At 43.1% G+C, this 72,089-nt stretch overlaps 1 protein-coding gene across 3 annotated transcripts; it reads left to right on the top strand.

Moving 5' to 3' along the window:
• Positions 1-22,957: 22,957 nt before the first annotated feature.
• Positions 22,958-69,442, top strand: ZNF41 (zinc finger protein 41). Of its 3 annotated transcripts, none has more exons than XM_047076144.1 (5): positions 22,958-23,027; positions 43,620-43,866; positions 56,153-56,279; positions 56,547-56,642; positions 66,785-69,442. In XM_047076144.1, exons 2-5 carry the CDS (start codon positions 43,795-43,797, stop codon positions 68,803-68,805), a joined length of 2,316 nt encoding a protein of 771 aa, XP_046932100.1. In that variant the 5' UTR covers positions 22,958-23,027; positions 43,620-43,794; the 3' UTR covers positions 68,806-69,442. The 3 variants fall into 3 exon arrangements, with proteins under 3 accessions (XP_046932100.1, XP_046932102.1, XP_046932101.1); XM_047076146.1 differs by having other exon boundaries at positions 56,137-56,279; XM_047076145.1 differs by lacking the exon at positions 22,958-23,027 and adding an exon at positions 23,437-23,832.
• The last annotated feature ends 2,647 nt before the right edge of the window (positions 69,443-72,089 follow it).

Raw genomic sequence — 72,089 nt, 5'->3', positions numbered from 1 at the left:
GTCCGACTCTTGATTTTGGCTCAAGTCATGATCTCACAGTTCATGAGTTCGAACCCCGTGTCTGGTTCTGCGCTGAGAGTGAAGGCTGCTTGGGGTTCTCTCTCCCTCTCTCTCTCTGCCCCTCCCCCACTCATGCTCTGTCTGTCTCTCTCTCTCAAAAATAAACATTTAAAAAAAATTTTAATGAATAAACTTAAAAAAAAAAAAGAAGAAGGGCCGCCTGCATGGCACAGTCGGTTAAGCGTCTGACTTCAGCCAGGCCATGATCTCACAGTTCATGAGTTCGAGCCTGCATCGGGTTCTGTGCTGACAGCTCAGAGCCTGGATCCTGCTTCGGATTCTGTGTCTCCCCTTCTCTCTCTGCCCCTCCCCTGCTCATGCTCTCTCTCTCTCTCTCTCTCTCTCTCTCTCAAAAATAAATAAACATTAAACTGTGGCTCAGAGCAGGGGAGTTCGTGGTGGTTTTTTTCCAGTGGGGGTCCCATCCCTCCTCCAGTGCTGTTGGTACAGTAGTTCAACCAGGACAGAGCAGGCCAGGAAAACAATCTTCATTGCAGCTGCCGGAGACGGCTAACATGATTTGGAGCATGGCCAGTTTAAGTGACTCTCTCAGCAGCAAGCAAATGGAGGGGACCAACAGTGCCATTTGCCGGACCTGGCAGCCTGTTGGGAGCAAGCGATGGACTGGTCCGCTGAGAATCTAACATGGAGGTCTGGGAGGTGACACATCCCTAGGAGACCAAATAAACTCTATGTCTTGGGCAGACTGGAGCCTATGCACCTGCATAGTACAGATCAGAATAGACCCAAATCACCCACATATCTCTGGCTTACTGAGCCTGCGTATGCACAGGAGGAGACATGAGCACGTCTCGTGAAAAAAATATGGGGCGCCTGGGTGGCTCAGTCAGTTAAGTGTCTGACTTCTGCTCAGGTCATGATCTTGGGGTTTGTGGGTTCGAGCCCCGCATTGGGCTCTGTGCTGACAGCTCGGAGCCTGGAGCCTGCTTCAGATTCTGTGTCTCATTCTCTCTCTGACCCTCCCCCACTTGTGCTCTGTCTCTCTCTGCCTCTCAAAAGTAAATAAATGTTAAAAAAAAAACTTTAGGGGTGCCTGGGTGGCTCAGTCGGTTAAGCGTCCGGCTTCGGCTCAGGTCATGATCTCACGGCTCTTGAGTTCAAGCCCCGAGTCGGGCTCTGTGCTGACAGCTCAGAGCCTGGAGCCTGCTTCGGATTCTGTGTCTCCCTCTCTCTCTGCTCCTTCCCCGCTCATGCCCTGTCTTTCTTCCTCTCAAAAATAAATAAACATGAAAAAATTATTTAAAAAAAATTTTTTAAGTAAATAAATGAAAAATAAAAGGCAGGGCAGACTTGCAAAAGGCCTGGGGTTTGAATGTACTCTCCAGCAGTAAAGCATGTTAAACGTGGCTTGCCATGTTTTCACACAACCTCTGATCAATCTTTGGCTGAACATGAAGCTATACAGACAGGGGTGACCCCTCGAAAGCCACCTTAAGTACAAACAAAAGCAAAAACAAAAACCGAGCAGAGACTTCAGTGGCTGGACATTGCAGGGGAGACAGACTTTGCAGATTTAGCTCAGCTATAAAACCTGAGCAAAATGCATGGACCAGCTCTTAGAGAGTTCTCAAAAGTAAATAGAGATAGAAGGATGAGAAAAGGAAACCCGAATTCGAGCTACCCCTGAAATGGCGGTGAGGTTAATATTTTTTTTTCCCCTCCAGAGTATTCTCCAACCTGAACTAAATGCAGTTGAAATCGGAAGTGAGGACTGGGATGCAGAAAGAAATCAGGGAGAAGCCCTTTAGTTCTGGCTTGAGGAATAGAAAAGAGAATGCCTAATGCTCAGAGAGAGTGTGGAAATCCCCCTACCATTTTATTTTTATTTTTATTTTTATTTTTATTTTTATTTTCTCTGGTCTCCTGTGCTCAGGCCTTTAAGCAATATCATGGTGGCATCAGCAGGGGCCAAAGGACACCTCAGAGGAGCTAGAACTCTGAGGGAGGGGAACCTTCCTTTCCAGTAGGTGGAGCTGTGGGCCCAGGAGGGTGGGGCCTCCCTCGCTCCCTCCCTAGGGTGAAGAACTTGGTAAAAACAAGCCTATAAAATTATTTATGAACTCCAGAGGTCAGTAAACTTGTCCTGTAAAGGGCCAGCCAGTAACCATTTTAGACTCGGTGCCCCGTGCAGGCTCTGTCACAACTACCCAACTCGGCCGTTATAGCAGAAAGGCAACCAATACATGAACAAATGAGTGTGTCTGGTTCCAATAAAACTTTATTTACAAAAACAGGCGTTGGACTGGTTTTGGCTCACAGGCTATAGTTTGCTGGCCTATGCCATGGAGGAATGAAAACTTCTGTGCACGCCAAAACCAGTACGTGAAGGTTGATCGCAGCCCTGATCATCACTGCCCCAAACTGGAAACAATCCAAATGGCCTTCAGTGAGTAAATGTATAAAGAAACTGTGATACATTCTTGCAATAGAACATACAGGCTATGCTGCGTATACTCAGCAATAAAAAGGAATGAACCATTGATCCATGCATCAACATGGATGAATTTTAAAGCATTATGTTGAGTGAAAGAAGCCAGTATGTTACATAATGTAACCTGAACAAAAAGGTCCTGATGATTCCATTTATATGGCATTCTGGTAAAAACAAAACTACAGGGATCGAGACAGATCAGTGGTGGCCAAGGGCTGGCATGAGAGGGAGGTTTGATCATAAAGGCGCAGCAGGAGGGAATTTTTTAAGATAGGAAACTGTTGGCGCACCTGGGTGGTTCAGTCGGTTAAGCGTCTGACTCTTGATTTCGGCTCAGGTCACGATCTCGTGGTTCGTGGGTTCGAGCCCCACATTGGGCTCTGCGCTGGCAGCTCAAAGCCTGCTTGGGATTCTCTCTCTCCCTCTCTCTCTCTGCCCCTGCCCTGTTTGTGCGTGTGCTTTTTCTCTCTCAGAGTCAATAAATAAACTTAAAAAAAAAGATAGGAAACTGTTTCGTATACCAATTCCAGTAGTAGTTACGTGAATCAATGTATGTGTTAAAAGATATGAAAATTTTAAATTAACAATATAAAATATAAAAGCCTGGGGTGCCTGTGTGGCTCAGTCGGTTAAGCATCTGACTCTTGATTTTGGCTCAGGTCATGATCTCATAGTTCATGAGTTCGAGCCCCACATTGGGCTCTGTGCTGACAGCACGGAGCCTGGAGCTTTCTTGGGATTCTCTCTTTCCCTCTCTCTCTGCCCTTCCCCTGCTCTGTCTCTCTCCAAATAAATACATAAACTTTAAAAAATAAAATACAAAAGCCATAAGGAAAAATATCGACAAATATTACCACATCTAAGTTCAAAATTCCTGCACAACAGATCACAAATAACGTTGAAAGATAACCCACAGAAGCATGATGAAGATTAATATCCAAAATCAACCAACCAACCAACCCACCAATGGGAAAAAGATTTTTAAAAATTTTTTAAATGTTTATTCATTTTTGAGAGACAGAGACAGACAGAGCATGAGCGGGGGAGGGGCAGAGAGAGAGGGAGACACAGAATCCGAAGCAGGCTCCAGGCTCTGACCTGCCAGCACAGAGCCCGAGGCGGGGCTCGAACCTATGAACCATGAGATCATGACCTGAGCCGAAGTCAGATGCTTAACGGACTGAGCCACCCAGGAGCCCCAGGATTTTTTAAACCCAACAGAAAAATGTGTAAGTCAAATGAATAGACAATTTATAGAAAAAAATACAAATGTCCAATAAACTGAGGAAATTATGCTCAACACTAGAGTACAAAGGTATTTAGACACATGCAAATTAAAATAAATGTAAGATTTGATTTTGCTTGTTCTGCCTTTTGGAGGATAATTTGGCAGTTTAATTAAAATTAATAGCACCCCTCTTTGTCCTAGGAATTCTATTTCTAGACATCCTCCTACTAAAAGATTCATGCCCCGTGGCATGAATACATGAGATATAAAATACATGAGATATAAAATACAAAAAACCCTGGGGCGTCTGGGTGGCTCAGTCCATTAGTGTCTGACTCAATTTTAGCTCAAGTCATGATCTCACAGTTCATGAGTTCAAGCCCCTTTGTCAGGCTCTGTCCTGTGCCCCTCCCCTGTTCACTCTCTATCTCTCTCTCAAAATAAATAAACAGACACTGAAAAAAAAAAAGATTCTCATGAGTACCCACAGAATCATGTGCCAAAGAATCTGCTGAACATTCCAATGACAACTTAGATGTGACCTCAAAGTTCACTGACAGAGAAATGGCTAACCAAATAAACAATGGCATTCCCCTACTATGGAGTAACGACAAGGTAGCAGTTAAAAATGATGAGGTAGTAAGTATATTCACTTCCTTTTGCTGCTATAATGAATTACCACAAAGTTTGTGGCCTAAAACAAAGTGACTATATTACAGTTTTGGAGGTTGAAAGTTCTAAATGGGTCTCACTGGGCTAAAATCAAGGTGTTCGCAAGGCTGCATTCCTTCTAGACACTCTACGGAAGAATTCGTTTCCTTGACCTTTCTACCTTCTAGAAGTCACCTGCATTCCTTGGCTTATTATCCCATTTTTCATTTTCAAAAGATTAGCATTGAATCTCTCTCTCTCTCTCTCACCATTCTGCTTCTCTCTCTCTTTTTTTAAAAAAAATTCTCTTTCTCTGCTGAGAATGCCTGCCTGGTTTTTTTGTTGTTTGGATATATATATATATATATATATATATATATATATATATATATGAGATCATGACCTGAGCCGAAGTCGGACGCTTAACCGACTGAGCCACCCAGGCGCCCCAGTTCTTTTAATTTTTGAATTCACGGGGCGAATATATAGTGGAGGCACTGGATAGAGACCACAGTGCTAGATACAATATACAAAGCACAGTAAAAATCGATTCTAGGTTTTAGTCACCCCGAAATACTGGAAATACCATGAAATTCTGAGTAAAGCTAACGAGTTTCAGTTTCAGGTCTTCCTCTTTTTAGATGTGAAAATAGAAAGAAGGTGATTTTCACTTACTCTGTCTGAAAGATGGGTATGAAAATTCCTATCTGTCAATATAAAGGTATTTTCAGACCAAGAGTACAGAGAATTTACCATCAATGTTCTGGGCTTGAGAAAAATATTCGACAAAATTCTCTAACCTTAGCACAGAAACCTCAAAATGAAGGAAATGGTAGCAAGAAATGACTCTTGTAAATTAGGCATAAAATGAAATCTAAATGGATGACAACTGGGCATTTAATATAAATATTCTCTGCTCTAAGAGAAAAACACAATAGTCAAGGACTTAAATATTTTTATTAAAAAATAAAAGACAGTGGCGCCTGGCTGGCTCAGTCGGTAGAGTATGAGACGCTTGATCTCAGGGTTATAAGTTCGAGCCCCATGTTGGCTGTAGAGATTAGTAAAAAATAAAATCTTTGAGGGCTGCCTGGGTGGCTCAGTAGGTTAAGCGTCCGACTTCAGCTCAGGTCATGATCTCATGGTTCATGGGTTTGAGCCCCGCATCGGGCTCTGTGCTGACAGCTCAGAGCCTGGAGCCTATTTCAGATTCTGTGTCCCCCTTTCTCTCTGTCCCTCTCCTGCTCTCTCTCTCTCTCTCTCTCTCTCTCTCTCTCTCAAAGTAAATAAACATTAAAAAAACAAAATCTTTGAAAAAAAATTTAAATACAATATAGATAGAGAAAGCCATATAATACAAAAGTATAGCTTAAGGGGTTATTATACCAAACGTCCTTATAACCACTGCCAAATTCAAGAAAAAACTTTGCCACTCACCCCAGAAGACTCATCCAAACTGAACCAACCCATCAACCATTACCCTGACTTTATAGCAATTATTTCCTTGCATTTCTTTATTTTATTGCCCGAGGGTACATCCCAAACATTGTGGTTTGGTCTTCTGCTTTAAAAGATATTGTTAGGGGCGCCTGGGTGGCGCAGTCAGTTAAGCGTCCGACTTCAGCCAGGTCACGATCTCGCGGTCCGTGAGTTCGAGCCCCGCGTCAGGCTCTTGGCTGATGGCTCAGAGCCTGGAGCCTGTTTCGGATTCTGTGTCTCCCTCTCTCTCTGCCCTCCCCCATTCATGCTCTGTCTCTCTCTGTCCCAAAAATAAATAAACGTTGAAAAAAAATTAAAAAAAAAGATATTGTTAGGTGTTTGGGGCACCTGGCTGGCTCAGTTATTGAGTTGCTCACTGTTTCTAGGCCTCTTGGGCAGATAGGGCTAGAAAGTGCATACACACACACACACACACACACACACACACACATTCTTCTTATTTTAAATACACTATCTTATGACGTCATACTGATATTTCCAATTTAAACTCAGGAATACAGATTTTTTGGGTTTTTAACCTCTTGTATATTGTATCTGTGTTTCCTTCTTCCACATCAAAAATAAAGGGTTCTCGAAGATAACAGGGGCTGACAGAATACACCCTAATTACTCATTTATTTTATCCCACTGTGTTAGGGGTTCCCAAGACCAGCTCACATTTGGTGGCTCAGTCGGTCGGGCATCAGACCTTGGCTCAGGTCATGATCTCACGGTTCATGAGTTCGAGCCCCACATTAGGCTCTCTGCTGTCAGCGTGGAGCCCGCTTTGGGTCCTCTGTTTCTGTCTGTCTTTGCCCCAGTGGTTCTCTCTCTCTCTCTTTCTCAAAATAAATAAATAAACTTCAAAAGAAAGAAAAACTCACAGGTTTGAACATATAGTTGTATTCACAGCTAAGTTTTAATACAGAGAAAGGATTTGCTGCAGAAAAAAAAAAAAACGAAAGAAAAAGACATAGGCAGAGTATAAAGGATGCCATGCACACAGGCCTGCCTTATGCTGTCTCCCTCCCACGATGGGTCATGCACAGCTCACTATTCCCTAGCAACGAAAATACAGTGATGAATATGTGATGTTTCTGCCCTGGGAAGCCATTAGAGATTCAATGCCCCATTATTGCGGGGCAGGTCACTAGGCACTCTCTGCCTAGAACATTCCAAAATTCTAGACTCTTAAGAGGAAAGCAGATGATGCATAAACCATGCTGTTTGCACAGTCTGGGCACAGTGAACCGTTCTTATCAGTTAAGGGATAGTGGGAGCAGTCCCCAAATCCAAGGTCCCAGCCAAGTGCCAACCTCTCAAGCAGGCCTTTCAAAAGATAGCAGTCTCAGGCCTGCTGTGTTAACCCCTTGGCCAAGTCAAGTTTACAGCAAAATTATCAGTAGGACCGCATGCAGCAGGGTGAGACCGGCCTGTAGTATTGACCTCATTTATACACTCCAGGGGTCCTAGATTTCACCAGTTCAAACAAATCCCAGGGGCCCCTGGGTGGCTCAGTCGGTTAAGCATCCAACTTCAGCTCAGGTCACGATCTTGCAGTTTGTAAGTCCGAGCCCCGCATGGGGCTCTGTGCTGGCAGCTCAGAGCCTGGAGCCTGTTTCAGATCCTGTGTCTCCCTCTCTCTTTACCCCTCTCCTACTCATTCTCTCTCTCTCTCTCTCTCTCTCTCTCAAAAATAAATAAACATTAAAAAAATTAAAAAAAAAACCCCAAATCTCATTAACCATAAAGATCCATCTTAGAAAGCCAGGTGGCTTCCTCCTTACATTTCTATTTTAATCCTTTTTGACCTGGCTCACGGCGTCCATTCAGACACAGCATAGCCTGGTCGGGAAGCGGAAACTGATCTGAAAGCCATCCAGGCCAAGACAGTGTCGGGCTAGTCGGTGCACACACAGGAAGTGCAATCCAGAGGGCACATGTGGCACCCCAGGAAACAGTTTAGACTTGTTAGGACCCCCCCCACCCCGAGCAGGACAGACAATAGTCAGGAGGTATGGGTTAACAGGTCCCCAGTGTGGCCTCCCACCCAGTCCAAACCACAGAATTACATTTAGCTCTTAGTTCTAGAGAGACTGCCTGAAGGCAAGCCAGACTCCGTCGGTTCTGCTTGCCTGAGACATATGCCTGAGACGTACGTCCGCCTTTTCTTTTTTTTTTTTTAATTTTTTTTAATGTTTATTTATTTTTGACACAGAGAGAGACAGAGCATGAGCGGGGGAGGGGCCGAGAGAGAGGGAGACACAGAATCCGAAGCAGGCTCCAGGCTCTGAGCTGTCAGCACAGAGCCCGAGGCGGGGCTCGAACTCACGAACAGCGAGATCGTGACCTGAGCCGAAGCCGGACGCTCAACCAACTGAACTACCCAGGCGCCCCCCGTATGTCCGCCTTTTCATGAGTGTGGACAACATCTGGAGGTGTCAGCACCCTGGCAGGTGTGACTTGGGCTCATCAGTCACTTTGCATTCAAGGTGCTCACAGCAGCTTGGAAATGAAACACCAAGGGGGCATTTTTCTTCCGGAAGAGGGGAAGCTTCCAGGAACACTTCAGAAACGCAAAGGACTCTAATGCCCTCTGTACTCCCTGGCTCCTCCCCGGATATTTCCTTATTTCTCCATGGTTACACCATCAGTGTGTCTCACTCAGTGACCTAAGCTTACATTTCCCAAGCATTTTATTCTCCACCAGACCTTATTTGTCTGGAAGGGTTGCGTGCAATAAGGACAGAATCATTTTCCCAAGAAAAACATTGTTATACAGTTTAACCAGAAAGATGCATCACGTCCAGGAACTGGTCAGGAGAAATTCTCAACTTTCGTTTTCTTTTTTTTTTTTTTTCCAAAATGGGTTTACATAACTCCCACTCTTTTGGTCCAGATCGTGTTCCCAGTGAACAGCCTAGAAAAAAAATGCTGGGGACAGCTGCATTTGATAAGCAAACGGCTGGCAAATGCATGTGTAGCAAGAGGGAGATGAAGAAAAGAGAGTCAGGCTATCAATTCAGGGCTACAAACTGCGAGGAATCTAGAACTTTGAAGACTGCAAGTCAACAGCAGTGAGACATCTCCAAGAGAGGGTCGGGAGTCTCATCCGTAGGGAGTGGGTGAAGGGTTACATTTCCTGTGTGTTCCCTCACAGTTAGTCCCCATATCAGTAATCTGAAGCCAATCCAAGAACAAGCTGTCTCCTGTCGGCATCTGTGTGATTTTCCAATATATTCATGGGTCTGTTTCTGATTTTTTTGTTGGCTTGCTTTGTTTCTGCATTTCTTGAGAAAAATTGGCAGTTTTCAGAGGGGAGGGGTGGAGGATGGGTGAAATAAGTCAAGGGGGTGAATAAATATACACTACTAGTTATAAAATAAATGAGTCACCGGGTGCCTGGGTGGCTCAGTCGGTTAAGCCTCCGGCTTCGGCTCAGGTCATGATCTCACAGTTTGTGGGTTCGAGCCCTGCATCGGCTCTGTGCTGACAGCTCGGAGCCTGGAGCCTGCTTCGGATTCTGTGTCTGCCTCTCTTTCTGCCCCTCCCCCACTCATGTTTTTTCTTTGTCTCTGTCTCTCAAAGATAAATAAACATTAAAAAAAATTTTAATTAAATAAGTCACAGGGATGAAAAGTACATCGTGGAGAATATAGTCAATAAAGTGCAGTAACACTATACGGCGACAGATGGTGCCCATACTTATGCTCACACCATGGCGAGCATCACACGATGTATAGAAGTGCCAAATCACGACGCTGTCCACCTGAAGCTAATATAATATCGTGTGTCAACCCTAGTTCAATAATAAAAAACACATAATAAAAAAAGCTCAAATATCCTATTCACTTGGCATCCACAATATTTTCTTTCTTTTTTTAAATATTTATTTATTTTGGGGAGAGTGCAAGGGGGGAGGGGCAGGGGGAGGGGATGCTGAAAGGCTGTCAGCAGAGAGGCCACCGCGCGGCGACTCGAACCCTCGAACCGTGAGACCATGACCTGAGACGAAGTTGGATGCTCAACCGACTGAGCCACCCAGGCGCCCCTCTACGATATTTTCATAGCTTATGGCCCCGCAGAGGCTGTCTTAAATAGGGGACCGGTGCAGAATCTGAGTTCTTTTCTTTGAAATATGCTTGCAGTCCTGCACAACTCATGGATGGGCTGAAAACAGCTGCAGAAGCCAGTATCAGCTTTCAGCTCAGAGTCGGGCCCAGGCAATTAGGATCTGGGGAATCCAGGATTTTTTTTTTTTTTTTTTAAGCCAGCAGCCTTTCTTCAGGAGCAGCAAAGCCGAGACAAGGAAGGGGACAGCTGTGTTCCCAAGTCCCAGTGCCAAGCAATGCTTTCCCAGTTGCTCTTTTTATTTTGTCAATTTTTTAGAGTCCAAACAGACCCCCTCAAACATACAAACATACGTGTTTGGGGCTGGGACACCAGCCCACTAAAAGCTGAGTTTTAAATCTCCTGAAGTGCCATTTCTTTTTTTTTTTTTTAATGTTTATTTTTGAAAGAGAGAGAGCAAGCACGAGCAGGAGAGAGAGAGGGAGAGAGAGAATCCCAAGGCTCTGTGCCTCCCTCACAAAGCCCGATGCAGGGCTTGAACCCACAAACTGTGAGATCATGATCCGAGCTGGTCGCTTAACCTACTGAGCTACCCAGGCGCCCCCCCCACCCCCCTCCCCCCAAGTGTCCTATGTGGAGATTGCCTCTTTTCACATCCTCCCTTTTTCCACAGTCTTGTTCTGTCTCCAGTACTCAAAGACTTTAAACTGCAATCTGCCCACAGGCAAGACAAACGAGGGGGGTGTGATCCATCAACACTTTTTGTTTCATTTATGGCTTTCCTCTACCTTCCTAGCACTGATGAAACGTCTAATGTCTTCATCAATTGTTATCAGACCCCCCTCCCCCACCACCATGCGGTAGCCCCAGAACCCAAGGTCTTTGTAAAAATCCCTCTTTTTTCCTCAAACCCCCAGCTTGTAAAATCAGCATTTACAGGGTTAACATTACAGCTGCCAGGAGGAGATCCTTGCAGCCCAGTCAGGAGGGGCAGCTGCTAAGCCAAAGAAAAGGCTGGCGTGTTTTTTTGTTCTTTTTTTGTTTGTTTGTTTCTTTTGCCCTTTTTGTCCCTCTGGCTTATCTAAAGCCTTGCTGCAGCCCTCGGATCCAATTTAGCTGTTTTTCTTCCAGTTGGAGGAGAGAGCAAGACAGGACTAAACATTTTCCGTCCACCCAAAAATCCGCCTGCAGGAATTTGGGGATTCTTTCCCCTCCTTGTCTTTAACTCATGCAAAGCTCATTTTGTGCGTGGGGGAGGGATATTCGGGGCCTTTCTCCTCTACTTGGAGGACAGAACGAAAACCAAAGCCACCTTCTGAGTTGTTCTTTTTCCTCCCTTTAGCCAGCAGGACCAAGAGTAGCCAAGAGACTGCAGCCCTGTTACTGTTTAATACTGTAGGTTACTCCACAGCCACCGAGACACCAGGATTTTGTCATCCCCACCCCCGTTCCTTTTCCTAAATTTTCAGTGAGTCCCACTGCTGCCACCACATCCGGTGATTAGCTAAAAGGACTCATAGGACTCAGGGATATAGTTGTACCCATGGCTAAGCTTGATAACAGCATGTAACTATGTGGTAGGATCTGCAAGGGAAAAACAAAACAAAACTGTCTTCCTCCCACGAGGGGTCACACACAGATTGCTGTTCCCCCAGCAACAAAAATGCAGCCATACATGTTTCTGCCCAGAGAAGCCCCATTAGAGACCCAGTGCCCAAGATTAGTTATTCTTGGGACTTAGTCACTAGTCACCCTCTGCCAAGCACGTACCAATATTCCAGATTCCCAGCACAAAAGCAGATGTTTGACATACACCACACTGTTTGCACCGTCATGGTACACATCATGAGCCATCCCTATCAGTCAGGGAATGGTGGGAAACCTCCCGAAATCCAAGTTATGAGACTCCAGCCAGGGGCAAACCTTGTGAACAGGACTTTCGGAGGACAGGCTCAGGCTTGCTAGTGCGTGCTCTCCAGTCTCAGAAAAACAATACTAATTGCACCACTGATTTAATTACCACGAATAGTTTAAAGACATGAGCATATTCTTTCCCAATTGTTTTTATTTTTTTAATGTTTATTTTTGAGAGAGAGAGAGAGAGGGAGAGAGAGACAGAGTGTGAGCAGGGGAGGGGCAGAGACAGAGGGAGACACAGAACCCGAAGCAGGCTCCAGGCTCTGAGCCGTCAGCACAGAGCCCGACGTGGGGCTCAAACTCAGGAACTGCGAGATCATGACCTGAGCCGAAGTCAGATGCCCCACTGACCGAGCCACCCAGGCGCCCCTCCCCCAATTATTTTCGTGGTTGCGTTTTTATCTACACTACCTGAGCCACTACATACTCACCTCTCCGTTTGAACTACTATTTAGTCTTACTCCTTCGTTCAGTACTTACTGTACCTTAGGTCAAAGACTCCTGGGTCATTGTGGTTTTCTGAAGCTTGTTCTTTCATAGATTCCTCAGAAAGGAATGATGAGGACAATATTCCTTCAGTTTTTGCATGTTGGTAACATTTTGTTGAAAAACAGCTTTTCTTGGTATAAAGTTCTTGGCTCACGTTTTCTTTCATCCTACTGTCAAAGTGTGATGATCTAATTTTCTTACCCTGATCTATCACTTGCTCTTTTTCTTTTCTAGCTGCTCAAATATTTTTTTTCTCTTTTTCTTTATTTTAAAGTGCAATCACTTACAAGGGTATGACGTAGTGGTATTCACTCTGGATGGATATGCTCATTTTTCAGTTCTTTTTCCCTTCAGTTTGGATAGTTTCCATCACTATGCCTTCGAATACATGAATCTTTTCTTCTGCAATGTCTAATCTGTTGTTAATCCTGTCCTTGCATTTTTTTTTCTTTTTCTTTGTTTTTTTCCACCCATGCATTTTTCATTTCAGATTTTATAGCTTTAATCTCCAGAAGTTCTATTTGGGCCTTAATATGCTTAATTTAGCTTCTGAACATTTGGAATAGAGTTATAAGGACCGTTTTAATGTTCTTCACTATTGATTCAGATTCTCTATCATTTCTGGGTCAATTCGAATCGATTTATTTTTCTCAAAATTATGTATCATGTCTCCTGGTTCACTGGATGCCTGGTCATTTTTTACTAGGTGGCAGGCATTGTGATTTTTATCTTGCTTGGGGCTGGATATTTTTGTATTCCTATGAATATTGTTCAGCTTTCTTCTAAGACACAATTCATTTGTCTGGGAACAGTTTGATTCTTCTGGGTCTGGCTTTTAAGCCATATTGGGCATGAGCAGAGCAGCATTTAGTCTAGGGCTAATTTGGTCCCCACTGCTGGCCTCCTAAGTCGTCTACTTGATCCTCTGTAAATTATGAGGCTTTCCACTCTATCTAGTGAGATCACGAACTTCTTCCAGCCCTCTGCAAACTCCGAGGATTATTCCCTCTAATCATTTCTGGTGGTTCTTTGCCCAGCCTTGGGTGGTTTCCTCACATGCAAGAGCTGAGGAGTATTTAGCCGAAGGCTCAAGCGGGACCCTCTACAGACCTCTACAGCTCAGCTCTTTTCAACTCTGTGCAGCTTTCTCCTCTCTAGTACCCTGTCCTTGAACTCCAGCCGCCTTGGTCTCCTTGGACTCCCGAGTCCATCTCCTTAACTCAGGGAGAGCACCGGGCTCTGCCTGGATTCCCCTCTCAGGGCTGTGATGGGAAACTCTATCCAGGCTGAGATGTCCGTAGAGCTCACTTCATTTGTTTCAGGTGAGAGGGTAAATCTGGTCCCTGTGACTCTGACTCAGTCAGAAGCAGAAGAAAATCTGGCATGCTCTTTCAGTATGCAGGGGCTTTTTTATTCCAGAAAGTTTTATGGAATTATAGTTTTCAGTATTTCTTTTGTTCCCTTAATCTGGTTTTCTTTTCTTTTTATTTTAATGTTTATTTAGTTTTGAGAGAGAGAGACACAGAGGGCGAGTGGGGGAGGGGTGGGGGGAGAGGAGGGGGGACACAGAATCTGAAACAGGCTCCAGGCTCTGAGCTTTCAGCACAGAACCCGATGAGGGGCTCGAACCCACAAACCGTGAGATCATGACCTGAGCCGAAGTCGGACACTTAACCGACTGAGCCACCCAGGCGCCCCGATCTGGTTTTCTTGTTCAGGGACTCTGATGGTGTAACAATTAGATCGTCTCTTTCTAACTTGATATTTGTCATTTGTTCTCAAATCTTTTTCTTTTTTATTTGAAGAAACACGTTCCTGCTTGTCACCTTCTACTTCTCTTAAGCCATCATGTGTTGTGTGTATTTGCTTTGTGTTCCTTGTAGTTTAATCTTCTATCCTCAAATGATCTTTTTCTTTTATTTCCAAATATTTCCTGAGATCTATCAAGTCATTTCTGAATTTTTCTAGTACTTATTTTATGTCCTCCATTATCTTACACCATTTCCTCTTTTTTTGAAAGATTTTATTTTTAAGTAATCTCTATACCCAACACGGGGCTCAATCCCACAACCCCGAGATCAAGAGTGGCACACTCCACCGACTGAGCCAGCCAGGCGCCCCCTTCCGTCATTTTCTTAATGTCTCTTAGCTTGTTCAAAATAGCTGGCTATAGCTTTGATCTGTTCTGTTAGCATGTGTTTTTGGCGTGCTTTTACTGTCTCTAAGGATGGTATTCTGCCCCTGATTCTTTAGCCTTCTAGCGACATTGTATGGGATTTCCCCTCCGAACATTGTTGTAGCTCTTTATACAAAAGTGATCTTCCTTAACTTTTGGAGGGAGGTGGGGTTCAGGGTTAGCTTCTTAAATGTCAGAGCTCCCTCTTCTGTTGTTTTTGCATAGTGCTAAAAATTATGGCAACTTGTTTCTGAGAACTCTTGGCTCTATTTACCTACTATTATCTGGACATTCTCTTTCCTTATTGAGGTAGGCTGAGTTATGTCTCCCTGAAAGAAACCCATGTTCTAACCCTGGAAACCTGCGAATGTTACCATGAAAGGACTTTGCAGATGTGATGAAGGATTTGCAATAAAGAGATTCTCCTGAACTATCCAGGTAGGCCCTAATTGCCGTGGAAAGTGCCTTTATAAGAGGGAGGCAAAGGGAGATCACACAAAGAGAAGAAAATGTGACTATGTAGGCAGATATTGGAGTGATGGGGCCACAAGCCAAGGAATGCCAGAAGCCACCAGAAGCTGGAAAGAGCAAGGAGTGAATTTTCCCTTAGAGCTCCCAGAGGGAGCATGACCCTGCCAGCACCTTGATCTTGGCCCAGTGATCCTGATTTGGGACTTCTGGCCTCCAGAACTGTGAGATTATAAATATCTGTTGTTTTAAGCCACCCAGCTTTGTGGTGATTTGTCCCAGCCACAATAGGAAACAGAGTTTGGTACTGGAAAGATGGTACAACTATACCAGATTTCTAAAAATGCAAAAGTGGCTCCAGAATGGGGTAATTGGGTAAAAGAGGCTGGAAGAACGTTAAAAAGCAGGACAGAAAAGGCCTAGGTTGCCCAAAACAGACTGCTGGTGGAAATATAGATGCTGAAGGTGCTGCTGGTGAGGGCTCAGAAGTGAGGAACATGGTGGAAAAGCTTATATTGTCTTAGACAATATATATATAATATATAATGTAGTATAATATATTAATATATGATGTGTATTAATATATATTATAATATATAATGTATATTGATATGATGTATATTAATATAATATAGTATCTATTATATATTAAATAAAATATTGGCATAAATATGAGCATTAAAGGTGCTGTTCATGAGGGCTCAGAAGGAAAGGTGGAACGTGTTATTGGAAACTGGAGGAAAAGCGATTCCCGTTATAGCGTAACAGAAAATGTAGTTTAATTGTGTCCTACAGTGATATGGAAAGCAGAACTTATAAGCAATGAACTTGGATATTGAGCTGAGGAGATTCTTGCCCCAAGTTTTTATTAACCCCCAGCTTGTTAGCATCCAGTGCAATATTAGTTTCAGGCATGGAATTTAGTGATTCATCACTTACATACAACACGTGGTGCCCATCACAACACGTGCCCTCCTTCATCCCCATCACCTGTTTAACCCATTCCCCTCACCCACCTCCCCTCCAGTAACCCTCAGCTTGTTCTCTATAGTTAAGAGTCTGTTTCTTAGCTTGCCTCTCTTTTTCCCCCTATGTTCATTTGTTTTGTTTCTTACATTTCACATATGAGTGAAATCATACGGTATTTGTTTTTCTCTGATTAACTTATTTCACTTAGCACTATACTTTCTGGCTCCATCCACGTTGCTGCAAATGGCAAGATTTTGTTCTTTTTATGGCTGCATAATATTCCATTGTACATATTTACCCCTTCTTCTTTGTCCATTCACCAGTCGATGGCCATTTGGGCTCTTTCCATAATGTGGCTATTGTTGATAATGCTGCTATAAACATCAAGGTGCATGTACCCCTTCGAATCAGTATTTTTGTGTCCTTTGGGTAAATACCTAGTAGTGCAATTGATGGCTTGGAGGGTAGTTCTATTCGTAACCTTTTCAGAAATCCCCATACTGTTTTCCAGAATGGCTGCACCATTTTGCATTCCTACCATGAGGAATTCCCCTTTGTCCACATCCTTGCCAACACCTGTTGTTTCTTGTGTTGTTGACTTTAGCCATTCTGACAGGTGTGAGGTGGTAGCTCATCGTGGCTTTGATTTGCATTTCCCTGATGATGAGTGTTGGGGAGCGTCTTTTCATGTGTCTGTTGGCCATCTGGATGTCTTTGGAAAAATGTCTATTCATGTCTTCTGCCCATTTTTTAACGGGATTATTTGGTTTTGGGTGTTGAGTTTTATTAGCTGAGGAAATTTTTAAAAATTTAATGTTTATTTCTTTTTGAGAGAGAGACACACACACACAGAGTGTGAGCAGGGGAGGGGCAGGGAGAGAGGGAGACAGAATCCGAAGCAGGTTCCAAGCTGTCAGCACAGAGCCCGATGTGGGGCTTGAACTCAGAAACCGTGAGATCGTGACCTGAGCCGAGGTCAGTCGCTCAACCGACTGAGCCACCCAGGTGCCCCTAGTTGAGGAAATTTTTAAGCAAAGTGTTGAAGGTGCAGCCTGGTTTTTACTTGCTGCTTATAGTAAAAAGTGAGAGGAGAGAAACTGAAGGAAGAACTACTAAGTAAAAAGGAGCCAGCACTTGATGATTTGGGAAATCCTCAGCCTATCAAGATTGCAGAAGGTGCTAAAATTAGGAGATTCACTGTCAGGAAAGCATGTTCTGGAGATGGGGACAAGGGTGTGGCCATACAACCTTCTGCTAGTACTGAAGAGATTAAGCATGTGATTCATGGAGCCCCTCAACCTTCACAGCAGAAGCCAGGAGTAGAGAGGGGATTAATGAAGAAAAACCTGTGGACGTTCCTCTTCTCAAATGATGTGAATCCCTGTGACATACACGGGAGACCTGCAAGGTTTTTGAGAATGTTAGACCATCAGAAACACTGCCAGTGTGGACCAAAAGGGACAAAGATAGAATAATATGAAGAAAGGCTGTCAGAGTCCTAAAACCCAAAAACAGTTATAAAACTACTCAGCTTATTTTTTTAATGTTTGTTTGTTTTTGAGAGGGAGAGACAGAGCGTGAGTAGGGAAGGGGCAGAAGGAGAGGGAGATGCAGAATTGGAGGCAGGCTCCAGGCTCCGAGAGATCAGCACAGAGCCTGACATGGGGCTCGAACTCATGAACCATGAGATCATGGCCTGAGCCAAAATTTGGACTCTTGCTTTGGCTCAGGTCATGATCCCACAGTCATAGGATCGGGTCCTACCTATGTCGGGCTCTGCGCTGAGTGTGGAGCTTGCTTGAGATTCTCTCTCTCCCTCTCTCTCTCTCTCTCTCTCTGCCTCTCTCTCTCTCTGCCCCTCTCCCCAGCTTGCACACACACACACACACACACACACACACACTCTCTCTCTCTCTCTCTCTCTGCCTCTCTCTCTCTCTGCCCCTCTCCCCAGCTTGCACACACACACACACACACACACACTCTCTCTCTCTCTCTCTCTCTCTCTCCCCCCCCCTCTCAAATAAAAAAAAATTAAAAAGAAGATGATTCTAGAAATGCTAGTATGGTTTAATATTTATAAGTCAGTCAACATAATTCATTACATCAATACTTTAGAAAAGCTATATAATGCTATTAATATTTCAAAAGTATATGGTACAATTCAGTAGCCATTACATGAATGATTAAAAACTCAAAATAGCAATAGAAGGAAACTACTTAAAATTAACACAACCATTTTCCAAAAATCACCTGAAAACTTTATACTAAATGGTAAAATGTTTAAATTATTTCCATTAAAATTGGCAACAAGATAGGGATGCTCTCTACTACATGTATTATTCAACATTATTTTGGGTTTGTTTTTGTTTTCTTAATTTTTTATTTTTTTAGCATTTATTCATTTTTGAAAGGCAGAAAGAGACAGAGTGCAAATGGGGGAGGGGCAGAGAGGGAGGGAGACACAGAATCTGAAGCAGCCATGGACCATGAGATCATGACCTGAGCCAAAGTCGGCCGCTTAACGGACGGAGCAACCCAGGCGCCCCTGTTTTCTTAATTTTTGTTTAATGTTTATTTATTTTTGAGAGAGAGAGAGAGAGACAGAGAGACAGAGAGAGAAAGAGTGCAAGTGGGAGAGGGCCAGAGAGAGAGGGAGATACAGAATCCGTAGCAGGATCCAGGCTCTGGTCTATCAGCACAGAACCCAATGCAGAGCTTGAACCCACAAACCATGAGATCATGACCTGAGCCAATATCGGATGCTTAACCGACCGATCCACCCAGGTGCCCCTCAACATTATTTTGAAGGCTGTATTTCAGCATTGTCCAATACCACTGTCCAGAAATGTTTTATATTTAGTGCTGCCCAAGACAGTAGCCACTAGCCATATGTAGCTATGGAACATCTGAAATGTGGCTAGGTAACTAAGAAACTGAATTTTAATTTATTTGGCTTAAATACATTTAAATTTATTTGTTTGTTTGTTTATCTATTTATTTAGGCTTTTAAAGTTTTTATTTTAATTCCAGTTAGTTAACATACAGTGTTATATTAGTTTCAGGTGATTCAACACTCCCATACATCACCCGGCACTCATCACGACAAGTGCACTCCTTAATCCCCATCACCTATTTAACTCATCCCCCACCCCTTCCCCTCTGGTAATCATCAGTTTGTTCTCTATAATTAAGAGTCTGTTTCCTAATGAATTTAAAGAGCCACATGAGCCGCACGAGCTACTGTGCCAAACAGCTAACACAATAAAAAAGAAGAAATAATCACACCAAATATTGGATAAAAGAGAGAATATTATCTGTATCTGATATCACTGTACAATTAGAAAACTTTAGCGCCTATACTAAGAAGCTACCAGAATTGGTAGGTAGTTTTGGTAAAGGGGCTGGATACAAGATAAAATTATAAAAATAGGTATTTTCATCCTATACTAACAGTACGCAGATAGGATTAGCCAACATTAAGTCTTGACAATTACAACGAAGGTATGGTAAATACCTAAGAACAAATTTAACCAAAAAAGACGATGGACTTATAAGAAGACTACAAAATGTCATTGCAGTATGTAAGACATAATCAAATAGAGACACATGAAATAAAAAACAGTAACTCTTCCCAAACTATTATATTAGGGTAATAAGCTCCAATTAGAATCCCAACAATTTTGTATTGTTTATTTAGTTTGAGAGAGAGACAGAGAGAGAGAATCCCAAGCAGACGCTGGGTTGTCAGCACAGAGCCCAATGTAGGGTTTGCATACACGAACCATGAGATCATGACCTGAACAGAAACGAAGAGTCGGACGCTTAATGGACTGAGCCACCCAGGCGCCCCAACATTCATTTTGAAACTCCATCTCAAACTTCAGGGAGTTCTTAGAAAAATAAATTTGCAAGAAACAAAAATCCTTTGAAATTCGGTTACAGAGACACAACAGAGTTCAGCTCAAGCAAAACATACTTGCAATGTTGTATGACAAAAGTGATATTCCATTCAGTGGATACAGGGCAGTGTGTCCCATGAACAGTGCCAGCTGATACTGCTGAATTTTTTTAATATCTTTTTTATTTTATTTTTTTAATGTTTATCTATTTTTGAGAGAGAGAGAGTGAGTGAGACAGAGTGCAAGCAGGAGAGGGGCAGAGAGAGAGGGAGACACAGAATCCGAAGCAGGCTCCAGGCTCTGAGCTGTCAGCACAGAGCCCAACGCGGGGCTCGAACTCACAAACCGTGAGATCATGACCTGAGCCGAAGCCGGACGCTCAACCAACTGAGCCTCCCAGGGGCCCCTACTGCTGAATTTTACCTGAACCTTGTGATCCTGGAAAACAGCTTACTGCAAAGAACTCCCCTTCCCTACGTGACTTAGGACTCACGGATGCTCCTGTTGTTTACCTATGACAAGGACAGACACCTTCCAAATTCCCGTTCCTTGCCTCAGAAATACTGATTTAATCAGAACAAGATGCTGGTAGCCAAACTTCAGTTGAGCTCCTCTCTTTCCTACAGGCTCCTGAACTCTGCTCGTCCCCGCCCCTGAGAAAACACAAGAACATGTGGAACACTGCTCCCTCTTCTCAGCCTCTCCTGGGTGGGAATCCACTGACCACAGTGGGCACTTTCCAGTCAGATCCTACTGGCCATTCCTCTGTTTAAGCAGCTTCTCCTCTTACAGATTCTGCTTAGCTCGGCTTGCCTCCCCCTTACCCTATCTATAAAGGAGAAGCCTTTTTGTTTGGTTTGGAGATAATTGCAGATTTCTGAAATGGAAGCTTTCTCCCTATTTGCAACTGTCTTTATAATTAATATCTCCCAATCTAAGTCACGACTTGTTTTTGACGCAGCAAAAACAAAGCTTGACCTTGACCTCATACCGTAGGCCACAGTAAATTCCAACTAGATTAAAGGTTTAAGTAGAAACAATTAAAGCAATACAAATCAAATCAATGTTAAGACTATCTTTGTAAGCCTACCTGGAACGGAGGAGGAGGACCACGCTAGACAGGAAATACAGAAGCCAGGAAGGAAAGCGTAGACATTTCTGATGAGAGAATACATTTTTCTAACTACATATCAAAGGACACCTATAAAATGCAAAGGAGAAAAAGAGTGAAGGGGGAAATACTACAATGCAACTCACAAAGGGTTGATATCCCTAATGCACAAAGAGCTTCTACAAACGGATAAGAAAACCACAAATCAAAGTAAATTGGACAAAGGATATGAAGACTTACAGAAGAGAAAATCTAAGTGGTCAACAAACAGGAAAAGATCCTCAGTTGCACTAGTAATCAGGAAAAAGCAAATTAAAGCAAATTAAATACTACTAGCCCCCAGATTGGCAAACATTAAAGACAGCATCAACATCCAGGGCTGAGAAAATTTGCCTCCGTGAACTCATATGTTGCTGGTGGGAGTAGGAATGGTACAGTCTTTTGGGAAAGTGATTTGGCTGTATCTATTCGACAACAAAATATCCTTACCTAAATTTAATAATAAACTTCAAAATATAGGAAGCAAAAATTGACTAGCACAATGAAAACCTGACTTAGCAATACAGTGGGAGAATCTCTCTCCTTTCTAGGAACTCAGCGCACAAAGAAGAAAGTCATCAGGAAGGAAATAACACATTTTTAAAAAGTATTTATTTATTTTTGAAAGAGAGAGAGAGAGCAAGCGCATGTGCACTCATGTGCACCCAGGGGAGGGAGAGAATCCCAAGCAGGCTCCATGCTGTGGGCTCCATCACAGGACCATCTGGAACCCTGAGATCGTGACCTGATCGGAAATCAAGAGTGAGAGGCTCAACAGACTAAGCCACCCAGGTGAACAAAATAACACATTTTTAAAGACCCAACTAACAAGCCTGAGCCAACAAACACATACGCTAAATGCCACAACTGGAAAATAGCCATTTTTTTCTTTAAAAAAAAATTTTTATGTTTATTCATTTTTGAAAGACAGAAAGAGAGCGCAAGCAGGGGAGGGGCAGAAAGAGAGGGAGACACAGAATCCAAGGCAGGCTCCAGGCTGTGAGCTGTCAGCACAGGGCCAGACACTGGGCTCAAACTCACAAACCATGAGATCGTGAGCTGAGTCAAAGTCGGAGCCACCCAGGCGCCCCAAAATAACCGTCTTTTCAATGAAGAGATGAAACATTTTTGAAAACTGGGCCCATACTTGAGCCTTAAGACAAGTTTCAACAAATTTCAAACACTCAACATCATTCAGACAATGTTCCCAGACCACAATGCAATTAGGTTAGAAATCAGTAACATTGGATTATCTTGGTGTTTGGGAAAATGAAAAACGGTGTAAGGAATTGTCAAATTTGCTGCACTCTCTCTAAATCCGCTGTGGAGTCATTAAATTTTTAGAGGAGTATGTGACAGACTGAGATGAGTCAAATCGCAAACAGCTCCTTCGGGGCAGCATTTCTTTCGACACGTGTGGACCAAAGCCCACCAAACGTGCAGCTGGCACTCGGCCGCTTTTGTTTCCTTCCTCTTATAAAAACTCCCCAGGCTCCAGGAAACTCTGGGCTGGGCTGTTCTGCCTGTGGGCAGCAGTCTGAATAAAGTACCCATTCCGTTACCCTGTGTGTCCTGAAGTTTTGCAAGTTGGACAATGGACTTCTCAATAATTCATGGATTAAAAGGGGGGGGCGGAATTTACAAATGAGCACTTGAAACCGAACACGGATGGAAATAAATCAAAACTCGGATCTTTGGTACTTTTTAGCCTTAATGCTTATATAAGGAGGCCAGGAAGGTCGATGCCTCGATTTTTTTGAACTGGAGGAAATGCCCCACCACTGATGTCACAGGTCCCGCAATTAGTCGCTCCGCAGACACTTGGTCCCTGGCGCTAAATCACCTCCGCTCCCCGCGCCCAGAGTGGTTAAACTCTCGCTGCGGGCGACTTCCGCTTCCTGGCCTAAATCTGACACGTACTATTCCCCCCACCCCGTGGGAACCACCCAGGGTCGGTGACAGTGGAGGAGCCCGGCGATGCCCTGAGCCGACGGGGCGGACAGAAGCGCCGGCAGGTGGGCATGTCGCGGCGCCCCGGGCCGTCCGGGGCCTTTTCCGTTCCCCCGAGCGGGGGAGCCGGGGCGGAGGCCGGGGCGGGGGCGGGGGCGGGCCGATCTCTGAGCCTGCCGCTCCGCGGTGTCTTGCCAGCGGGGACGGGGCGGCGGGAGACGGAGGGCGGCCCAGCGGCTTTTGAAGACGCCGCGGCTCCCCCCCCCCGCCACCCCCGGGGGATGCGGCCCGAGGGCGGGGCCCCCTGAGCGCTGGGCAGGGCCTGCGCCCGGGCGGCCGCCGGGGAGGATGCTGCCCCGCGGCGGGAGGAGTCCCGGCGGCCCAGCGCGCGCTCCGGCCGGCTCGCTCTCCGCGGCAGATCCCGCAGGGGCGGATCGGGCCTGGGACCCGGCGGCCCCGCGGCCGAAATGACCACCCTTCCAAGATGGCGACTCCCGTAGAGACACTCCCGAGGGGACAGCCATGTTAGTTGCCTGACAAAGTCACTAAAGAACACTTGAAAGCCCGCCTCTCCTCCGACACGCGCACACGCGCTGGCACCTCGCGAGTGCACCCCGTGGGGTTGCGGGCGGCCGGCCGCTCCCAAGCTGACACTGAGCATGTGCACGGGGAAGTCCAGACACGGAAGAGTCCCTCAGAGGTAGTTTCAACACTTAGGGGCCCGGGACGGAGTTTAACAGAGGCGGCACAGTTGGGCCAGTAAAGCAATTGATATGATTATGAGGCTGTTACGACATGGATTTCGTATGCAGTGATGGTACTCTTTAGGGCCAGTGATGATGAGGCTTCTCTGAGGTCCCTAGGGAGGAGGTGTGTAGAGGGAGTGACAAGGGTTTGGGGGTGAGTGATGGGGTCAACGGGGAAAATAAAATGGGTGGTCTGTGGGATGAGTGATGGGAGACCCGAGGGGTGACTATTGGCAGGTCTATGAGGTGAGCGATGAGGAGTCTACGGGGTGAGTGGTGACGACTCTCACAGGTCACTGAGGGGGTCTGTAGAGTAAGTGATGGAGGTCTGTGGAACAATGATGGGAGTTCTGAGGGGTAAGTCATAGCGGGTTGGTGGGGTAAGTGATAGGAGGTCTGCAAGATGACTGATTGGAGTTCAGTGGGTGAGTGATGAGGGGCCTTTAGGGAGTAATGAAATGGTCTGTGGAGTAAATGGTGGAGAGTTTGTGGGGTGAGTATTGAAGAATCAATGAATGAATGAATGAGTGATTCCGACCGCGAGGTGAGTGTTGCATGGTCTATGAGGTGCGTGATGGGATTTATTGAGTGGATGGTCAAGGTTTCTGTGGTGTCATTGATGCATTTATTTGGGACTAGTGACAGAGGGGCCAAGGGAATCAGATATGATGCTTCATGGAGTCAGTCAGTGATAGGTGGTCTGAAACTGACATGGGATGGTTTCAGAACCCCACTTTGACTTTGTTGGGCCTCCTGTATCTTTTTCTTCTACGTCATTAATGTCTCCCCTTGGTTTCATTATTTATCTTCTTTGGGTTTTTTTTTTTCTTTCATGCGTCTTTTTAAATTCCTGACTTGAATGCTTATCTCGTTAACATTCAATCATTTTCTTTTATAATATAAGCATTAAGTTGATGAATTTTCCCCTAAGAACGCTTTAGCTCCATGTAATGCATTTTGATGTGTAACATTTTCACTGTAGTTTACTTCTAACGTTTTCTGATTTGTGTTGCAGTTTTCTCTCTGACCCTCATACTTAGATAGGAGATTTCAATTTCCCCAAGAGTTGACATTTTGGTTATTGATTTCTAAACTATACTCAAAGGGCTCATTCTAATATTGTCTCCTACACTGAATATTGCTGCTTTTCTTCATTTTCCCCATTCTGAGAGCCAAACAGAATGGTATTTGTCTTTAGTTTCGTAAAGTAAATGGTACCTAGTATCTTGTTTTACTTTGATGTGCATTTTCCTGGCAACTAGTGGTTCAATATCTTCTCGTATTTATTCGCCATTGAAATGTATTTTTCAATTTTTTTTTTTTGAGAGAGAGAGACAGAGAGAGAGAGTTAGTGGGGAAGGGGCAGAAAGAAAGGGAGAGAGAACCCAAGCCAGGGTCCATGCCATCAGCGCAGAGCCCGATGCAGAACTCCATCCCACCAACTGTGACATCATGACTTGAGCCAGAATCAAGACTCAGACGCTTAACTGACTGAGCCACCCAGGTGCCCCAAAATCTATTTTTTTAAAGTTTTCATATTCCTTGCTCTTTTTTCCCTTCATGTGGTTTGTCTTTCTAATTTGTGAATATTAACCTTCTGTCATTTACTGTGATTTTTTTCCCCTCGATCTCTCTTTATATCTTGATTTTTGAAAGATGTCTTCACATAGGAAAAAATAATCATCTGATTAGAGCTCTCTTTTTCCTTTTCATATTATGAGTATCTTGTCTTGCCTACTGAATTCTTCCTGCTTTGTGCTTCCATAAATACATGCCTTAAAAAAATAAATATATATATGCCTTAAGTTTAACATTTTTATTGTTTTAATTTTTAAAGTTAAATTTCAATCAAACTGAAATTTACTCTGGTGTGTGATGTGAGATGAGATCAGTGTTTGTATCTTCCATTTGGATGGGAAATTTGCCAGCACCAATCATTAAAGGAATATACTTTTCTAACTCAATTAAATGCCTCTTTTGTCACAACATTTTTTTATTTTTTAGAATAATTTTATTATTATTATTATTTTTTAATGTTTATTTATTTTTGAGACAGAGAGGCAGAGCATGAGCAGGGGAGGGACAGAGAGAGAGAGAGAGAGAGGGAGACACAGAATCCAAAGCAGGCTCCAGGTTCCGAGCTGTCAGCACAGAGCCTGACGCGGGGCTCGAACCCATGAACCACAGGATCATGACCTGAACGGAAGTTGGACGCCCAACCGACTGAGCCACCCAGGTGCCCCGTCACAAAAATTTTTAAATGTGTATCACTCTGTTTCTGAGCTCTATTTTTCCTTCTGATATTTGTATCTACTTCCTTTCAAAAAATTGTATTGACTTTAGAAATACTTTAATAGCCAACAGTGCTAGTCCCCTCACTGTTCTTTTTCTTTCTTTTTTGGTTGTTTTCTTTAGTATTCTTAGCATTTATTCTTCCATTTGAATGTTAAGACCATTTTATTTTGTTTCAAAATGACCATTAAAGCTATAGTATTTCATAGTTTTCTTCTTATAGACCCAGCACCTTTTTCTAAAAAAAAATTACATTCTTAGATATTTTACATTGGTTTTTGTCACCAGGGTGAAGAGCATATTTTTTCTATTTCCGTAGAAAAAAAAATCTGTCAATTTTTCTTTTTCTTTTTTGTATTTTATTTCTTATCCAATGCAATCATTAGATTCTCATGTGAATTCTAGTTGCTTTTTATAGTCTCTTCGTTTTCCTAGATAGAATATCAGTCCATCCAATTAACAATAATACTCTCTCTTCCTTCCAAATATTTATGCAGATTACCTTGCCTTCTCTTACACTAGCCAGAGCTTTTGGAACAATGTTAAATGATAGTTGATAGAGGGAATCTCTATTTTGTTACTAATTTGAAAGTGAAAGGTGTTCATTCATTCATTCATTCACTCATTCACTCAACAGTTATTGAGTACACATTTGTGTACAACTTTTTGTGTGGACATAAATTTTCATGTCTCTTGGGAGTGGAACTCATTAAGTGTTGAGTGAATGAATGGGAGTGGAATTGCCAAACTGTTTTTCAAAATGGCTGTGCCATTTTACACCCCACTGGGAATGTATGAAGGTTCCAGTTAGTCTCACCCTCACCAACACTTGTCACTGTCTTCTTTTATTCTACTGTTTTTTTTTTAAGATTTATTTATTTTTGAGAGAGAGCACATGTTGGGAAGGGGCAGAGAGAGAGGGGGACAGAAGATCTGAAGTAGGCTCTGTGCTGACAGCAGTGAGCCCGATGTGGGGCTTGAACTCACGAACCGTGAGATCATGACCTGAGCTGGAGTCAGATGCTCAACCTACTGAGCCACCCAGGCACCCCTTTCTTCTTTTATTCTAGCCATCCTAGTGGGTGTGAAGTGGTATCTCATTGTGGTTTTGATTTCTATGTCTCTAATGACTACTGATATTGAATACCTTTTCGTGTGTGCAATGGACTGAATGTTTGGGTCCCCCCCAAAACTCATCTGTTGAAATCCTAATTCCCAATGTGATGGTATTAGGAGATTAGGCCTTTGGGAAATGATTAGGTCATAAGGGTGGAGCTCTCATGATGGGATTAGCACCCTTATAAAAGAGACCCCAGAGAGTCCTTTCCCCCTTTTTGCCATGTGAGGACACGGCAAGAAGATGGCCATCTATGAACCAAGAAGCAGTTCTCACCAGATACCAGATCTACTGATGCTTTGATCTTGGACTTCCCCATCTCCAGCACTGTGAGAAATGTTTGTTGTTTAAACTGCCCAGTCTGTGGTAGTTCATTATAGCAGCCCGTAATCACTGACCATGTGTTTTTTGCCCATTTGTGTATCTTCTTTGGAGGAATATCAGTTCAAATCCTTTGCCTATTATTAACTGAGTGATTTGATCTTTTTTTATTATTGAGTTGTAAACATTCTTTATACATTCTGGATGCAAGTCTCTTGTCAGCTATGTGACTTGCATTTGTTTTCTCCTATCTTGTGGGTATCTTTTCACTTTCTTGGTGGTTGACTTTGTAGCACGAATTATTGAATTATATTGGGGCGCTCATCTAAAAGCAATTGACTGTAAATATAAGGGCTTATTTCTGAACTCTCAATTCTATTTCATTTATCTATATGTCTACCCTTCTGCCAATACCACACTGTATTGATTTGTGTAGCTTTGTAGTAAGATTTTTTTAAATGTTTTATTTATCTTTAAGAGAGCAAAAGCAGAGGAGGTGCAGAGAGAGAGGGAGACAGAGGATCTGAAGTGGGCTCTGTGCTGAACAGGAGATCATGACCTGAGCCAAAGTCGGACGCTCAACTGACTAAGCCACCCAGGCGCTCCTGTAGTAAGTTTTGAGATAGGGAAATGTGTGTCCTCCAATTATGTTCTTGTTCAGTATTTTGGCTATTCAGGGTCCCTTGCATTTCCATATGAATTTTAAGATCCACTTAGAACCCTCTGTACAAATTCCAGCTTGGATTTTGACAGGGGTCATGTTGTACCTGAACATCGTTTTGAAGAATATTACCATCCTAATGATATTAAGTCTTATGATCTGGGCACTCTTTAGCATAATGTTTTCTGGTGATTTTTTGGTAGCCATTATAATATTTAAGTAGCTTTTTATGTTCCCATTTTAATTTGTATTTTTATTAGGAATGGCTCCTGAATTGTGTCAGATGCTTTTTTTAAAAATGTTTTTTTTAATGTTTATTCTTGTGAGAGAGAGACAGCATGAGCAGGGGAGGGGCAGAGAGAGAGAGGGGAGACACAGAATCCGAAGCAGGCTCCAGGCTCGGACCTGTCAGCACAGAGCCCGACGCAGGGCTCGAACTCACCGTGAGATCATGACCTGGGCTGAAGTCAGACGCTTAACTGACTGAACCACCCAGGTGCCCCCAGATGCTTTTTGATGTTACTAGTCTTATGGTGTTGTTCTCTTTAATTGACTGTTGTAATGAATTATACTGATATGTAGTGTGGCCCCATCTTTGACTTCCTGGGATAATTCTGTTTGGCTAGGAGGAATTTTTCTTATGAGACATGGTTGGATTTGAGTTAGTAATATTTTATTTAAAAATTTTGCCACTAGAAGAAAACTGTTTATACTTTTCTTGTCTTTGTACTATATTTGCATATGTCGATATTAAGGTTCTGCCACTTTTTAACAAGAATCCAGGAGATTTCTATCTTTTTATAGGTTAAAATGGCATAGAGATTATTTTCTTTAAGATTCAGCCATTTTCTTTGTCCATTCATCCATGCATGGACACGTGGGTTGCTTCCATATCTTGGCTATCGTAAATAATGCTTCAGTAAACATAGGGGTGCATATATCTTTTTGAATTAGTGTTTTCATTTTCTTTGAGTATATACCCAGTAGTGGAATTACCAAATCATATGGTATTTCTGTTTTTCAGTTTTTTGAGGAATCTCTATACTGTTACCACAGTGACTGCACCAATATACATTCAGCACTGGTCTTTTAAAATCCGAAAATTGTAATTATTTTCTTTTCTCTGGTTACTGGTCTTAACGGCCTTTGGGGGTGGGGGGATTAATTTCGGTAGTTTATGTTTGCTGGGGATTTTATATTCTCATAGAGCTGCGTGCGATACTCACATTATTTTGTTCACTCCCACCTTATTCTTCTCCATTAATACTGCTTTCGCTATTCTAGGGGCTGTGCCTTTCCATAGAAATTCTAGAATATGCTTGTCTGTGGATGTTGAACATATTCTCTGGTGCTTATTTGTGCCCCCTATATCGTGTTTGGTGAAATCTCTTCATGTCTTTGGCCCATTTTCTAACTGGATTGTTTTGTTCCTTCGGTATTGAATTTTGAGAATCCTTCATACGTAGCAGTTATGAGTCTTTGCCAGATACTTTCTCAAAGTCTGTAGCTTGTCATTTCATCCTCCTCCCAGTGCCTTTTGCTACAGTTTTTAATCTGGTGAAATCAAATATATGTGCATTTTCTCTTATTGATCATGTTTTTGGTGCCGTATCTAAGACGTCTCACTAAGCCTTAAGTCCTGATGATTTCCCCCCACGTTGTCTTTTAACACACTTGACAGTTTTACATTGTGCATTTGAATCTATGATCCATTTCAGGTTAATTTTTTATGAAGTGTGACATTTCAATCGAGATTCATTTTGTTTTTTCCTTATGAATGATCCAGTTACTCTGGCACCATTTGTTGAAAAGACCTTCCTTCATTGAATTGTTTCTGCGCCTTTGTAAAAAAAAAAAAAAAAAAAGTTGGCTCTACTTGCGTGGGGCTATTTCTGGGTTCTCTCTTCAGTGTCACTGATGTGTGTGTCTGCCCTTCATCAGTACCACATTGTCTTGAATCCTGTAGTTAAATAAAATGTCTTGAAATCAGGTAGATTGATTTCTCCTGTTTCTTCGTCAGAAATGTTTTAGCTATTGTAGATCCTTTGTCCTCCCACATAAATTTAAGAATACCTTTGCCCAGGGGCTCCTGGGTGTCTCAGTCGGTTGAGCGTCTGACTCTTGGTTTTGGCTCGGGTCGTGATGTCATGGTTTGTGGGTTCGAGCCCCACGTTGCGCTCTGTGCTCACAATGCAGAGCCTGGTTGGGGATTCTTTCTCCCCATCTCTCTCTCCCCCTCCCCCGCTTGTGCTCGCTCTCTTTCTCTCTCAAAATAAATAAATAAATAAACATTTTTTAAAAAGAGGGGCTCCTTAAAAACTGAGAACAAACTGAGGGTTGATGGGGGGTGGGAGGGAGGGGCGGGTGGGTGATGGGTATTGAGGAGGGCACCTTTTGGGATGAGCACTGGGTGTTGTATGGAAACCAATTTGTCAATAAACTTCATAAAAAAAAAAAATAAAAAAATAAAAAAATAAAAAGAGGGGCTCCTGGGGGCGCCTGGGTGGCTCAGTCGGTTAAGCGTCCGACTTCAGCCAGGTCACGATCTCGTGGTCCGTGAGTTCGAGCCCCGTGTTGGGCTCTGGGCTGATGGCCCAGAGCCTGGAGCCTGCTTCCGATTCTGTGTCTCCCTCTCTCTCTGCTCCTCCCCTGTTCATGCTCTGTCTCTCTCTGTCTCAAAAATAAATAAACTTTAAAAAAAAAAAAAGAGGGGCTCCTGGGTGGCTCAGTCAGTGAAGCATTCATCTTTGGCTCAGGCCTTGATCTCACGTTTTGTGAGTTCGAGCCCCACATTGGGCTCTGTGCTGACAGCTTGGAGCCTAGAGCCTGCTTCGGATACTGTGTCTCCCTCTCTCTCTATCCCTCTCCTGCTCACACTCTGTTTCTCTGTCTCAAAAATAAATAAATGTTAAAAAATTTTTAAAAGAAAACAATATTGGGGCGCCTGGGTGGCGCAGTCGGTTAAGCGTCCGACTTCAGCCAGGTCACCATCTCGCGGTCCATGAGTTCGAGCCCCGCGTCAGGCTCTGGGCTGATGGCTCAGAGCCTGGAGCCTGTTTCCGATTCTGTGTCTCCCTCTCTCTCTGCCCCTCGCCCGTTCATGCTCTGTCTCTCTCTGTCCCAAAAATAAATAAACGTTGAAAAAAAAATTAAAAAAAAAAGAAAACAATAACTTTGCCTATGTCTACAAAAACTTCTTGTCGAGATTTTAATAGGAATTCTATTAAGTCTGTATGTCAACTTGTGGAGAATTGATATTTTTCCTATGTTAAGGCTGCCAAACCATAAACACAGTAGCTCTCTCCATTTATTTAGATCTCTGTTGATTTCTTACATCAACATTCTCTAGTTTTCAGCATGCGAGCCCTATACATGTTTTGTTACATTTACACCTAAATATTTCATTTTCTGAGTGATGTAAATTATTGTATTTATTTGTTTCATCATGTTCATTTGTAGTATATAAAAGTACAGCTGATTTTTGTGTATTGTTCTTGTGTCCCATAGCCTTGTTGAAGTCATTACTTCTAGAAGTTTTTGTGTAAGTTCCTAGGGATTTTCTATCAGGACCATCATGTTATCTGCAAATAGGGTCAATATTATTTCTTCCTTTTCAATCTGTATGCCTTTTATTCCTTTTTCTTGCTTTATTGCACTGGCTAGAATTTTCATTACTATATTGAATAAGAGTGGTGAGGGGCACCTGGGTGGCTCAATCGGTTGAGCATCCGACTTCAGCTCAGGTCATGATCTCATAGTTCATGAGTTTGAGCTCCTCATCGGGCTCTGTGCTGACAGCTCAGAGCCTGGAGCCTGCTTTGGATTCTGTGTCTCCCTGTCTCTCTGCCCCTCCCCTACTCACACTCTGTCTCTCTCTCTCTCTCAAAAATAAATAAACATAAAAAAATTTTTAATTAAAAAAAAGTGGTAATAGTCAACATATTTGCATTGTTCCTGATATTAGGGGACATTTGGTCTCTCACTATTAAATATGATGTTAGTTATAGTTTTTTTTTGTAGGTCTTTTTTTATCAAGTTGACAAAGTTTCCTTTTATTTCAAGGTTCTAAGAGTTTTTCTTTTTTTTTTTTTTATCATGAACGGGTGTTGGATTTTGTCAAAATCTTTTTCGGCACTGATTGATATGATCATGTGATTTTTTCTTCTTTGGCCTGTTAATATGGTAGATTACATTGATTAATTTTCAAATATTGAGTTCATCTTGCATTCCTGCAATAACCCCCCTTGGTCATGGTGTACAATTCTCTTTGTATATCGCCGAATTATATTTGCTAATATTTTGTTAAGAATTTTTGCATCTATGTTCATGAAGGATATCGGTCTGTAGTTTTTTTTAAGACTTTTTTGGTTAGGTAATAGAATAATTCATCAAGAAACATCCTATTTTCAAATACAGCTGATGACAGAATGCAAAATTTGCTATGCAGACCAGGTATAAACCCAGTGGGAAAACATTAGCACATCAACAGTGTATTTTTTGTACTCTTTGTCTCATTTTGGTATCAGGCTTTAGGGAATGAGTTAAGAATTCTCTCTTCTGTTTTCTGGAAGAGATGGAGTGGGACTGATGTTAATTCTTCTTGAGAAGTTTGTGGAAATCTCCAGTGAAACCATTTTAGCCTAGACATTTCTTTTTTCTTTTTAATTTTTTTTTAATTTTAGAGAGAGAGCGCGCACAAGCAAGGGGGAGAGAGAGAGAGACAGAGACAGAGACAGAGAAATAGAGAATCTTAGGCAGGCTCCACACACGTGGAGCCTGATGTGGGGCTCAATCCCACAACCCTGGCATCATGACCTGAGCTGAAATCGAGAGTCGGATGCTCAACTAAGTGAGCCACCCAGGCACCCTGGCTACCTATTTCAAGCATTATTTTTAAAATCACAAATTCAGTTTCCTTAATAGTTACGAGGCTATTCAAATGAACTATTTCATAGTGGAAGAGTTGTGGTAGTTTGTACTTTTCAAGGAATTAGTCCATTTCATATAAGTTGTCAAATTTATTATTGTATTTCTTTATTATTCTTTTGATGTCTTCAGGGCCTATAGTGATATCCCCTATTTCCTTCCTAATATTAATCATTTGTGTCTCTGACTTTTTCGTTATCAATATTAATAGAGGTTTATTTTATTATTCTTTTTGGAAAACCAGCCCTATGATTGATTGTTTTTCTCTATTGTTTTTCTGTTTTCAGTGTCCTTGATTCCTGCTCCTATTTTATTATTTCTTTTCTGCTGTTGGCTTTGGTTTGCTTTGTTCTTCTTTTCTGATTTCTTTTTTTTTTTTCTGGACTTTATTTCTGAGTACTCTCTACACCCAACGTGGGGCTCTAACTCATGACCCTGAGCTCAAGAGTTGCATGCTCTACCGACTGAGCCAGCCAGGCACCCCTTCGTTTCTAATTTCTTGAGATGAGAGTTTAGATTACTGACTTGAGGCTTTTTCTCTTTTTACTTGTAAACATTTAGTGCCATAAATTTCACTTACAGCACTCCTTTAGTTTATGGAGCAGTGTCTTGGGCACTGGTTATCAATCCCAGGGGAGGACTCCCAACACTTCTGCCCACTGCACTTCGGTATCAGAGTCACCAAGGAAAACACAACACAGTCAAGCATGGAATGGAACAATGCTTTACTCACACGGAGAAGAGACAGAGTGAGATCAGCATCGGGAGTGTGCATTCTTTTCTCATAGCTGGCAGGTCCCCTGGCAGCCAAATGGCAAATAAGCATCGGAAAAGATCCTTCACTCCATTAGTTAGCAAGGAAATAGAAATTAAACTAAACTTAGATACAATTCACACACCTCTCATGTCACAGTGGAAGCACCTCACCCCCTCCCTTGCAGAGTCTGAAATACTGAAAGCTGGGAGCCATTGATGTACAAAAGTTCAGCAGAAAGAAATAGCACACACTGGGGCACCTGGGTGGCTCAATCAGTTGGGACTTTGGCTCAGGTCATGATCTCACCGTTGTGGGTTAGAGTCCCGCATCGGGCTCTCTGTGCTGACAGCTCAGAGCCTGGACCCTGCTTCAGATTCTGTGTCTCAGTCTCTCTCTGCCCATCCCCTGCTCATGCTCTGTCTCTTGTCTCTCTTTCTCTCAAAAATAAACAAACATATAAAAACATTTTTTAAAAAGGAACGGCACACACTCAGTCTGAAGTAGGGAAAAATATTCCCACACAAGGCAATAAACCCAACACAGGCTATGTGAGCTCTTTGTCTTTTGGGAAGGAAGTGTTCTAGGCCCAAGGTCAATTCTTAGGTCATCAAGTAGGGATTAAAAGATCATATGCCTGAGATTGTATCCTACAAATTTTGATATGTTGTATTTTCATTTTTATTTAGTCCCATGTATTTTTTTTAATTTAATGTTTATTTAATTTTGAGAGAGAGAGAGACAGAGCATGAACAGGGGGGAGGGTCAGAGAGAGGGAGACACAGAATCTGAAGCAGGCTCCAGGCTCTGAGCTGTCAGCCCAGAGCCCGACGCGGGGCTTGAACTCACGAACCGCGAGATCATGACCTGAGCCGAAGTCGGACGCTCAACCGACTGAGCCACCCAGGCGCCCCCCATGTATTTTTTAAAAATTTCCCTTGAGACAGGGCACCTGAGTGACTCAGTCAGTTAAGCGTCCGACTTCGGCTCAGGTCATGATCTCACAGTTCATGAATTCGAGCCCCGCGTCGGGCTCTGGGCTGACAGCTCAGAGCCCGGGGCCTGCTTCAGATTCTGTGTCTCCCTCTGTCTGCCCCTCTGCTGCTTGCACTCTGTCTCTCGCATTGTCTCAAAAATAAATAAACATTAAAAAAAATTTTTTTGAAGTTTCCCTTGAAACTTCCTCTTTGGCCTGTGGTTTCTTTAGAAGATGTTGTTGAGTTTCTGAGTGTTTGGGGATTTTCCTGTTCCCTTTTTGTTTTGATTACTGGTTTCACTCCATTGTTGTCAGCGAGCATACTATGTGTGATTTCAATTCTTCTACAGTTGTTGAGGTTTGTCATGTTGTCTAGGATATGGTCTTTATGGTCTATTTTCTGTGGACATTTAAAAAGAATGTATATTCTGCTACTGTTGGGTGGAATGTTCTATAAATGTTGCTCAGATCCTGTCGGTCGATGGTGTTCATGAATTCTTTTTTTTTTTTTTTAATTTTTTTTTTCAACGTTTATTTATTTTTGGGACAGAGAGAGACAGAGCATGAACGGGGGAGGGGCAGAGAGAGAGGGAGACACAGAATCGGAAATAGGCTCCAGGCTCTGAGCCATCAGCCCAGAGCCTGACGCGGGGCTCGAACTCCCGGACCGCGAGATCGTGACCTGGCTGAAGTCGGACGCTTAACCGACTGCGCCACCCAGGCGTCCCGAATTCTTTTTTTAACCTTGCTGATTTTCTGTCCAATTGTTCTGTCAGTTGCCAAAGGAAGGGTATTGAAGCCTCCAACTATAATTGTGACTTTTGTCTATTTCTCCTTTCAGTTTCATCAAATTTTGCTTCATATATTTTGCAATTCTATTGCATGGTGTATACACACTTACAACTGCTATGTCTTCTTGGCGGATTGACCCTTTTATCATTATGTAATGTCTCTGTATGTCCCTGGTAATTTTCTTCACTCTGAAGTCTACTACTCTATCCAATATTAATAAGTTCACTCCTGCTTCCTTTTAATCAATGTTTGCATGATACAGCTTTCCTTTTCAATTTTTATTATTTTATTTTTTTTCAAATTTTTATTTAAACTCTAGTTAGTTCAACCTACATATATCATCATATTTGAAGCACATTTCTTGTAGGCAGTACATAGTTGGGTCACGATTTTTTATTTTTTATTTTTTTATTTTAGAGAGAGAGAGAAAGAGCTCCACACTCAGCATGGAGCCCAATACGGAGCTTGATCCCACAGCACTGGGATCATGACCTGAGCCTGAGCTGAAATCAAGAGTCGAACACTCCACTGACTGAGCCACCCAGGTGCCCCTGGATCATGATTTTTTAAATTGAATCTGCCAATTTCTGTCTCTAATTAGTGCATTTATACCATTTACACTTTATATAACTATTTATATGTTAAGGTTGGAGCCTGTCATATTTTGTGTTTTCTGTTTGTTCTCTCTGTTTTTGTTTTCTCCTTTATTTTTCCCCTTTCTTTGGGGTATGTGGACATTTTGAAGAATTCCATTTTGATTATCTAGTATTTTCAGGAGGATCTCCTTATGGAGCTTTTTTTTTTTTGCCAGATGTTTTATGTATTGTGTAACATATACACAACTTATCAATGTCTATTGGTATCATTTTACCACTTTCAGCGAAGTGTGGAGATCTTCCTTACCCCTTTTCTCTTTATCCTCCCCTATTCATTGTCTTAATATAATTGTCTTATATATTTCCTTTATATGCATTGAGCACCACATTAGATGGGGTTATAATGTTTGCTTCAACTGTCAAACCTATTTTAGAAAACTTAAGAGAAGGAAAGCATAGTATATTTACCTATATTTTTTGCTCTTTCCATATTCTTTCTTCCTTACTGATGGTCCATTTTCTTTTATCATTTCCTTTCTGGTTAGAGAACTTCCTATAGCCATTCTTTTTTGGTAAGCCTGCTGGTAATAAATTCCTACTTTTCCTTGACCTGAAAATGTCTCAATACTTCTTTCATTCCTGAAGGATATCTTTTATGGGCATGGGATGCTAGACTAACAAGTCTTTCCTTTTAGCACTTGAAACATGTTGTTTGGGGCGCCTGGGTAGCTCAGTCGGTCGGGCATCTGACTTCAGCTCCGGTCATGATCTCGTGGTTCGTGGGTTCAAGCCCTGCATCAGGCTCTGTGCTGACAGCTCGGAGCCTGGAGCCTGCTTCTGATTCGGTGTCTCCCTCTGTCTCTCTGCCCCTTCCCCACTCACGCTCTGTCTCTGTCTGTCTCTGTCTGTCTCTCTCTCTCTCTCTCTGAAAATAAATGAACATTAAAAAAAAATTTTTTTTCAAGGAAAAATGTTGTGCCATTTACTTCTGGTCCTAAATGGCACCTTCTTCCAATAGAGGGTCGTTTCGTCTACATTGAAAATCTACTGTTTAGTGTGGCCACCTTCATTATCTGAGCTAGATCTTCTGGATAATTTGCTGCAGCTTCTATATCAGCACCCACTGCTCTGCCTTACACTTGTATGTCATGGAGGTGGCTTCCTTCCTTAAAATGCATGAACCGACCTCTGCCAGCATCAAACTTTTTTTCTGCAACTTCCTCACCTCTCTCAGCCTTCAGAGAATTGAAAGGAGTGAGTGCCTTGCTGGGGATTAGGCTTTGGCTTAAGGGAATGTTGTGGCTGGTTATACGGAGGTGGCTTGCGGCACCCCAAAACCGTTATTATAATAGTAACGTCCAAGGTCACTGGCCACAGGTCACCACAATAAATATAAGAATAGTGCAAAGGTTTGAAATATTACGAGAACTATATTACCAAAACGTGACACAGAGACACGAAGTGAGCAAATGCCTGTATTTCTTCTCTGAGGTTTTCTATTGTCTCGTTTGTGTTAGGCATTCTTCATCATTGCCCAGTGAAGTGTGCTTACGATGGCTGCTCTAAAATCCTTGTCAGGCAGTTCCGGCATCTGTTGGGGTTTCAGTGTTGGCATCTGCTCAGTAATCTTTCCTCCTTCCAGCTGAGGTGTTCCCGGTTCTTGGTATGACATCTGATGTTTCATCGTGTCTAGGACATGTGGGTATTAAATTAAGAGGCTCTGGAATTCATTTAACTCTCATGTTTTCACAGGCGTCCTTTGACAGACCTCCGTTGGGTGAAGGGTGATGTCAGCTCATTACTCCACTTGGCCTCTTTGCGGGGTGGGGGGGGTGTCCCTTATATTGCCCGGTTGGGGTAGGAGTTCATGCTTCCCCCAGGCCTCTGCTGATGCCACCCTGACTGGGAGGGAGATAGGTGCCTTGTCACTGCTTCCCATTTGATGCCCCTTGACATTGTTGGCAGAAGTGGCCTAGTTACTGCTGAGCCTTGGTGAGAGCTCTAGTAGGCCTCCTCTGACATCACTCAGTGGGGAGAAGGGAGGACACTGTGTTAGCTCTGGGTGAGGATGGGAGCCCAGACTCCTCACATTGTCTCCACTGTCACCGACGGGTGGGAGAGGAAGAGGCAGTGGTTACTATTGCCCAGCAAGGCAGAAAGCTCCAGCACCCTAATGGGCTTTCTCTGATACCGCCTTGGCAGGGGGCAAGGGTTGTTGGGCTGGGGGTACTGTAAGAAGTTACAGTTTGTCAAGGGTGGGAGTATGGGCTCTCCACTTGGCCTTTGCTGTTAGTGATGATGGTGGGACCCCAGTGTTTTCTGTGGTGCTTGGCTTGAGTAGAGCCATCATTGTCTGAAAGTTTTCTATCTTCCTAGACTGCCTCTTCCCTGGTCCTTTGACTAGAGAGAGCAGGCTTTTCTTTGGGCACTTTTTGTCTGCACCCATTGGCCTTTCTAGGTTGCTGGCTTCTCCAGCACCAAGTCTAGGATATCTGAGGCTAAAAGAAAACCCCGTACTGCCACATCGTTTTTGGGGTCTCAGGATCCCTAGCCAATATGCCTTCTTCATTTCTTTCAGAATCTTCCTATGTTTTATATATAATGTCCACACTTGTTAGTTGTATGTAGCAGAAAAAAAACAGTTAAACATATCTACTCCATCTCCACAAGAGGAAGTCTCCATAATTATGATTTTTAAGACCTCATGTGGTTTTGGGGTACCTGGGTGGCTCAGTTGGTTGAGCATCCGACTCTTGATTTTGGCTCAGGTCATGATCCCAGGATTGTAAGATTGAGCCCCGCATTGGGCTCTGTGCTGACTGAGCATGGAACCTGCTTGGGATTCTCTCCCTCCCTCTCCCTCTGCCCCTCTCTCTGACTCGTGCTCTCTCTCTAAAAAAAAAAAAAAAAAAAAAAAAAAAGACTTCATGTGAGTTCATGCATCTGTGCTACTTTTATTTGTATATATTGAATGACCACTAAAGGTTTATGCAAAGGTTTACATCCTTCTTTATTGTATATTTTATTATTAAAAATGGCCCCCTTTGTTAATGTATTGAGCACTTTGGGCTCAATTTCCACCTCAATCATCATATTTCTAGATGTGCTTGCATTTTCTTGCACTTGCCTGGTGTGTCATATGTTTTTTAAATGTTTAATTATAATACAGAAAACTGCACAGATTATGCACATTTAGCTTGATGATTTTTTAACAGACTGAGCGAACACGCACAACCACCACCTAGATTAAGAAATAGAATGTGACTAGCACCCAGAAGACACCCCCTTGTGTTCCTTTCCAATCCCCAACCTCCTCCCAACGGGGGACCAATATCCTGCCTTCTAGCGGCAATAGATTGGTTTTACATGTTTTCGAAAGTTATATAAACACAATCGTACAGTGTTGACTCATAGCTCTTTTGGGTCTGGCTTCTTTGGCCGATGCATCAGATGAGATTCATGTGTGTTGTCTGTAGTCACTTGTTCATTCCTGTTGCTGTATAGTACTTCCTTGTATGACTGTAAGACCATTTATTTATCTAGTCTGATGTTGATGGGCGTTTGCCTAATTTTCAGGTTTGAATAAAGCCACCCTGAACATATCCTGTCTTTCAGTGAACGTGTGTTCGCATTTCTCAGGAGTACACTCCTAGGAGGATATTGCCTATGTTCAGCTTTCGTAGATAATACCACACCCAACAGCTCTGCAAAGTGTTTGTACTCTTTTGTGCTCCTTAAAAACAACTTACAGGTTTCCGCCCCTCGTATCCTCACCGGGTCTCTTGGTTATTTGCCATCGTTTTCGTTTTAGCCATTTCTGGTGGGCATGAAGGCATGTCTGATTGTAGTTTATATTTCCTTGCTACCTAATGAAGTTGAGCATCTTTTCCTCGGCTTATTCGCCACTCGGGTATCTTCTTCGGGAAGTTCCTGTTCCTTTTGCTCTTTTCCTCTGGCTCCTATTGGTTTCTAGGAATTCCTGATACATTCAAGACATGAATTGTTTGTCAGATACAGGTATTGCAGTTAACTTCCCCCACTGTGGGATTTGCCTTTACACTCAAAGTTTTGGGTTTTTTTTTAATTTTTATTTATTTTTGAGAGAGAGAGACTATGTGTGAGCAGGGGAAGAGCAGAAAGAGAAGGAGACACAGAATCCGAAGCAGGCTCCAGGCTCCGAGCCATCAGCACAGAGCCCGATGCGGGGCTGGAACTCACGAACCGCGAGATCATGACCTGAGCCGAAGTCGGACGCTCAACCGACTGAGCTACCCAGGCGCCCCTACACTCTTAATTTCATCTTCTGATGAACAGAGGTCTTTAATGTTAGTGTAGTCTAATTTAATAACCTTTTATTCTACCAGATAGCAAAACCTGATATGAGGCACATTAATTAAGACACAGTAGTGCTGGTCCAAGAATAGACAAATAGACCAGTGGAAATACAGAGTTCAGGAATGAACCTCCACATATACAGTCACAGAGCAACATTGCAGAGCAGTGGAGAAAGGGTAGTCTTTTCAATAAGCCATGCTGGATCACCTTGATATCCATGTGGAAGAAATGAATCTTGACCCTAACACATACCATGCACCAAAACCCTTCCCGAGAGGACTATAAATCTAAATGTGAAAGAACAATAAAAATTAAGAAAACATGGGACATCTTTATGACCCTGAGGTAGGCAAAGCTTTCCTAACTAAGACATAATGAGTGCTGACCATAACAGAAAGAATGATAAATAGCACAGCATGTTTCTGTCCAGTGCTTCATCTCACATCTTTGTCTTTTTTATTTAGATGTGTGGCGACTGTATTTTTGTTTTGTTAACCGGTCCCATCGTCTTTATCTTTTATGGCAGGATTCAGCTCATTCAGTTTAGTTGAATTGTAACATATTAAATTTCAGGGCGCCTGGGTGGCTCAGTCAGTTAAGTGTCCAGCTCTTGGTCTCGGCTCAGGTCATGATCCCACGGTTTGTGAATCTGAGCCCTACATCGGGCTCTGTGCTGATGGTATGGAGCCTGCTTCAGATTCTGTCTGTCCTTCTCTCTGCCCCTACCCTGCCTGTGCTCACTCTCTCTCTCTCAAATTAAAAAAAAATAATTTGGGGCGCCTGGGTGGCTCAGTCAGTTGAACATCCTATTTTGGCTCAGGTCATGATCTCACCACTTGTGAGTTCGAGCCCCGTGTCAGGCTCTGTGCTGACGGCTCAGAGCCTGGAGCCTGCTTCAGATTCTGTGTCTCCGTCCCTCTCTGCCCCTCTCCTGCTCGCACTCTGTCTCCCTCTCTCAAAAATAAATAAATATTTTTAAAAAATTAATAAAAAATAATTTTTAAAAGGTCTTAATATCTTGGGATTCTGATAGTTTGGAGTTTTGATTATTTTTATCAATTTCTGCTAGTAGTTGCCTTCACCTCTCTTACAAGTATGATGGTCTATATTTTCTCTATTACTAGATCCGATAATGTTGTACTAGTATTTGGATCTACTAATAGAGGTATGTGATTGATTGGCCTTCCCCTCCTCATTTCACTCAATAGATTTTTCCAGGGTATTTTAAAATTTCCAGTTAGTAATGATCTTATTTATTGAAAATGCCCAATTACATTATTTTTCTTTATTCAGATATAACTGTGTATTATGAGAATCATTTCTCAAGACTGCTTTCCTCTGATTTTGAGGTTTCTGTTACTATTCAGTTTATAATTGTTTAGACTATTCCCTGGAGTATTCTCCTGAGATAGGAATATTGGCATAATGCTGTAGATGCTTTTGTGTCTAAAATCGTCTTTTGCGCTGACAGAAGAATGGTATTGACCTAGGATGGGTTTAAAATTCTCGGATCTCAGCCCTTCTCTCTCAATAATTTGTAGATGTTTTCTTCTAATATGATTCCTATTGGTGCCAGTAAAAAGTCTAGTGCCATTGTGAGCCCTTTCCGTTGTAAATAATGTGTTGTTTCTTCCTGGAAGTGTTTTGGGTTTGCTTTTTATCCTTTAAATTCAGTGCCAAATCAGATCTGGGGTTGATTTGGTTCCTCTGGGAGTCCAGGATTGGGAGGATTTCTGTGGGGGAGAATTTCTGTGGGGGATCAATGAGTTAGGGTCCATTAGGATTAGATAATCTAAAGCCTATAGATGTGATTCATATTGGAGCAGTGAGTGACAATCGGGAAATTCTTGAGGTTTTATAAGAGTTGGAGATGTAAATATCTGAAGGCATTGATTAGCCCATGTGAGTTATTGATTAGAACGTGGAGGTGGTGAATGATTGATTGCAAGCCTGGGATTACAAATCATCGGGAGTCAGTTTTGGTGGCCCTATAGGAGTCATTGATTGGGACCTGTGGATATCTGTAAATGCAGGACTGTGTGAGTTAGTATGTGAAGGACTGTTATTGAAGTTTTGATGGGAGTCCCTCATTCTATATATGGGCTGTGAGTTATGGGGTCCTCTAGGAGGTCAGGTTTGGCCCTCAAAGGTCATTGAGTAGATCAGTGATTGGTTTTCTACTGAGGGTCAATTGCCTGTATTGGTGATTATTTGAGGAGCCTATGGAAACCAGTTGATGGTGCCATCTGGGACACGGTTTTGTCAAGCAGTGGGGGTTACAGATTTAGGAGCCTATGCAGACATGCTGGTTTTCTGGACCCAGGTGGGAGCTGGGGAAGGGAGGCAATGAGTTTATGTTTTCATCTATGGCAGAAGAGGGTGGGCTTTATAAGTTGCCCAGAACATCCACTGAATTATACAGAAACTCAGTTTATACACGTGTGACATGATCATCCCCTAGCCAGAGCACTTTAAGGGCAGCAGGAAATGGAAATCATGTTTTTTATGACTCTGCCATGTACAGAACACCATCTGGCATGGTAGTTAAGAAAATGTACTGTAGAGCCCCGCGTACCTGGCTTCGAGTCCCTGTCCTGCCCCCTAATCTGAGGGATCTTGGGGCAGATTTCTTGATATCTCTGAATACCTTTATCTGATGATAAATGGGAATAATAATAGCAGAATTACCTAGTTCCCAGGATGAGTTTGAAAATTAAATGAGGTACCTGATAAAACATGCCTTGCAACCTTGTAATAATAGCAATATTTAATATCACTGGAATATATTCCAGGTAGCAAGCAGGGGTGAGTGCTTTAGAGGCTTTATACCATTTATCTCTAACATCCCTATGAGGCCAGTGTTTTCATCCTCAATTTTAAGGTGAAGGAACTCGGACCAAAGTGACTTGCCCCAGATTCTAGCTAGGACATAGAAGACCTGGAATTCAAAGCCTCATTCATTTTATACCAAATCCTATGAGTATTTTTTTTTTCATGTTATATGCTAATGCTTGGTGTCGGTTTTACTAAACTTCTCTCTTTCACAGTATCCGGCACAGAGAGCTGCCCGCCTTGGTGCCCCCAGGAGGCATCTGTGGGGTGGCTGCTGCTTGACGGACTGTGTGGGCACTGTCTTTCTAGGGTTTCTTGGAGTCTCTGAGGAGCCCCTGGGCCAGACCCCGCAGTGAAGGCTGCAGGACCCACCTCCCGGCCCCAGCAGCTCCGATTGAGTCCACAGGTGTCTACCTGGCTTCAAGCTCCTGGGAAGAGTGGAGTCATCAGCAAGAGAGCCTGAGAGCTGAGGCCTGGCGGGAACATGCCAGCTGACCAGAGTTCTCCCCGGTGGTCCTCGGTCCTGGCTCCAGAGGGACATGGCAGCTCGTGTGAGGTGAGCAGGGAGAGGACCCCACGGGCAGGAATTCATTCAGTGAGGACACAGCCCAGACCTGTCAGCAGGCCCTCAGGGAAGGGGCAGAGGGGCCACAGAAGTGGCAGATTCTAGGCTACCAGATCACCATCCACCTGCTGTCCCACATCCAGAGCCCTGTGTGTTTCAATGGACCTGTGATGTGGCTGATGGAGGAGAGGTGGGATGGGAGGGCCACCCTACATCTGGGGTCCTAGCCAGAGAGAGACGCTTCCCCCGCCGACCCCCGACACAGGCCCTGCCCTCTCCATTGGCTCTTCGCAGATGCTCAGCTGATCCACACTAGACCTTCCTTTTCCCTTTGTGTCTGGAGATTTGCTGATTTCTCCTCTATCCTGATCTAGGCAGAAAAATCCCTTTTCTTTGGAACTGAGAGGATGGCAGGGAAATAGGGTGACAACATTCTCCAGGGTCCTTCTAGGTCTTCCTCCTCTTTTCGAAGATGGTAATGGCCTGAGAAGGGACATGACTTGCCCCAGCCTCTCAGATTGTGAGTGACAGCACTGGACTGGGACCAGGTCTCCTGAATGTGTCCTCCACCCTTGCCGCACTACAGCCAAACCAAGTTTCCCACTAAAAGTTCCCCCTTGAGGGGCGCCTGGGTGGCTCCGTTGGTTAGGCGTCCGACTTCGGCTCAGGTCATGATCTCGCGGTCCGTGAGTTCGAGCCCCGCGTCGGGCTCTGTGCTGACAGCTCAGAGCCTGGAGCCTGCTTCACATTCTGTGTCTCCCTCTCTCTCTGCCCCTCCCCTGCTCATGCTCTGTCTCTCTCTGTCTCAAAAATAAATAAACATTAAAAAAAATTTAAAAAAAAAGTTCCCCCTTGAGAATCTGTAAACAGGGGAATGTGATGAAAGAGCCAGACCCTGCACGACAGCCCCTCCTTCGGACCTTCCTGGATGCTGTCACCTCTGGGACAGGCTCCTTGTCACAGGGGCTCAGGGTCATATGGTCATTAGGATCATAGTAAACATTAAAAAATTATTTTGGTTTTATTATTTCACAACTTCACTATTTCCCAATAAAATGTCAGAAAATGCAGGTAAACAAAAAGAAGAGAATAAAACATTACTTGTAATTCCAGCATTACCCAAAGTAAACCATTGTTAATATTTAGCTATATTTCCTTTCAGTTGATTTTTCCTTTGTATGCGCATACGTGCACGTATATGGGTATATGTGTGGGGCTGTGAGTGTGCATACGTACCATATACATATGCATTATATAGCTCAAGTTTGAAAATGGAATCACAGCATTTGGTTGCCTCTTTTCTATTTATTTTTATTTTTTATTTTTAAGTTTATGTATTTATTTTGAGAGGGAGCGAGAGCGCGTGAGCAGGGGAGGGGCAGAGAAAGAGAGGGGGAGGGCGCCTGGGTGGCTCAGTCTGTTAAGCGTCCGACTTCGGCTTAGGTCATGATCTCACGGCTCGTGAGTTCGAGCCCCACGTCGGGCTCTGTGCGGACAGCTCAGAGCCTGGAGCCTGTTTCAGATTCTGTGTCTCCCTCTCTCTCTCTGACCCTCCCCCGTTCATCCTCTGTCTCTCTCTGTCTCAAGAGTAAGTAAACGTTAAAAAAAAATTATTTTTAAATAAATTAAAAAAGAAAGAGGGGGGGAGACAGAGAGAGAATCCCAAGCAGGCTCCGCACCGTTAGTACGAAACCCACCCGACCAAGGGCTCGATCTCAGGAACTGTGAGATCATGACCTGAGCCAAAACCAAGAGTTGGATGCTTAACTGACTCAGCCACCCAGGCACCCAGTTGCTTGGTTTTTAATTTGACAGTTTAACATAATTTTCTAGGCACTAAATACTTTTGTCTTCACGTACGCATAACACACCACATTATGTCCTTTGGATAAACTTTAATTTAACCCCTCCACTGTGTGTGCACTTAGGGTGTTTCAGGTTTTCTGTTGTGATTAACACTGCTGTGGTAAAATTCCTACACTTAAATCTTTTTGCCCGGGTCACCGAATAAGGAGTAAGTAGGAAATGCTGCCTAACTGCAGTGCACTTGTACCCGTGGAGGCGTTTAGGCTCTGCTCTGTCATCTCCATCACAGACCCACACTTTGGGGCCACAACAACGTGGTCCTCCCCAGTCTTTCTACAAGTGGCCTCTTGGCCAGCCGGTATGTGGGAATTTCTAGATGAATGATTCTGGGCTGTACGAGGCACATTTCTCCACTCATCTCTTCCTTCCCAAGAACAGGACCAGGAAATAGTGGCTGGAGCTGGAAAAACAGGCAGAAGGGTCAGTGAGAGAAAGAGGGATGCGCAATAGCCCCAGGCACCTGCTGAGGGAACCCTGGTGCACTTGCTGGAGACAGAGGATCGCCAAGGGGCCCCGGGCACAATTGAGAACGCAGTGGAACAAACAGGGGAAACGGGAAAGAGAAGCCCAGAAGCCAGGGGCAGCAGAGAAACCAACAAACAGTCACTGGGGCTGGAGAAATGGAGAGCAAGGAAAAGGAAGCTGGTCCGGGAACAGTAAGAGGGGGCTCCAAATAGGAGCAGGGATCAGAACGTAGAGGAACCAGGTAGCAGCCAGAGGGAGCAGGGACCATCCAGAGGGATGAGAAAACAGAAGATTTGGCTCTAAAATGGAAAAAAAAGCAGGTGGGTATGGTGTTCTGGGCAAGAGCCTGTGAGACAAGCAACCTCTCAAGGCACCAGGGTTTAGAGGGGAGTCTGAGGGGATGGGGAAAGGCAGAGGTACTGGGGAACAAGGAATAGGAAAGAATGGGAAGGGACTAGATAGCAGCCAGAACAAGCAGGGACCAGCTGCTGAGGCTGCAGAACAGGTGGAGGGGTGGGGAAGGGACTGACCCATGGGACAGTTGGAAGGACAAAGAAAGGCCTCCCAGGCTGAGGAGTAGCTGAGGAAGCCAGGAGCCACATGGAACAAGGAATAGTCTCTGAGGTTGGGGAACAGCCAGAGGGAACAGCAAAGCTGTGCTGGGCACTGGGTGTCTACTAAGAAGTCCCGGGGGCTAACCAGAGGACAGGGCCACAACGAAGTGGGCATTCAAAGTTTACCTGGTGTTGGAGAGCGACTCGAGTGACCAGAGAGCAGCAAGAAGGACTAGAGAATAGCTGAAAGGCATAGTAGCCATTCCTGAAGCTAGTTGCCAGCCAGAGGCCCCACGCAACAGGCACTGGGGTGAAGGGACAGTTGCAGAAGCTGGAGAGAGGCTGAGGAACCACCAGAGTTCCCTGGAATAAGGTGACAGGGATTTCCTGGGACGTGGGACTTCAGTGCTAAAACAGAGGAAGTCCTAGACAACTGGAACAGTTGGTCACCCTACCCAGGAGGCAACCAGAGGAACCAGCAAATAGTCAGACATGATGGAAACGATGGACAAGGTGAAAGTACAGAATCAAGCATGGTGCAGAGTGCACAGAACCAGTAGACTTTGGTGGTCAAGAGCCTAGGCCAGGAGCCAGGTCGACCAGCTCTCCGCAAAGTGTGGTCCCCGAACCAGATGTGGGAGCATCAAGTGAGGGTGTCTGAGAAATGCATTCCAGGACTGCCCAAGGCACAGGGAAGAATTGGGACTGGGCGGCAGTCAGAGGGCTCAAAGGGCAGTCAATCTGTGTCAAACAGAAGGAACAAGTAAGGCTCATCAGGACCAGGGAACAGCCAGATGGACTAGGGCACAATCAGAAGAAATGTACCACAGACTAAGGATCAGCTCAAGGGAAAACTGTCCAAGGAAAACACAGGACAGTCAGGGGCAGCAGGAAGCAGTCAAAGGGAAGAAGAAACAGGAGGCATGGAACAGTTAGAGGAATCCAGGGGCAATCAGGAAAGAGGCCAGGGACAACCTACATTAAGAGGGAACAGGAAACAGAGGGACCAAGGAAGAGTCAGATGGGGACTATGCAGACGGAATAAGGACCAGCAGAGGGAGCAGCAGGGAGAAGTGAGGCACAGTAGTGGGCAGGAGAAGCAGGGGAAAGCCAGAGGGAGGAGCATAGGGGCACCAGGGAACGGGAATAGCCAGAGGGAGCAGAAAGGAGCCGAACAACCCCCGCCAAGGGCAGACATACAGAGAGGCTGGGTATCTGCCCTCTGGGGAGGGCACAGTGAGCCAAGAAGTCACCGCACACTTTCAGCCGGCTCAGCGAACATGCTGGAAGCCCTTCTGCTAGGCTGGGACAGGGTGTAGAAAGGCAAGATCATATATCACAGGAGGTGATACAGAAATGTTCTCGGGCACGAGTGAGGGCAGCCCCCAAAGTGGGAGGACCCAGCCCTAAGCCAGCTGCAGGGTGGGACAGAGAAGGTGGCAGGGACACAGTGGGTAGTGAGCGGTCAATCCCGGCAGCCCAGCACGCCCTGGGGATGAGAGCGCACGGTGTGCCGGCTCCAGTGATCCCGAAGGGAGACATTGCTGTGTGGGTCGCTGGAGAGCCATGAGGAGCTGGAGTGGGGACCCTCACCTAGGATGAAGAAGTCCTTGTAGGGGTCCTGGTGGTGATAGGGACACATGCCATCCTCCATGGTAGAAATGGGCCAGAAAATCAAACCTTCTCATATGTGGCAGATGAGACTGGAATCTGGGTGAATCTGTACCAGCAACTTTCTACCCAAATTCCTAGTACCAAAATGCCCCCTCCCAAAGCTTCTATTTTAGTGGGGAAAGGATCAAAGAGGGGCAGCTGTGGGCAGCGTACCTTGCGTGTATTCATCTTGTGTCAATGCTCGTAATGCCTATCATGGTCTTTGTACACTTTCCCTGAGAATGTGGCCTTAGTGACTCCCAGGGAGGGGAGAGACAGATGAGAGTGGTCTTTCGTCCACCAGCTTTGGCCACTGGAGTTGTTAAAATGTTTGAGAGTGTAAAATGATGGAACATCTTCATTCGTTCCTACTGGTTGGTAAATAGCCACTCCTGTCCTGCTGCCTGAGGCTCCTCCCCTGTGTTACCCACACACCTGCGGGCCTGTCCTGGGTAGCCGGCAAGCTGGTGGGTTGGATGGGCAGGCAAAATGAGAGCTTCGCTCAAGCCTGACCCCAGGGCTCTCCCTGGTTGACTGCTCTTGGGTGAAGAAGGGGGCACAAGTCAGGGGGTGTTGCTAGGGGCCCAAGTGGAGGTCCTGCTCTCAGTAACCCTCAGGGCCGTGCTCAGGAGAGCTGGTGGGTGGAGAAGTGCTGGGCATGTTCTGGTGCTTATGGATCTGCCTCCAGGAGCTACTGGTGGTGGAGAACGTACTGTGAGTTCCCTGCCTGCTTGGTGCCCCTGAACATTCACCAACAAAGGGAGGGTGACCCAGGCCCCCAAAGTGAATAAAGGATCCTCATTTCCTCATAGTCAAATCATTGGATCTCTTCTTTGATGCTTAGCATGTTTTCTGTCTTGTTTAGGACTTCCTCACCTACCCCAAGGCCTGAACAAACATTTACCTAAATTTTATTTATTTATTTATTTATTTATTTATTTATTTATTTATTTATATTTTAGAGAGAGAGCATGCAAGCAGGGGAGAGGGGCAGAGAGAGAGAGAGAGAGAGAGAGAGAGAGAGAATCTTAAGTATGTTCCACACTCAGTGCGGAGCCCAACTCAGGGCTCGATCCCACGACCCTGGGATCATGACCTGAGCCAAAATCAAGAGTCGGATGTGCAACCGACTGAGCCGCCCAGGTGCCCCTCACTTACATTTTCTACTTGGAGTTTCAAAGCTTGGATTTTCTTGAAACTTTTGATTCTTTTGAAATCATTTTAAAATTAAGAGAAGTTACAAGAATAGTAACATCTTGCCACATTTGCTTTTGCTGTCTCTTGACTTATGCATGTATGTTTGTGTGTGCGTGTGTATATGTTTATACACAGATATAGTTAAAACTTTATTTTCTGAACCATTTGAGAGTAATTTGCAGACACAATTCCCCTTTACCCCTAAATACTTCAATGTGTATCTCTCGAAACCAAGGACATTCTCTTCCGTAACCACAGTACAGTTACCAGAATCAAGAACTTTCATACTGATGTTACTACATACCATGAGGGTACTAGCATACCATGTATTATCTAATTATCTGACATCTCATGTGTAATATACAGTTTTCCCAGTTGTCACAATAAGGTCCTTTAGAGCATTTTCCCCTGATCCAGGATCCAATCCAGCTGCCTGCATTGTGTTTAATTGTCATGTCCCTTTAGTCTTTAATCAGGAACAGTTCCTCAGGCTTTCCTTGATTTTCGTGACACTGAACATTTGGAAGAATGTCCCCCAATTTGGATTTGTTCCTGCCTCCTCATTTGATTTAAGTTATTCATTTTTTTTTCTCAGAAATATCACAAAAATGATGCTGTGTTCCTCTCAGGGCTTCATGTCAGCAGGCATTCAATATCAATGTAACCTTTCTTGATAATACTAACTGATTACCCACGACTACAATGGTGTCCGTCAAGTAATATAACCTGACCATCTTTCCCTGTGTAATTAAAAACCATTTTGTGGGGGGATAATTTGAGACTACATAAATGTCCTGTTTCTCATGTTCTCTGATTTTAGCATCCTGTGGTGATTCTTGTGTGTAACAGTTAATTACTGTACTGTTTCCCTAATGATGTTCTAATCCCATCATTTCTCCTACATTGATTAGTTGGCATTCTACTATAAGGGGAAAATATTCCTCTCTCTGACCGCTGGAAGTATAATTACATGCCAGGCACAGTGAGCACACCTCGATTTGTCATTAGTCACCAAGAACTAGAGCTTTTTGGAGAAAAGACAGACTCCAGGGCTAGAGCAGAGAGAGTACAAAATGATCCTGGAAGAACTCATTGTTCCGGAAAGTAATGAAGTGCTCAAAAGATGGGGACGAGTCGACAGGACACAGGAGCTACCTTGAAGGAGCTCCCTCTGGTCCAATTTGGGACAATTTGAGTAGCAAAGTATAATAAAGATAGCAATAAGTTATAACCCACGGCATAAAGTAGGAAGTCACCAGTTCATTTAATAGGTAAATAGGTTTGTAGGTAGGCAGACAAGGGAGAACTGAGTGCTTCTTTTTAATAGCATTCTGATCTTTTCTGGTGAGTGCTTCTTTTTAATAGCATTCTGATCTTTTCTGGTGTGCCCATTCCTCCGGTCCTTCTGAGGCTCATATTGGTAGTTTGGTATTCTTTGGAAATAATTACAGATTTACTAGAAGTTGAAAAGATAGTAGAGAGAGGTCTCATGTATCCCTTTACCCAGTTTCCCCCAGTGGTTACATCCTGCATCACTAGGAAACTGACATTGCTACAGTGTGTGTGTGTGTGTGTGTGTGTGTGTGTGTGTGTGTGTGTGTAGTTCTCTGCCAACCATGCATTGATCCCTGGGAAATAATACACATACAGCACTATTCCATCACCAAACAAGTCTACTGGTGTTAAAATTTTACCAGTTAAAGTATAGAAAACTCAGCTGCCTTTAAATCCCTTTACCCTCAAAAAAAAAAAAATCCCTTTACCCTCACCGGTTTATATTATAATACAGTTGTCTTAAATATTTCCCTTACATACATGGAGATCCACAATAGACAATGTTAGACTTTTTGCTTTGGCCCTCAAACATAGTTTAGGAAAAAACTCAAGAGGTGGGGTACTGGGTGGCTCAGTTACATGTCCGGCTCTTGATTTTGGCTCAGGTCATGATCTCGTGGTTCGTGGGATCGAGCCACATGTCAGGCTCTGTGCTGACAGCATGGAGCCTGCTTAGGATTCTCTCTCTTGCTCTCTCTCTCTCTCTCTCTCTCTGCCCCTCCCCTGCTCACACACACTCTCTCTCTCTCAAAATAAATAAATAAAAATTAAAAAAAGAAAGAAATCTCGAGAGGAGAAGCAATGTCTACTGTCTTTACTCATATTTTTGCTTTTCCCATTTTTTTCTTCTTTCCTGATGTTCCAATTCCTTCTCTTATTATCTCCTTTCTGTTTTGAGAACTTCCTTTAGCCATTCCTTCAGGGTAGGTCAGCTGGCAACAAATTTTCTTAGTTTTCCTTCATCTGAGAATATCTTGATTTCCTTTTCATTTTTTCTTAGTAACAGTTTTACTGAAATAATGACTTCCATACCATACAATTTACCCATTTAAAGTGTACAACTTACTGTTGTTTATATTTATGGGTAGGAGCAACCACCACCACAATCAATTTGACAACATTTCCATCACCTCAAAAAGAGGCCCCATTTCCTTTAGCCATCACTCCTCCCCACCCCACCCGTGTTCCCTGCCTCCCTTAACCTTAAGCAACCACAAATACACTTTCTGTCCTCTAGACTTCACTATTCTGGACAGTTCACATGAATAGGATCATATAATCTGTGGTCTTTGTGTCTGGCTTCTTTCACTCAACGTAATGTTTCAAAGAGCTCCCTCTGGCCAAATTTGGGACAATTCGAGTAGCAAAATAAATAATGATAATCATCGATTATAACCTGATGAATAAAGTAGGAAGTCACCATTCCATATGATAGGTGGGTAGATTTGTACATAGGCAGACGGGGAAGAATGTAGCATGTTGTGCGTGTACATGTTGTAGCATGTATCAGTACATCGTCCCTTTTTATGGCCGAATAATATTCCATTTTTTTGGAAATGTTGATGGGTCAACATTTTGTTTATCCGTTCGTCATCTGATGTACATGTTGGTTGTTTCCACCTTTTCGCTATGATGGGTAATGCCACTATAAACATATGTGTACACATTTTTATGTGGACATATATTTTCATTTATCTTGAGGATACATATACCGAGGAATGGGATTGCTGGGTCAAGTGGCAACTATGTTTGATCATTTGGGGAACTGTCAGACTGTTTCCCCAAAGCAGCTGTACCATTTTACACTCCCCCAGCAATATATAAAGGCTCCAATTTCTCCACATCCTCACCAGCACTTGTTGCTATCTGACTTTCTGATGCTAGCCATTCTCGTGGGTGTGAGGTAGTATCTCATGGTAGTTTGGATTCATATTTCCCGCATAATTAATGATGCCAAGCACCTTTTCATGTATGTATTGGCCAGTGCCACTTCATTTCTTAAGGATAGTTTTGCCAGAGCCAGATATGGAATTCAGAGTTGACAGTTCTCTTCTTCCAGCCCTTGAAAACTGTTGGGCCACTTCCTTCTCTCCCCCATGGTTTCTGATGAGAAATCCACTGTCACTTTAATTGTTTTTCCCCAAAAGGTAAGTTGTGGTTTCTCTCTTGCTGATTGCAAGATTTTTTTCTTTGTCTTTAGCTTTCCGAAGTTTGATTATAATGTGTCTTGGTGTAGATTTCTTTGGCTTACCCTTTTGGGATTTGCTCAGCTTCTCGAATCTCTAAGTTGATACTTTTGCCAAATTTGAGAAAATTCTGGTCAATTTCTTCAAATACTCTTTCAGCCCCACACTCTTTCTCCCCTCCTCCTGGGACTCTGATGACACCAATGCCAGATCTCCGATTATAGTCTCACAGATCCCTGAGGCTCTGCTCATTTTTTTCCAGCCAATTTTCTTTCTGTTCATATTGGATCATTTCCATTGTTCCATGGTCAAGTTCTCTGAGTCTTTCCTCTGTACTGTCTATTCTGCTGCTGAGCCCACAGTTGAGTTTTAAATTTTTAGTCATTGTATTTTTCAGTTCTGAAATTTCCATTCAGTTTGTCTTTATATCTTTTCTTTCTCTGCTGAGACTTTCTATTTTCAAATTTAAGTGTATTGAAACATTCTTATGATAGCTGCTTTAAAATTCTTGTCAGATAATTCTAACTTCTGTCTCATCTCAGTGTTGGTGTCTGTTGATTATCTTTTCTCGTTCCAGTTGAGATTTTTCTGCTTCTTCACATGATGCCTGATTTTCAATTATGTCCTGGATATTTTGGGGAACTATGAGACTTTGATATTATTTAAATCTTGTGTTTAATAGGCCTCCTCTGACACTGTTCTGCTAGAAAAGGAGAATCTTCTTTTTCTGAAGAGAATTCGGAAGAGGATTCAGAAAAATCCTCCTTACTGCCACGTGGAAGTGGAAGTTCAAGTTCCCCACTTGGCCTCCTTTGACACCCCAGAAGGCGCCAAGCACCTTGTTGCTACTGGGAGGGGGTGGGTAGAATTTCAGGCTTTCCACCAGACCACCTCTGACACCACCCTGGTGGGAAGACAAGACTGACACCTCGTTTTTTAGTCAGGGGTGGAGTCCCAGATCCCCACCTAGCCTAAATTGATGCTGTGGGGGAAGGGTCTCATTACCCACAGGCTGGAATGAAAATCTAGCCTCCGCATTCAGCCTTTACTGATAAGAATGGAAGTAGGGGGCACAGTTATTTCTGTGATGCCTGGCTGGAACAGGGCAATATTATCTAGGTTTTTCTCTTTTGCTACGTTGCCTTTTTCCTGGTACTTGAACTAATGAAAGCAGATTTCTCTGGCTGTTTCTGCCTGTGCCAGTTGGCATTCTAAGTTGCCGGTTTCTCTAGCACCTGAGGATCATGACAGGTTTGCCTCCCTCTCTCCAACGGCCAGAGTATTCTTATCTTTGTTTTATATATAATATCCAGGGGTTTTAGCTATACTTAGCAGGAGACCTAGGAAGAATTATGTCTATTCCATTTTGGTCCCATTGGTAATTTTTAACTTATTTTTTTTAAGTTTTTAAATGTTTGTTTATTTTTGAGAGAAAGAGAGAGACAGCGAGAGAGAGTGAGCGAGCACGAGCAGGGAGAGGCAGACAGAGAGGGAAACACAGAATTGGAAGCAGGCTCTAGGCTCTGAGCTGTCAGCACAGAGTCCGATGCAGGGCTCAAACGCACGAACTGCAAGTTCATGACCTGAGCCGAAGTCGGACCCTTAACCGACTAAACCACCCAAGCACCCCTAACTTAATTTTTGAATAGGTAATACATTCACATGGTTGGTTCCCTCCTTCAACTCCCCAGATCTCTCTAGCAGAAAACCGGTCTTGGTTAGTTTGTGAGTGGGTGGGGTATATGCTTAGAGATTATGCAAATGAAAGCAACTAAGAAACTATTCTTAATATTTTTCACAGAGTAGATATTGTTACTATTATGTTGAACACTGATTTTTTTAATTAGTAATTTTTAACTTTTTATCATGAAATATTACACACATTTGAATAATGCTGCCATAAATATTCTTGACCATGCCTCTAATTGCACATGTATGCATATTCAGATTGGGCATATTTCCATGAATGGAATCACTGTGTCCTAGTGTATGCATGTTTCAACATTACCCAATAAAGAAAAAATGCCTTCTAACGTGGTTGTGCCAATTTACACCATCAACAATATGAGAGTTCTCATTGCACCATATTCTCCTCAACACTCCGTACTATCAGTCTTTTTTATTGAGGACATTCTAGAAGCCATATAGTGGTGTCTCACTGTGGTTTAAATTTGCATTCCCTGGTTACCAAGGTTAAGCCCTTTTCATGTTTATTGAAACCTTGGATTTCCCCTTTTGTAAAATGCCTGTTCAAATGCTTTGCCCACTTTTCTACTTGGCGCTCTCTTTTCTTCTTATTGGTTTGTAAGAGTTCTTTACATCCTCTAGATATGAACCCTTTGACAGTACTATGTGTTGCAGATATCTTCTCCTTTTCCGTGGCTTTCCTTTTGTTCTCTTAGAATGCTGTCTTCTAAATAAATAGAAGTTTTAAAACGTGTTGTAGCCAGACATCAATCTTTCTTTATGGTTAATGTTTTTTGCATCTTGTTTTGAGAATTATTTTCCTAATCTGAGATCATGTCTTTTTTCTGCATTTTTGTTTGTTTGTTTGTTTGTTTGTTTGTTTGTTTGTTTTTGGTGCCAAAACCTGGGAAGGAATTTTCTGCATTAATTTTAAAGGCTTTATTGTTTTGCCTTTTCCCCTACGTTTCTTTTTAGTCAATTCTAGTTCATTCAATTCTATGTTGCCATGGCTGGCACATAATCAAGCAGTAAATGTATATAGTGCCCACATTAACTAACGGATTTAAACAAAGCCTAATTTAATCCTCATTTTTGAAAAAGAATGCGTAAATCAATGAATAAATGTACTACATACGCAATGAATGCTAAGATACTTCAACAAGTTTTTTTTTCCTCTCATAAAATACAAAACCAGACACTGAGTGCAAACCCTGTGTGATACATTATGTCATTATGTCATATACAGATACGTCATTGAAAACAACTTTCTATTTGCCTTCTATCCAACCCCCCAGTGCTGACCATATTGCCTTGAACAGGATTGTGTTGTTACAGGTCTCCGTGTCATTCGAGGATGTGACCGTGAACTTCAGCAGGGAAGAGTGGCAGCATTTGGACCCTGCTCAGAGACGCCTGTACCGGGATGTGACACTGGAGAACTACAGCCACCTGCGCTCAGTGGGTAAGCACAGCTGCCCTGTGTGTCTGCCAGGGGCGTCAGTGTGCTATTTCCATTCTCAGCTGCTGAGTGTTCTGGAACATCTTAAGTGTGTGATGGTGTCATCCTTGATTGGTCCAAGATTCTTCATTCCCTTTCCATGACTATTATTATTACCCTGTTCCCGGTGCAATGCGTGATTACTTTTCTGAAGGGCAAATGGAAATGTCACTGAAAGTCCCCTGAAACCCAATTAGCTGGACCCAATCCTGTATCATATCCTGTCAACAGGGTACCAGGTTCCCAAACCAGAGGTCATCTTCAAATTGGAGCAAGGAGAGGGGCCATGGACATTGGAGGGAGAAACCCCACATCAGAGCTGTTCAGGTGAGTGTGACCAGAGCAGACGGGGGACACAAAAACAAATCGACTCTTTCTAGAAGAGGCTGTGAAGATAACCGGCCTTGAAAGTTCTAAACGTTGGTCGTTTATTGGAGATGGTTGACAGAAGCGTCTTTGATACCTAAACAACGTCTCTAAGTACAACCCTCGCAAAAAGCCATTGTCTTGGTTGTTTGGCTTTTTGACAGGAGAGCTGCCTCTAGTCTCTGCACCCGGATCACACACACACACACACACACACACACACACACACACACACGTGCCACCTTATCTTATCTAAGGCCTTTTTCTTCTTTCTACTCCACTCCCACCCCCTTTATCTTAGATTCTTTCCTTGTACCTTCAGGTATTCTAAAATGTCTTCCCTTTTATGCCAATTCCACATGCTCCTTCCCTACATGTCCTCCCAGGGGCAACTGACCTACTGTGTCTGGTCTTTGAATTTGTGCGGTGGTCTTTTAAAGCCTGGAGGGTTGGTGTGTGAGTAGGTATTCTTAGTGTATGTAAATTGTGTTGCACCACGTGTCTTAATTCTGTTCCTCTTTCTCACTCATCCATGAGGTCTGTCCATACTGCAGTGTATTCCACTGGCTTCCCTCCTTCAGACTGCTGCAAAGCATCCCCCCTGTGCCAGCAGCACATCTTAACCATTCACCCTGTGGCGGAACCTAGGGTTGTTGCTAAATGAAGCTCCCAGCTAATACAAACAGCTTTGCAAGAACTTTCTACAGCAGTGTTCCCTTATGGAGGGTGAGAATGTCTCAGGGGATGTTTACAGAAGAAGGGATTTGCCTGATCATTGTATATTTCCATCCTGAATTTGACTGAGTGCCACCATATTGTTCTCAGGTTCACTGAACGAGTCTATACTAGCAATAGTTTCTGCCAACGATTAGTAGAACCAAGCTTTCTCATCTTTTGGCCAACAATGGGTATAAAGTGGTATCTCATTTTTTTGTTGCACATCTCTCCAATACCTAGTTTCAGCCTTTCATGACTGATCTGTTGTGGTCTGTTTGAGTTTCCTCTTCTATGAGTGACCTTGTTCATGTTCCCCGTGTTTTGCTTGAGTTTCCTGTCTGTTTCTTTTTTTTTTCTCTTCAATTCTATATGTTCAAATTTTTATTGTTACCTTCTTTTTTCTTCTTCTTTTTTCTTTTTTTTTAAATTTATTTTAATCCAAGTTAGTTAACATATAGTGTAGCATTGGTTTCAGGAGGAGAATTCAGTGATTCATCACTTCAATACAACACCCAGTTCTCATCATAACAAGTGCCCTCCTTAGTACCCATCACCCATCTAGCCTATCCGCCCCTCACCCACCTCCCCTCCAGCAAACCCTCAGTTTGTTCTCTGTATTTAAGAGTCTCTTATGGTTTCCTCGGTTTCATACTGGTTTACATCCAATTTATTACCTGCCCTTTTTCCCAGTCTTCTCCTCTTCCTTATCCCCATACGTGAGGTTGCCCTAGGGACCCTGCCTACTGTTCAGCAGTCTTTCCTTCATATACATGCAAGGATTCATCCATACTGAATTCTGATGACTCTGCTTTTGACATCACCAGTCCGGTTTTCTCTGGTACTTTATTTATTTAGTTACGTATTTTTTAAATTTTTTTTCATGTTTATTTTTGAGAGACAGAGAGAGAGACAGAGTGTGAGCAGGGGAGGGGCAGAGAGAGAGGGAGAAACAGAATCAGAAGCAGGCTCTAGGCTCTGAGCTGTCAGCACAGAGCCCAATGCGGGGCTCGAACTCACAAACTGTGAGATCATGACCTGAGCCTAAGTCCAATGCTTAACTGAGCCATATGGATACCCCTATTTACTTATTTTTATGGTTATTTATTTTGAGGGGGGAGGAGAAAGATAGAGAGCAGGGGAGGGGCAGAGAGAGAGGGATAGAAAGAGAATCCAAGGCAGGCTCTGTACTGATGATGCAGGGCTGAAACCCACGAACCGCAAGATAATGACCTGAGCCGAAACCTAGAGTCCGATGCTGAACGGACTGAGCCACCCAGGTGCCCCTGGTACGTTATTTTTTTAATTTATTTTTAAATTTTTAAATTTTATTTTAGAGAGGCAGGCGTACGAGCAAGGGAGAGGGGCAGAGAGAAAGAGAGAATCCCAAGCAGGCTCCATGCTCAGCAGGGAGCCTGACACAGGACTCGATCCCACGACCCTGGGATCATGACTTGAGCCAAAATCAAGAGTCTGAGACTCAACCGACTGTCCCACCCAGGTGTCCCTTCACTGGTACTTTAGTACTAGATTTAGCTTCCTGGAAAGTTTCCTTGAGATGTTTCTCTTGATCCTCAGTACATAAGAAATTTGAATCATCATCTCACGCATTACCTTCTCACCTTCAAATTCTGTCACAGTCTGTCAGTGCTTCTTAAATCTTTTAGTCTTTTTTTTAAATTAATTACCTGCAGTTCCTAGTGCCTTTCCATTTTTGCAAATATCATTTTTGGATCTCAGCTCATCTTCTCAATTCCCAGTAATACCACCTAAAACCAGCTTCTTATTTTCTTATGCTTGGATTACGATGATTCTATTCCTGATTGAATTTGCTGATTCCATTCTTTTTATTAGTTCACTTTAAGTGCTAATGACAGATGTCATTACCTAAAACATTCCATTTATGTTGTCAGCTTTATGAAATAAACCCAACAATTACTTAGTATGTCATAATTAAACTCTTCTTTCAAAGAGATAAACAATATGGCCACATATTTCCAATTCAAACTTGTATCTGTATATTTTCTATAACCTCTACTCATCTCCGTTTTAAACAGTTTTATGGTTTATTGATATTGCTATCAGTAATTGATATTAATAATTTATCAATGTAAATAATTCTATGCGTTTTGACAAATGCATACAGTCCTATAACCACCACCACCACTGTCAAGAATATAGAGCAAAAAATTACACCACACCCCTTTGTTGTCACTCCTTCCCACTACTTCTGGCCCTGAAAAATACTCATCTTTTTTCTGTCCTTATAAGGTTTGCCTTTTCCAGAATGTCATATATATGGAATCATATAGCATGAAGCTTTTTGAGCCTGGCTTCTTTCACTTAGTATAATGCATTAAAAACTCATTCATCCTCTTGTATGTTTCCACTGTTTATTTTTTTATTGCTGAGTGGTATTCCACTGTATAAATGTGCCACGGTTTGTGTATCCACTACTTTGGATGGTTTCCAGTTTGGGTGATTATAAATAAAAGTGCTATGAAGTCTATTTACTGATTTTGTGTGATGAGAAGATTTCAGTTCTCTAGGGTAAATACCTAGGAGTGGGATTGCTGGGTTGTATAGTAAGTGTATGTTTAATTTTATTAGAAACTGCCAAACTGAGTTTTAAAGCAGCTGTAAAATTTTACATCCTAGCCAGCTATGTATGAGAATTCCAGTTGATCTCCATCTTTACCAGCATTTGGAATTGTCCATTTAAAATGTTTTTAGCCATTTTAGTAGGTGGGTGGTAGTATCTTACTATGGTTTTAATTAGCATGTTTGTAATGTCTAATAGTTAACATCCATATATCTTCCCTGATGGAATATTTGTACAAATATTTTGTCCAGTTTTCTATAGGGAACTTTGTGTTCTTATTGAGTTTTGAAAGTTCTTTGTATATTCTGGGGGCGCCTGGGTGGCGCAGTCGGTTAAGCGTCCGACTTCAGCCAGGTCACAATCTCGCGGTCCGTGAGTTCGAGCCCCGCGTCAGGCTCTGGGCTGATGGCTCAGAGCCTGGAGCCTGTTTCCGATTCTGTGTCTCCCTCTCTCTCTGCCCCTCCCCCGTTCATGCTCTGTCTCTCTCTGTCCCAAAAATAAATAAACGTTGAAAAAAAAAATTTAAAAAAAAAAAAAAAGAAAGTTCTTTGTATATTCTGAACACAAGTTATAAGATATGTGTTTTGCAAATTTTTCTTTTTATTATCTTATCAGTGTCTTTCATGAGACATTTTATTTATTTTTTTTAAGTTTTCATTAAATTTTTTTTAATGTTTATTTATTTTTGAGAGAGAGAGAGAATGAGAGAGAGAGAGAGAGAATGAGAGAGAGAGAGAGAGAGAGAGAGAGAGAGAGAGAGAGAGAGAGAATGAAGTGGGGAAGGGACAGAGAGAAGAGAAAGACACAGAATCTGAAGCAGGCTGAAGCCTCCAGGCTCCAAGCTGTCAGCACAGAGCACAACGCCAGGCTCGAACTCACGAACTGTGAGATCATGACCTGAGCTGAAGTCGGATGCTTAACCGACTGAGCCGCCCGGGCACCTCTCATGAGACATTGTAAATTTTGACAGAGCCTAATTTATCTGTTTTCTTCTTTTACAGAGTGTGTTTGGGGGTTGTATCTATGAAATCTTTACCTAATCCAAGGTCACAGAAAATTTAGATTTTATATTTGGTTCTGTGATCTCTTTTCTATTAATTTTTTATGTGATTCAAGTATGGATCAGAGTTCACTTTTTTACACATGGCCATCCAATTATTCCAGCATCATTTATTTTTTAAAAAATGATGCTGGGGCTCCTGGGTGGCTCAGTTGGTTAAGCGTCCCACTTTGGCTCAAGTCATGATCTCACAGTTTGTGTGTTTGAGCCTTGCATCAGGCTCTCTGCTCTCAGTACAGAGCCTGCTTCGGATTCTCTCTCTCTCTCTCTCTCTCTCTCTCTCTCAAAAAGTAAACATTTAAAAAAAAGATTAAAATAAACGATCCTGGGGCGCCTGGGTGGCGCAGTCGGTTAAGCGTCCGACTTCAGCCAGGTCACGATCTCGCGCTCCGTGAGTTCGAGCCCCGCGTCAGGCTCTGGGCTGATGGCTCAGAGCCTGGAGCCTGTTTCCGATTCTGTGTCTCCCTCTCTCTCTGCCCCTCCCCCGTTCATGCTCTGTCTCTCTCTGTCCCAAAAATAAATAAACGTTGAAAAAAAAGTTTTTTTAAATAAAATAAAATAAACGATCCTTTCTTGGGGCACCTGGTTGGCTTAGTCAGTTGAATGTCCAACTTTGGCTCAAGTCATGGTCTCTCAGTTCATGAGTTCAAGGCTTATGTCAGGCTCCTTGCTGTCAGCATAGAGCCCGCTTCAGATCCTCTGTCCCCTTCTCTCTGCCCCCTCCCACTTGTGCTCTCTCTCAAAAAAAAAAAAATAAACATTAGAAAAAAGCATGATCCTTTGTCAACTGATTTGCCTTTGCACGTTTATTGAAAATCAGTTGCCATATGTGTGTGGATCTCTTTCTGGAGTCTTTACTCCATTCCTGTGATCTATTCATTTATCTTTATACTATTCCCACACTGTTTTGATTAGTATATAATAAATTTGAAATCATGCAGTGTTAGCCCTCCAACCTTGTTCTTCTCTTTCAATTGTTTTGGCTATCTGAGTACTGTGTATATCCATTTGAATTTTAGAATCAGTTTTTCAATTTCTACAAAAGTGAATTTTGACTGGGATTATGTTGACTCTGTGGCTCAGTTTGGAGAGAACTGACATCTTAACATTATTGAGTCTTCAAAGCCATGAATAAGTTATACATTTCCATTTATTTAGGCGTTCTTTACTTCCTCTCAGTGATATCTTCTACCTTTCAGTATAGAGGTTTTGTGCATCTTTTGTCAAATTTATCCCTAAGTATACCACATTTTTACTGTTTATTTATTTTTGAGAGAGAAACAAACAGACAGAGTGCAAGTGGGGGGAGGCGTAGAGAGGGAGGGAGACAGAATCCGAAGCAGGCTCCAGGCTCTGAGGTGTCAGCACAGAGCCCAACACGGGGCTCAAACTCACGAACCATTGAGATTATGGTTCGTGATTATGTCCGACCTGAGCCAAAGTCGGACACTTAACCAACTGAGCCACCCAGGCACCCCCTAAGCATACCACATTTTATGCTATTTCCCCCCAGCTTTATTGAGATATAATTGACACATAACATTATATAAGCTTAAGGTATACAAAATTTAGGTATTGCAAAATAATTAACACCACAGCCTTCGCTAATATCTCCATCCTGTCACATAGTTACCAATTATTTTTTGTGGTGAGAACATTTAAGACTTACTTTCTTAACACCTTTCAAGTGTATGATACAGTATCGTGAGCCCGAATTACCATGCCGTATCTTAGATCCTCAGAACTCGTTCATCATAGAACCTAGAACCGGCAGTTTGTACCCTTTGACCAATACTTCCATTTCCTTCACCCCCAACCCCGGGTAACCACCACTCTACTCCAAGTTTGACTTTTTTTAGATTCCACATACAAGTGATAATACCATACAGTATTTGTCTTTGTCTGACTTATTTCATTTAGCATAATACCCTTAAGATTCAGCCAGGTTATAACAAATGGCACAATATTTTTCTCATGGCTGAATTATATTCCCTTGGGTGTGTGTGTGTGTGTGTGTGTGTGTGTGTGTGTGTATATATATCTTCTTTATCCATTCAACGTTGACTGACAGGTTGTGTCCATATCTTGTTATTGTGAATAATGCTGCAATGAATACGAGAGTGCAGATATCTCTACGAGATCCTCATTTCTGTTCTTATGGATATATACCCAGAAGTGGGATCACTAAATCATGTGGTAGTTCCGCTTTTAATTTTTCAAGGAACCTCTATACTGTTTTCCTTAGTGGCTGTACCAATTTGCATCGCTACCAACAATGCACAAGGACTCCCTTTTCTTCACACCCTCAGCAACACCTCTTATTTGTCATCTTGATGTAGCCACTGTAGCAGGTGTGAGGTGGTATCTCATTGTGGTTTTGACTTGCATTTCCCTGGTGATTAGTGATGTTGAGCACCTTTTCATGTACCTGTTGGCCATTTGGATGTCTTCTTTTTTTGTTTTAAAATGTTTATTTATTTATTTATTTTGAGAGAGAGAGCACGCCAGAGAGAGTGAGAGTGGGGGAGGGGCAGAGAGAGAGGGGGAGAGAGGGAATCCCAAGCAGGCTCCTTGCTGACAGCATGGAGCCTGACGTGGGGCTCAATCTCACAAACCGTGAGATCATGACCTGAGCCAGATGAAGAGTCTGACGCTTAACCGACTGAGTCACCCAGGAGCCCCATTTTGATGTCTTCTTTGGAAAACTGTCTGTTCAGTTCTTCTACCCATTTTTAATCGGTTTATTTCTTTTTTGCTATTGAGTTGTATGAGTTCTTTATATTAACTCCTTATCAGATACATGACTTGCAAAAATGTTTTCACATTACACAGATTGCTTTTTCATTTTGCTGATTTTTTTTGATGTGCATTTAAGAATTTTTACTTATGTCTACCATATGTGTTAGTGTTCTATGAATCAGACTCTTTATTCTGTGCTCTGTCTATTCAGTGATACATTTTCACCTGGTGATCAGATTTCGGTGTTCCATGAAATGGCTTAGTGACTCTAGCATATGTGGCTCTTTCCTCTTTCTCACCTTTCTTTCCACAGGAGCTCAGAAAGAAAGCACAGACTTTAGACTATGTGGTAACTGAGGCTTTTACCTCTCTGTTTTTAGAAAGTTCCCAGAAGTAAGAGCCTGTTTCTTCTTGTATAACTCAGGGGCTGAGCAGAAGACAGAAACTACCTACTAATTTGAACAGTGAAAGTATAACGTAAAGAATGATTGGCTACGGTGAGATTGAAGTGACGAGAGATTAGCTAGTAAAAGTAAAGAGAAATCTAAAGAATAAAGGAATAGCAGATAAAAAGAACAGCTGGTACCTCTAGGGCTGTGATTGAACACCCAAGGAAGGGCCTCCCTTGCTTCCCGGGGATGAATCCAGAGCTTGATGGGAGACGCAGCCATTGGCTCACAGCACGGAAGAAGAGTTACTGCGGTACCGTACTGGTGGAACTCACTGGAAATCTGCTCTCTGGGGTTCCAGAGAAAGCTGATCATGCGGAAGCTTCTCAGCGGAGGCAACCCCCTACGAATTGTCTGAGAGGGGTGCTAGGGTAAACTGCTGAGTGCTGCTGGCCATGTCGCACTGCACAAACCTGGAGCTAGAGAAGCTCCCAGAGTTTACGGGAGCTGGGTGCTTGGGAAGCCATATGAGCCACAGGAGGTAGGTGCTCGAAAAGTCGTCCCCACTGCAGGAGCTGAGGTCTAGAGAAGCCACCCACACTGCAAGACCTGGGCGCCCAGGGAGCTAGAAGTGCATCAGCAGCGTGGTGGTGGCGAAGCCACAGGTGGCTGCAGGAAGCCTGGTGGCGGACGAGCTGCCCTTGCTGGGACGGCAGGGGTGCTGCTGAGTGGGCCCACCGTAACCAGGAAGCAAAACCCCTTCCTCCTGCAGTGTTTCTCCATCACCCGGTGCCGAAAAGGCCCAACATCATGCCAGTTGGCAAAGGAAACATATCTAAAGAGACTCACATCCATTTTTGTAGAGCAGGCAAAGGGGAGTGGATTCAGAGCTGAGAGGCAATAGGTTGGTACCTGGCACGTTTATTCTTCAGTTCACTGAGGCAGAGCCTGGAAAATGTTTGGCAAACTTCCAGTTATTGAATTTGGGGAGATAGGCAGCGGAGGATATCTTGCTCTCTTTCGGCAGGATTTTGCAAGTGTCTGCTCAGGGAAATTCAAAGGACCATACATCATACTTGGAAGGGGAAGAAATGTTAACATGTTCAGCCTTTCTGTTGGAGCAGAAAACTGGGCCAAATTAGGTATCAATATGAGTGGTACCCTGTCGGCTTTCTACACTCACAGCAGATAGAACCTCCCTAGAAGTGTACTGAAATTAGAGCTAATAGCAAGGACAATACATTTTGAATATGCAGAGAAACCAAACAACAAACTCAGTATAAATTCTTATGTAAGAATTCGGAGGTGAACGGATGCAGTCAACAGGTCAGCTCTACCCCTGACGGGTCATTCAGGGGCCATGTTCCAAGTCATTGCCCTGCCATCCCCCAGGGCACCATTGTCAGCTGCGTGGTTAATGTTGGGTCACGCTGAGTCCAGTGGGAAGGAGAAAGGGGAAGAGAGTTTTTCCCACTGACTTCAGGCCCAGCTTGGAAGCTGCACATACCTCTTCTGCTCATACTTTTCGCTGGTGAGGACAAAGCCAGGCTGGTAAATGCAAGTGCAATTAGTTGTGGGCAGACGGCTTGTACTTTCTGCCTCAGGTGGCTTTTCCTCTCCTATCTGGCTCTTGTTGAAAGCATATATCCCTGGGACCAAGGAAAACATGCAGCTGGCTATAGAGTTGGAGCACAGATACCTATTTACTATTTGGATGGTTGATGTTGCAACACTGTTGGGTATAGCTGCAGAGGAATGGATCTCTGAGGCACAGAAATGTAATGTTGGTGCTCCTATGGTTCAGAGGAAAAGCAAGATAAAGCAGAGAGGTTATAAAGGTTCAGAGCAAGGGCGCCTGCGTGGCTCAGTCAGTTAAGCGTTCGACTCTTGATTTCGGCTCAGGTCACGATCTCACAGTTCATGAGATCGAGCCCCAGCGTCAGGCTCGCAGAACCTACTTGGGATTCTCTCCCTCCCGCTCTGTGCAGCCCCCCGCTCCGCTCACGTGTACACTCCGGCTCTCTCTCAAACTAAATAAATTTTAAAAAAGAGAGAGAAAGGTTTAGAGCTGATAAGTAATAAAGACATATAATCTGAAATATTTCTTCCATGCTAGGATTCCCCTTAACAGACTTAGGTTTCTTCTTCTGGTTAGTCTCATTATCAAGACCTCCTACATGATGGATATGAATTCCCAGGGTCACAGCCCATCTCCCTGACTTAATTAGCGATTTGGTCTTCAGCAAGTTACACAACTTCTCTGTACTTCTGTTTTCTCATCTGACTGGTCATGACAGCTGCCTCTTAGGGGTTAGTGAGGACTGAATGAGCTATTTATGCATAAAGCACTTGGAACAGTGCCTGGTGCATCATAAATGCTATAAAATTATTTTGTATATAGTAAGTGCTTTAGAAGAATTTTGTATTACTACATTATTACTATTTTCATTATTGTCATATGGACCCTTCCATTTCTGTGTCCACCTCGTACCCCGTCCACGGCCAGACCACCCCAAACGCGCCCCATCTCGTCTGAACTACATGTACCCTGGGCTGATTGCCCTTTGAGTCATTTTTACTTTCTTCTTTTTCGTTTTAGGTGAGGATATTGGGAAAGTACAACAACAGAGAATTTCTGGAAAAGTTCCACTCCCCTGTGAGAAATTTGGTCAATCTATAAGAAAAGCTCCATTGTGTTCCATTTTAGAAGAATTGTGGCAAAATAATAGCGAGCTAGAGAGGTATCCAGGAAGCCAAAATAACCCTTTAAGTCCTGTGAAAGTGCTGAGCTGTGAATGTAAAAATATTGAAAAAATAATTCACGTGAGTTCCAAGCTTGTTCCTTCAATTAAAAGACTCCATAACTATGACACATTTGGAAAGAGTTTGAAGCACACTTTAAACTTACATAACCATAATAAAAGCAATTCAACAAAGAACCTCGATAAGATTTTTGGAAATGATAACAATTTTGCCCACAGCTCTTCCTCCCCCGAGAATGCTGCCACAGGGGCAAATGCCTGCAAAATTAATCAATGTGAAAAGCATCTTGGCAACAAACAAGTTCTCATCCCCCAGCAGCAAATTCAGACCGGGGAGCAACTTTATGTTTGTACTGAGTGTGTAAAGAGCTTCCCCCAGAAGTCACATCTCTTTGAGCATCAGAGAATGCATGCTGAGGGAAAATCCCATGAATGCAATAAAAGTGAGAACGCCCTCACTCAGAAGCCACAGATTAATGGACCTCAAAGTGTTTATACAGGGGATAAACCCTATATATGTACTCAGTGTGGGAAGGCCTTTACTCTCAAGTCAAACCTCATTACACATCAGAAAATTCATACTGGGCAGAAACCGTATAAGTGCAGTGAGTGTGGAAAAGCCTTTTTCCACAGATCGTATCTCTTTCGACATATGAGAATTCATACAGGAGAAAAACCCTACGAATGTAGTGAATGTGGAAGAGGCTTCTCCCAGAATTCAGACCTTAATATACATCAGAAGACTCATACTGGAGAGAAACACTATGCGTGCAGTGAATGTGGGAAAGCCTTTACAAGAAAGTCCGCGCTCAGAATGCATCAGAGAATCCACACAGGAGAGAAACCTTATGTATGCACTGAATGTGGGAAGGCTTTCATCCAGAAATCACATTTCAATACACATCAGAGAATCCATACTGGTGAAAAACCTTACGAATGCAGTGAGTGTGGAAAATCATTCACTAAGAAGTCACAACTCCATGTGCATCAAAGAATTCACACAGGAGAAAAACCCTATATATGTACAGAATGCGGAAAGGTCTTTACTCATAGGACAAACCTCACTACACATCAGAAGACTCATACTGGAGAGAAACCCTACATGTGTGCTGAATGCGGAAAGGCTTTCAGTGACCAGTCAAATCTCATTAAACACCAGAAAACTCACACTGGAGAGAAACCCTATAAATGCAATGGCTGTGGAAAAGCCTTTATATGGAAGTCACGCCTCAAAATACATCAGAAGTCTCATATCGGAGAGAGACACTATGAATGCAATGAATGTGGGAAAGCCTTTATCCAGAAATCAACACTAAGTGTGCATCAGAGAATCCACACAGGAGAGAAACCCTACGTTTGTCCTGAGTGTGGGAAGGCCTTCATCCAGAAATCACACTTCATTGCACATCACAGAATTCATACTGGAGAGAAGCCTTATGAATGCAGTGACTGTGGGAAGTGCTTTACTAAGAAGTCACAACTCCGTGTGCATCAGAAAATTCACACAGGGGAGAAGCCCAACATATGTGCTGAATGTGGGAAGGCCTTCACTGACAGGTCAAATCTGATAACACACCAGAAAATCCATACCCGAGAGAAACCCTATAAGTGCGGTGACTGTGGGAAAACCTTCACCTGGAAGTCCCGCCTCACCATCCATCAGAAATCTCACACTGGAGAAAGGCACTATGAATGCAGTAAATGTGGGAAAGCCTTCATCCAGAAAGCAACGTTGAGCATGCATCAGATCATTCATACAGGAAAGAAACCCTACGCTTGTACAGAATGTCAGAAGGCCTTCACCGACAGATCAAACCTCCTTAAACACCAGAAAACGCACAGTGGAGAAAAGCTATAAAGGCACTGATGCAAACGCCTTCAGCTGGACCTCACAACTCGGTACGCGTCAGATGTCTCGTAGACGGGAAGAGGAGTGACCGTGACACTACAGCTTCCGTGAACAGAAGGCAAGCAAAGCCAAGTACCCTTCAGTCAACGGGAAGTACAAGTACCTGCATCGCCGCAAGCTGACGCGCAATTAGACGCGTAGGGAGACGCTTTGATAAAGCATTTGAGCAATAGTCCTATTTGGGTGCATGATTCATCCACAGACCCTCAAGCTCCTACAAGCAGTACAAATAGAGACCCCAGGAGATGACTTGGAACCTGTTATGTTTCACTTTTTGGATGAAGGACTTGATAAATTTGGCACTGATGAGTTCTTCGTCCCCCGGGGTGTAAAAGTACTCGATATTGGCCACTTCTTTTTCAGATTCCTAGGGCGGGGAGAAGAGTTTTTAGAGCACCAAGGTCAAGGCAGAAAACTATTTGGGAACGCAGGTCTGTGAGTAGAAGCCACAAGTTTTTGTGATCGTTGACATTTAAGACACAAAAAAAAGATTGCCATGAGGAACTGTTCTGTCTCTTCCCTTCACCATAGAATTTAAAAAATGTGATATTTAAAAAAAAATTTTAAATGTTTATTTATTTGTGAGGGGGGGGAGGGGCAGAGAGAGAGGGAGACACAGAATCCGAAGCAGGCTCCAGGCTCCGAGCTGTCAGCACAGAGCCCAATGTGGGGCTCGAACTCATGAACCCTGAGATCGTGACCTGAGCCGAAGTCGGACGCTCAGCTGACTGAGCCACCCAGGCACCCCCAAAATATAATATTTTTAAAAAATGAAATAGAATTTTTAAGCTGAAAGTCTCGCTTTAGGTTTAAATTGGCAACTTAGGCACAGCTGTAGTGGATGTTACAGAAATATAGTTGTTAAGCCTTTACAGAGGTCTTAAGACCTCTGAAGGTGGCAATTGTTCCCTCATTAATTCCGTGCTGTGGCAGCAGGCGACTCACATCCAAAAAAGACGTGCATGCGTTCTAACCTGTATCCCAAAAGCTATCACTGATGGAAGCTGGCAGACCACAGACTTCTCATCCCCTTAGACGCTGACCCTCATCCACTGAGGCTTCTGCTTTCTTTGGGATTCCTGTTTGGAAAGGAGTGGTTGACAAATTGGGTTTCAGTACCTAAAACTTTGATTTGGTTTTCCTTTCAATTTGGATAAGATACATTCGCTTTCTATACGCACGTTAAGAGCAGTTTTGTGTAGATTGCTACAGGATAAAGTCATCTCGCACTGTATTTGGTTAGTCTCGGATATGATTATAGTTGAATAACTGCGAGACTTCTCTAGAAAGAGCACTGCTTTTTTTTAGGCACTGATATACAGACACTTTCTCATTTTGCCTTAAATGTTTTTTTATGACACTCATAAGAAAAGGGACTTGCTTTCTCGCATGCAATTTTATTTTGTTTTTAAACCTTTTTATTAAAGTATAATGTACACAGAAAATGCAGATAGCATGAGCAAACAGTTCAGTGATCTCTCACAAAGTGAACACACTCAGATGAAGAAGGAAAACATGCCCAGCACTCCAGAAGCATTCCAGGCCTTGTCCCCCATCCCCAAGTTAAACACTATCCTGACTTGTAACAGCACAGATGGTTTTGTCTGTTTGGTATTTTATATAAATTGAGTCCAACAATTATATTTCCTATTTTAGTAATATACTCTTTAGTGTCTGTCTTCTTAAATTCACATTATAAATGTGAGATTCATCCATTTGGTCAAATGTAGTTGTAGATAATTCATTCTCATTGTCACGTTATGTTCCATTGTGTGAATATACTACAATATATTTGTCTATTCCTCTGTTGATGGACATTTGGGTTGTCTGCAGCTTGGGGCCATTAGGAATAGTGGTGCTATAAATATTTTAGTGCCTATCTATTAATGAACATATTTACGAATTTCCGTTAGGTATATATATCTAGGATTTGAACTGCCAAGTCATACGGTATCCGTATGCTCAGCTTTAGTTTCTAAAACTAGTTTTCAAAAGTGGCTGTACCAATATACACTCCCACCAGCACAGTATACGAGTTCTACTTGTGCTCCACGTTCTTGCCAACACTTGGTGTTTTCCGTCTTTTTCATTTTAGCCCATATACATATATATATATATACACACACATATATATGTATAGTCCATATATATATATGTGTGTGTGTGTGTATATGTGTGTGTATGTACACACACACACACACACACACATATATATAACCATTATGGTTGGTATATAGTGATATCTCAATGTGATTTTAATTTTTATTTCTTGTCTTCCAATCTCAACGTAGTATCTCTCCAAGACAGTTAACTGATATCTGAGATCTGAGACCTCATCATGGTCCTCGCACGGCTGCACCATTTATATTTCAGCAACAATAGTAAGCCATTAGTAACTTTAAATCTTCCCACACAAAAATGCCTAAAGCCAGATGGTTTCACTGGTTAATTGCATTAAACATTTATAGGGGAAATAACACTGACACTCCACGAAATCTTTCAAAAAGAGGAAGAAGGAACACTCGCCAAGTCTGTGAGGCCAGGATTACCCTGATACTTAAGCCATACCAACACATAACAATCACAAAGACTACAGACCAATATTCCTCATGAATATAGATGTGAAAGTCTTCAGCAAAATACTAGCAAATTGAATCTAGCAACATATAAAAAAATTATATATCATGACCAAGTGAGGTCTGTTCTGTAACACAAGGCTGCCTCAACATTCAAAAATCAGTGTGATCTCCCATATTAACAAGCTGGAGAAGAAAAATCACATGACCTACAGATTCAGTACCATTTTATCAAACTTCCAGCAGCCTTTCTTCCCCCAGAATTGATAAACAAATCCTCAAAATATAGAGAGAAGTAGAAAGGACCAAGAATAGTGAAAAGGAATCTGCCAAACAAAGTGGGAGGACATTTACCTACCAATTTCAGACACATAGATTAACAGAACAGAAAACAGTCCAGCAACAAGCCCTCATACTATGATAAACATGTATTTTCCCCACAAAAGTGTGAAGGCAATTCAATGGGGAAAGAAAAACCTTTCAACATTTGGTGCAGGGATCATTGGATATCCACGTGCAAAAAGATAAATTTAAATCTTGCTTCCTGCCATTCTAACAATGAGCTCAAAATAGATCACAGACATAAGTATAAAAGCTACAACTATAAAAGTTTTAGTAGAAAACAGGAGAAACTCTGTGACCTTGGTTTAGGCAAGA

Source organism: Lynx rufus, unplaced genomic scaffold (genome assembly GCF_022079265.1).
Source record: "Lynx rufus isolate CCGP_SWC_20201006 ecotype Redwood Valley unplaced genomic scaffold, mLynRuf1.p SCAF_14, whole genome shotgun sequence".
In the NCBI taxonomy this organism is placed as follows: domain Eukaryota; kingdom Metazoa; phylum Chordata; class Mammalia; order Carnivora; family Felidae; genus Lynx; species Lynx rufus.
This window is presented reverse-complemented; position numbering and strand designations above follow the sequence as displayed.

Coding starts and splice junctions, on each gene's coding strand:
- ZNF41 (XM_047076144.1), top strand. CDS start 43,795: ATGCCAGCTGACCAGAGTTCTCCCCGGTGGTCCTCGGTCCTGGCTCCA. Junction 43,867..56,152: donor GACATGGCAGCTCGTGTGAG/GTGAGCAGGGAG, acceptor GTGTTGTTACAG/GTCTCCGTGTCATTCGAGGA. Junction 56,643..66,784: donor CCCACATCAGAGCTGTTCAG/GTGAGTGTGACC, acceptor TTTTCGTTTTAG/GTGAGGATATTGGGAAAGTA.